Below are 55,921 nucleotides of genomic sequence, written 5' to 3'. Positions count from 1 at the left end.
ATTAAGAAAGACAAGGTAACGATTTCAGGGATTCTCAATTCAGGGTTTGATTCAGACTTGTGATACGAATTCAAGGTTTTTTCAGACTTTTTCCAAAAAGAAAAGAAAAAGAAAATAATGCCAACACCGACGGCTTAACGAAAACAATAATGACCCGCAACCGCTGCGTCTCCTCCGGAATATCCCCATCACGATCCAACCATCTTGATCCATCGCGTACCAAGCAGCACCTTCACGAAGGATAATGACGACGACGACACTGCTGCCCGGACAGGTCCTAGGGTTTCCCCTGGTACGCTCCGAGGCGTGGGGAGGAGGCACACCCGACACCCTTTAGGAAGGAAGGGTGACACTCTCAAGCGTCACCGTGTCGGTGTCAAAAGACAAGGATTTCTCCCGACCCCCAAGCCACCACCTACCGGAAAATCAGAGACGCACCACTAAGCATGCCATCCACCAACAAATGCCACCTCGGTCTTGCAATCATCATCGTCGTCTCACCATGGTCAACGTAGCAAGGCCGGTCAGTCTGAGGCGAACCACCCGAAGACACGATCTGACAGGGGGACAACCACACAGGAGGGGACTACCTCCACCGTCCAAGATGGTCGCCGTCCGGACACGACAACGAGAGCACACCGAGCCATTGGGACCGAAGGGCAGCAGCAGCGCAGCCACCCGGAGGGCGTCCTCCACCGCCATCGGCGGGTGCCGACCGGACACAGCAGCCAGGACACACCAGGCCAAGAAGGCCCGGCCGAGCACCGGCCAAGTCCTGGGGCTCGTAAAGTCCCCGCTGCCGTGCTGCTGCACGTAGGCTGCCACCGCCGCTACCCTCATGCAGCCCAAAAGCTCAGTCAGGCATGGACAAGCTCGTGAAGCTCCCATCATCACGCTGCAGCGGTGCTATGTCAACGCTGTCATCCCCGCCGCGAGCCGCGCCCCAAACCAACCAGAGGCGACGAGGCAGGCCCGTCCAGACCCAGATCGGGCCCGGGGGGTCTAGATCTGGGCCTGAAGGGCCGGATCGCTGCCACCGCTACCCAGCCACCAACGACAGCACCACCGCCACCGAGACCATCCACGCCGCACCAGGGGAGCCCCGTCGCCGCGCCGGGCTGCTGCCGCCGAGATGCACCATCAGGCCCCGGGCTGCCCCGCGCCACCCGAGCCAGGAGGGGAAAGGCCGGAGTCCCGCCGCCACCAGGGCCGCCCGACCAAGGGCCGGCGCGGCACACCGGCGACGGCAGGAGGAGGGAGGGAAGGGAGGGGCGAGCGGGCAGGAGGGTGGGGGGCGCGGCCCGACTGCCGCGGGGGCGGCGCGGGTCGAGGGAGGGGAGGAGGGGGAGAGGGGGCGCGGATCCGGGGCCCCTGGGGCAACGGAGTGGGAGGGGAGGAGGGGGAGAGGGGGAGGGGGCGGGGTTCTTTCCTAAAGAGTTATGGTTGGGAGAACCTTTTTTCCTTTAGCTGTTGACACAGAGGACGTGGTTGCATTACACATTTTTTTTAGAAAAGGAGGCGTGGCCCCGGCCTCACATAACAGAAGACAATCATCATAATCAGATTAGGAGATTAAATCAGAAATGCATTACACTACATTACATTCTTAAAAGGGGTACATTATCAAAGCCTAATTAAGGGTGGAGCATTTTGTCGAAAACTCTAATTACATCTCTTTTCTTCTTTAGTTCCTTTCAGAGCCCGATTTACAAGTAGAGCCCCTAACTTTCCTCATGTGTTCACCGTGTTGATTTCAACTCATTCAAGCAGCTGAATATTTCATGCCAAACCGTTCACCTGGAGATTGGTGACCGAAAGATTGCCGAATTTTCTGTTCCTGCTGTTACTTAGTTGACAACATTGCATCATCTAGCAGATGGGTATCGTCAATATTTAATGTATGTTCAGGAAATTTTGCTTTCACAAATCTGACGATGGGGAGTTCATTCCTGAACATACGATCCATTGTTTTTTTTTCCTTCAGCATCTCCAAAAGTACTATTCCGAAACTATATATAGAAATCCCCATGAGTCGATGCATGAGTGCTTCAAGCATATTTTAGAAACAGACACCAGATCAATAATCACCCATGAGATTGGATTGCTAGTACTAGGCCGTGTCACCGGCCTAGATTATGAGGGAATTTTTGCTGAAGATATATTCCATTGGGTTGTTTAACACTTTAACCTCACTAATTTACGGAGGCAGGACACCTTGGAGATTATTATAGCTAAGGTCCAGCCTTTTGAGGTTTGAAAGTTGACCAAACACATCAGGAATTCCCCCCTGTAGTTGATTTTCTTGAAGAAAAAGGATTACAAGTTGGGTGGCATTGCTGCTGCTTGGTGGGATGACCCCGGTGAGATTATTCCTAGAAAGATCTATATAAAGTAAATTGTAGAGCGAACCAATGTTCATGGGGATTGAGCCTTGTAGCATGTTTCTAGAAAGATCCACCCCTTTTAGGTTTGAACAATTCATGAATGAGTCGGGAATTATCCCGTGGAATGAATTGTTGCTGAGGTCAAGGATGACCAGCTCATGGAGCTGGTTCAGAGATGGTAACTGTCCGGAGAAGCCATTGGAGGACAAGTTGAGGATCATAAGGTACGTTAAATTCCCAAGTGAGGGGGTGATCTCGCCTGACAAGCTTTCGCCCCCGAGTTCCAGCCCAGCGACGCGCCCTGGATTCCCATAGCTACATACGACGCCCTCCCAGTTGCAGTAGTGGACGCGCCTGTTCCAAGATCTTAGGGCACCTGTTGGGTCGTTGGTAGCCGCTTTGAACTCGAGCAACGAGTGCACGTCTGTTCTGTTTCCGTGACTGACCGCTGCGCAATGGATGTTGGCAGCTCCATAGGATAACAGCAGCAGAAACGCCAGCAGAATAACCATGCTGAGTGTCCTCATGGATTGCTCCGTTACCTGCATAAATACATACAGAGCAATGTTCACCGGCGCCCAGCGGAGCTAATTACAAGGGCGTCCATGACACAAACCACTTACAAAACTTAAGTGCTACGTGTGCTCACAACTACTACAGTTACTTAAGGATCTAATACAAGCTGTGAAATACTAAGATTATGTAACTTCTCACAGCAAGAAGCAATCAAGAAGAGAGACAGTAGCTTAGCGTACCTCTGCTCGTCGACAAGAGCGCACAAAACAGCAGCTTGGGTTTGCCGGTAGGTGGTCTGTACGTACTTCCGTTTCAAATGCTCAGCTGGCCAGCGGTTTAAACGCAGTTTCTACAGCAGTTTTGGGCCACACACCGTTCTCTCAGCGGAGTTTTCCGCTGCTACTTTTCAGCAGTTTTGGGTCATCGGAACTTTCCGCTGCTACTTTTCTCTTTGGAGTGTTGCCCCCTACTGCCGCTGATCTGTCGCTCCTGCTTGAGCTGGACAGTATTGTTGCAGCACGTTCAGCATCCATCAAATCGAATCCTCCCGGATCTATCTATTCTAATCTAGGAGTAGATCTTTTCTGCGCTACATGCATACTTTGGGAACCTTCCTTTTCTTGGATGGATGAATTATCTATCCGGCCAAGTGAACTTGTATCCACTCGATCGATATGGTTGACGCGTCTTTGAGGTAAATATGGATAACACTTAATGTCAAATGCCGTTATGCTACCTAATGAATAGAAAAATGAAAAATAAAAAATGAAAACCAGTTTATTGCAAAAAAGGTCAATGTTTATTGAAAAAAACAAAATCAGTTTTCTCGTTTTTGTTAATTTGTTTTGAGAAACTTTATTGCAGATGCATTTGAACTCGCGACCAGAAACACACTTTCGTGTCTTCCGCGGCTACATGTACCCACGGAGACGCTGTTTAAATTCCTTGATGAACGACCCACCCCATCCGATGAAAGGCGAAACACACTTCGGCTTCAACTTTGGTGTCTAGTTTAGCTCTGCTCAACAATGATTAAAAGCTTGAGAATAAACTCAACTATTGATACGAACAGATTAGCAGTCAGGAGGCCACTCCTGCACTCTTCCACTCTTTCGTCTCCATAGGCCGTTATGTCTCGGGGTACTTTCACCTAGTCTAATAATCACGAGAACCCTTCCTTGGAAAAAAAGTTGAAAGACTCCTAATGAGTAATGGTTGGGAGAACCTTTTTATTTAGTTTTGTACGCAAGCTCTCTAGACTAATATATGGTCATGATCCTTTGATCCTTGATATCATGGCACAGAAGGAGCCAAATCACAAATCCTTTAGAGAGCTATTTTGGCTACTCAGGGAGTATTTCTTTCAGAAGGTTGCCAAGGACAGTTATGCAAAAAAAGAAGAAGCTTGATGGCTAGTAGATACTTGAAAGGCCGTGGTAGAAACATAAGAAAGCAAGTGTTAAAGCAGAGCTGAACTAATGGATGAATTGAAGGATCTAAAGGACTTGGAAGAGATACAACAACCGGCAAATGAACAGATGGCTAGATGAAGTTTCATTTAGTCATCACCAAAAAAAGAAGAAGTTTCATTTAGAGTAATATGTGTGAACGACTGGAATAGGAGGAATAATGGCATAGAAGATCCAGTGATAATTGACTCCATAAAGTAGACAACAATATTGGGTACTTCCATAAAATTGCCAATGGTAGAAGAAGGAAAAATAGAAGATGATTGCTGGACCCAGAATAGGATATTAATCCAAAAAGGACATGCAAGCTGGAGTATAAAGTGTATTACATTACATTCTTAGCAGGGACCATTTTATCAACAGACTCTAATTGCACCTCCATTTCTTCTTTAGCTCCTTTGAGAAGCCCAGCTGACAAGTCTCCTAAAAGAAGTTGAGCTCCTAACTCTCCTTCCCGTGTTCACCATGTTGATTTTGCACAATTGGGTAGCTACTTCTCTCATGTTAAGCCGTTCAGTTGGGGATTGGCGTGTACACTGAAGTGCTACTCGTAGCAAAGATAACAAGGACTGAAAGATCGGCGGGTTTTCCGTTCCTGCTGCTATTTGGTCGATGCCACCATTGCATTCATTTACCAGACGAGAATCCAGAAAATTTAATGTGTGATCAGGAAAATTCGTTTCCACAAATCTGACAATGGTGAGTTCGTTCCTGAACATATCATCCGTTGGTCTTTTTCCTGTCAGCATCTCCAAAAGTACTATTCCGAAACTATATACGTCCCCACAAGTAGATGCGTGACCGTTTTCAGCATACTCTAAAAACAGAGACCAAATCAGTAATCATGGAAGCGGTAAATAATTATATGCAAAACACTTAGAAAAACTAATCATTTGTCAAACAACTATACCTGGAGCCATGTATCCGAGAGTTCCGTTCACAGTAATTGAACTTGAATCACCGACTGTTCTCAGTTTAGAATCAATGTAGAACCTCGCGATGCCAAAATCTCCTAGACAAGCATTCATATGAATGTCTAGGAGTATGTTACTCGGCTTCAAATCACAATGGATGATGGGCCTCCCACTATAATGGTGCAAATAGTCCAATGCGTCGGCTATGTTAGTAGCGATGCTTATTCTTTGAGCCAAGCCTAAATGCCTTCCAGCTGCCTGATTCCCTTGATGATGCAACCAAGTGTCCAAGTTCCCATTGGGCATGAAAGCATAGATGATAGCTCTGAAAGCATTGCCTTTGTTGTCGATTGCGGAGCATTCAGTTATGAGGGGAACAATGTTTCTATGACGAATGCCTCTCAATGCTTTGCATTCTAATGCAAAACTTCCTTCGGCACCCGGAATCTCAAGGTCAAGTATCTTGATCGCTATTTCTGTTTTAACTTGTTTCAACTTTCCTTTGTACACTGAGCTGTAACTTCCTTCGCCAATCAAGTTAATCTCAGAGAAGTTGCTTGTCGCTCGAGCTAGATCCCAGTAAGAAACTCTAGGGAATTTCTCCCCGAGAGAAGGCAGCAACGAAAATGTTGCCTGTGGTATCTTCTCGTGGATTATAAAGCAAGTCAACAGTGCCAATGACAGGAAACCAATTATTGTGATCAACACCGTAATCAAACGATAGTGTCTTCCTGTTCTCGGCGAGGCATCTGGGCATGAGGGCACATGGAAACCGGTTGCTTGTCCGCAAAGTCCCGAGTTGCCATCAAGGGAAACGTTTGCGGGGTGCTCAAACACTCCATTTCTTGGGATTGCTCCTCGGAGACGATTATAAGATAGGTCTAACTTGCTAAGAAGTTGAAGATCACTTAGTACTGTTGGGATGACACCTGACAAATCATTATAGGACAGGTTGAGCATGTCCAAGCTCAAAAGGTTGCCTAAAGAGGTTGGAATGACACCGGTGAGATTATTGTGGTCCATTTGGATGGTTATGAGGCCCTGACACTTGCCCAGATCATCGGGAATTTTTCCCGAAAGTCTGCTAGAAGATAGATATAGTGAAATGAGTTGTTTAAGCTCACTAATTTCTGGAGGTATCTCACCTTGCAGATTATTATAGCTAAGGTCCAGCCTTGAGAGTTGTGAAAGTTTTCCCAATGTGGGAGGTATGGGACCTTCAAATTCATTTTGTGCTAGAGAAAGTATTGTCAGTTCTGAAAGGTTGCCAAAAGATGGTGGAATGGACCCGGCGAAATTGTTTCCATGAAGATCTAAATATTGTAAGTTTATTAGACTCCCTAACCATCCTTCAATTTTACCAGTTAAGCTGTTGTTGCTAAGATCCAAATCGATTATGCTACTACGGTTTGCTAGGCTTAAAGGAACTATTCCTGATAGATTGTTTCCATTCATGTGTAGACGTGTGAGTTTAGTGGACAACTTACCGACCAAATCCGGTATGGCTCCTTGCAGCTGATTATTATCTAATGTGAGCGCATATAGATTACTACAGTTTGTTAGTCCATACAAGGATTCCCATCTTTGGCTTTCACTTGATTCAAGCATATTATATCCAAGGTTTAAGTTCTCAAGGTTTGGTAGCTTTCCGAAAATAGGAATTTCTCCAACGAAGCTGTTATCTGATAAATCCATGAGTTGTAGCCGTGAAGCGTTGCCTAGCGAAGCTGGGATGTGACCATGAAGCATGTTCTCGCCCAGCGAAAAAAGTATGTTTTCAGGGAGGGTATCGCCAATGTCAGGAGGCAATTCCCCTTGTAGCTTATTTGCATACAAGCCTAATATTTGAACCGAAGTCAGATTAAAGAAGGATGGTGGTATTCGACCTGAGAGCCTATTTTCACCTACGGACAATTCCAACATCTTGGGCCATTGCCCAAACACATCAGGAATGCTCCCCCCTAGTTCATTTTCCCCAAGATCGAGTTGTTCTAACTGGGTGGCGTTGCTGATGGTTGGTGGGATGACCCCGGTAAGATTATTCCTAGCAAGGCCTAAGCCTAATAGATTATAGAGCGAACCAATTTTCTTGGGGATTGGACCTTGTAGCATGTTTCCAGAAAGAACTAGATAGTGTAGGTTGGAGCAATTCATGAGTGAGTCAGGAATCGTCCCCTGAAACGAATTGAAGCTCAGGTCAAGGTGGACCAGCTCATGGAGCAGGTTCATAGGAGGTAACAGGCCGGAGAAGCCATTGGAGGACAAATCGAGGACCTTAAGGTACGTCAAGTTCCCAAAAGAGGGGCTGATCTCGCCTGACAAGCTTTGGCCGGGGAGTCTCAGAGCAACGACGCGCTCCGGTTTCAGTGAGCTGCATCTGACGCCCGTCCAGTTGCAGTAGTGGACACGCCTGTTCCAAGATCTTAGGGCACCTGTTGGGTCGTTGGTAGCCGCTTTGAACTCGAGCAACGAGTGCACGTCTGTTCTGTTTTCGTGACTGACTGTTGAGCAATGGATGTTGCCAGCTCCATAGGACAGCAGCAGCAGCAGAAACGCCAGTAGGACAACCATACTGATGTAGGTGAGTGAGTTTCTTCACGGAGTGCTCAGTCAGGCATTAGCCGCGTACGTGTTACCTGCAAAACGTAATAAAAGAGCACAGACATGGCAGCTTATTCAGAAGGGCCATGGCAAATTAAACCACTGCAAAACTCAAGCAGTACCAATAATCCGCTAACACTGCAGGCAGGCAGGCATCATCATGTGCTCCCAGCTACAGTTACATAAGACTCTGCTACAGGGTGTGCAAAAACTAAGATTATGCAGGTTTTCAAGAGAAGAGATAGTAGCGTACCTCTGCTCTGCAAGGAGTGCACAGCATCCGCGGCTTGGCTTTGCCGGTATGATGTCTGTATGCTTACCTTTCAAGTGCTCAGGAGTCAGGCCCTAGCGGTTTAAATGCAGTTTCTACCGCGGGCTTTGCGCCACACACCGTACTGTCAGCAGCACCCACGCCTTATCAGCTTAGCTTGACCTGAACCACCGGGTCAACGGAACTGAACCTTCCACTCCAGGAGTAGTTTTCTCCTGCCGCCGCTGCTGTCTATCGCTCCTGCTTGCTTGAGCTGGACAGCGTTGTTGCCGTATGCATGTCCGGCCTCCATCGAATCGAATCGCAGATCTACATCTTTACTAGGCCACATGTATAACGGCTTACTGGTCCAATTAGTCGTGCTTATCATGCATGCTTTCGGAACCCTGCTTTTCTTGGTGGGTCGAGTACTTAGAACTTGTATGCGCTCGTTCTAGACAACATTTGGATGAGCAAGTGCCGTGTCTTCCACGGCTGACAGAAACACCATTCAAATCAAATCAAACAGAGGAAATAATTATCTTGACAGACCCGCTCGATTTGGGCAGATTTTACATATATTTCCGGAAAATTCTAGATAATAGAGATCAACTCGCGTCCAGAAACGAATTAAATCATCCCGCAAAACCCGATTGTGCATAGTAATCGCAGACGAACCGCAAAACTCTGCAGCAGTTCTTTCGAAAAGCATTGTCGTGCCAACGGTGCATGAAGACAGTGCACATACGTTGGGCATGCAATCCGAGAAGTGTTAATAGAATAGCTATTCTGCTAATATTAATAGAATAGAGCATTGACTATTGAGCCTGGCCCACCTCATCTTCTCTAGTCCATGTGAGTGAGCCAGAGACAGAGGCAGAGCCGCATCCGCGCAATGCGAGCGCCGCTGGAGGCTGGACGCCGGAGCTCCTTCCCGTCGCGGGCTCCTCCGTCCCAGCCGTCAGCCGTAGCTGCAGGAAACGGGGCTATCCAGCCGACCCACGTCCGATCCGCCCGAAAACGGGTGGATCCAGCCTTCCTCGACCGCCGCGTCGGTCTCTGCTCTTCAGAGGATCTACCCCGCCTCATGCCACTCTCCTCTCCTCCGGTCCTCTCTCGCTCCTGCATCGAGCCATCGACAATCCCCGCTGGCCGCCCTGTCTGCTCCCCTGCTGGTCCCTCGTGGGTGAATTCTTGAGATGCGGAGTGCAATGGGGCGACCCAAACAGACGACGATTTCGTCCGCTTTTTATCCGTTTGGGTCGGTCATTTTGCAGTTGCACGTGAGTTTATCAATCATGCATATTTTGATGAAATTGGATGAACTGTTCAAACGTTGCTGCTCCTCCATGCTCAGGCACAACATTCTCACCCTGAAACTGAAACCCTTGATCGTACAAACCCTGAAACTGAAACCCTTGATCGTACAAACGTTCCGGGCACTCGCCTTCTACGATCATATTATGCATGATCACATAAGCAGTCATCACCTCGCATAGTTTCTGCGTGCTCGAGGTATTAGCAGGATACGGAACGATGCCCCATCAAGATTGCAAAACACCAAAGGCACGCTCGACATCCTTCCTAGCACCCTCTTGCTCTTGGGCAAATATTTTCCTCTTCTCTCCGACAGGGTTGAGTATTGTCTTGACAATAGTGGTCCACTGAGGATAGATATCGTCACCCAGGTAGTATCCTTTGTCGTAGTTGTGGCCGTTAACAGTAAAGTTCACCGGTGGTCTGTTGCGTTCGGCAAGCCTAGCAAACACCGGCGAACGCTAAAGCACGTTGATATCATTGTGTGATCCGACCATGCCAAAGAAAAAGTGCCAGATCCAGAGATCTTCAGACGCCACGGCCTCTAGTATGAGAGTGCAAGCCTTGACATGACCCTTGTATTGCCCTTGCCAAGCAGAAGGGCAGTTCTTCCACTCCCAGTGCATGCATTCTATGCTACCAAGCATTCCTGGGAAGCCCCTGCTGGCATTCATTGCCAACAAACGGGATGTATCTTCAGCAGTCGTCTCTCTCAAGTACTCAGGGCCAAACACAGCAATAACAGCCTTGCATAACTTATACATGGACTCTAGGCAAGTAGACTCGCTCATGCGGATGTACTCGTCAATGAGATCACCAGGCACTTCGTATGCAAGCATTCGGATGGCGGCAGTGCATTTCTGATAAGAGGAAAAACCTATCTTGTCAACGACATCCTCTTTGCACTCGAAATAGTCATCATAGCCGACCACCCCCTCTCTAATACGGTTGAAAAGATGCCTACTCATACGGAAACGGCGGCGGAATTTTTGATGTTTGAACAACGGGTTTGTTGTATCAAAGTAGTCCTTCCAAAGAAGGAAATACCCGCTCTCTCGATTGTGATTCAACGCCGGAAGGTGGCCCGGAATGGAGCCACGGAACAACGCCTGCTAGCTGTTCAGGTGGTGATGGACCAACACGACAGTCAATATCTCATCCTCGTCATCGGACGACGAATCGTTGGAGTCGCAAAGGAATTTGTGAAAAAAGAACTCGTCGGCGGAATCCATTTTGTACCTTGGCAAACTGTCGAACAGCTTGTGGGCGACGACGAAGGAGACGGCCGGCGAAGGGAGTCGCGACGGCGCACGGACCAGCTAGCTGCCCTCGGCGTCCGACGAGTGGGCCGGTGTCCGACGAGCGTGCCGGTGCGGATCTGGCCGGGCGGTGAGGCGGATTCTTGGTCGGGGCGGGCTGTGTGGTGGTGGTGGGGGGGAGTGGGAAGCAGTCGGCTCCCCGACGGCAAGAAGGAGGCGACGGGCGACGTGGGAGTGGGCGGCGTTGCTGGGCGGATGTGGAGGCGCCGGCAGCTGGCAGAGTCACCGGCAAAAACGGGCGGTGACGTCGGCGAGGAAGGAGGCGGGCGAGTGTTGGATGGGGGGAGGCCAATATGCCACCGACCAGCGGGCCCGGGGAAGGAGAAGGCGAGCGTGCGCTCATCCGTCGTGTGTCCGCAACGACGTAAATCCGGCTCAAAAATGGGCCGGGAATGGGTCGCCCGCGGACGGAAACCGGACGCATGTCCGTTTGCGTCGGCGCGTTGGGCCACCTTTTGTGTCCGCGCCGACCCAAACGAACGGCGACGGACGAAATGGGTCGTCCTATTGGAGTTGCTCTAAAGAGCTAGTATGCTCTAGTATATTCGGAAGCCGAGTGTATTATGTTAGAATTTTTTGTTTTGTGAACAAAAAAGAGCTCAAGAGGACTAGGGATGTGTTATTTTTGTTCTAGTCTTGTCTTGCTGAAATATCTTTTAAATGTAGAACTGAAGATGAAGACTAATGGTGATATAAAGGCCTCACTGTGAGGGTGTCTAAATAGGATCTACGTATGTACAAGGCTAGGCTCACTTTCACTTAGATGCTTGAGGTATCTTTTGAACCAAGGATTAGCTTTTCGTGGACATGATGAATGCGAATAATTTAGCAGTAGGAGGAACTTTCTTGAACTTCTTAAATGGCTTTCTGCAAATGATGAACAAGTTAATATGTTTGTTTTGAACAATGCTTCTGGGAATTGCTTCTTGACTAGTCCGAAGATACCAAATCAAATAATTGAATGTTGTGCAAAGCAAACAACTAATGAGTGGACAAGTAAATTCTGCAATGAAAAGTAAATTGAGGACTAGCATGGGTGATGATCGCTTGAATAATTGCTTGATGACATTTATTGAGTGAGATTTGCTCATTAGTAAGTGAAGATGACATAGTTGATGCTTTCATGGCAATGCAACGACGTCGAGTTACATAGTGTTGTAATTTTCTGCTTCAGCTTCTTTCATGTAAGCCTTTTCTTTTATAACTGAGCACATTTGAGATATATTTGTAAACTAAATGGTTCTGAGATTTGAGTTGAGCTACTCATGTTATTCTTTTGTCATATTTTGTTACACTCGAATTAGGTAGATTTTCTTTTAGAATATGAACACCCTTTATTTTGTTCCGGACCGTTAGCCAGTCCCTTAGTACCTCATAGTTTTCTGTCAATGCTAATGATTGTGATCAAGTCAACACAACCAATCTGCATTTGGGCAATATGTATCAATTGCAAGCAATGAATTTAGCAGCAACAAATATTAGAGGAACACCAAATGAAGATGAAATATAACGATTTACGTTGCATCTTGCTGGAAAAAACTACAGGCGGTGACGAGCAATCTTCCATTATATAGATGAGTCAGCTACAAGGTAGAAACGAACAAGTAAGGGAGGCTTCAAATCTCAATTTTAACACTCAGGTTTTGGTGAATTTGTAGATCAAATGGCCTCACTTCACCTACTCTAGAATTATCTCTGGAATAGAATAGCTAACTCTTTGTGTATATTCTGGAGCTTGGAAGAGACCTATATATTGACAGCTTTGTAGAAAGCCCCACACCTTGGAGTGCGAAGTTTGTGTGACCGAAAACTCTGAATCCGGGACGTCCATCAACACATTGGGATGGTAAGCTGTCTGCTGGTTGTCCCCTGCTAGCTCGTGTTAGGTTGAGGATTTAGGCATCATAGACGTATTGGTTTGGCACACATGTTTCGTAATACATGTGTCTACTGTTCTCTTGTGGCCCCGGTTGAGAGACTGAACGATTAAATATCTAGTTGGAGGAAGGGTGACTGATGAGATAGAAAAGACAAGTCGTGATGGGTGGCCCCGGTGAACGATTAATGAATTTGTGGGCGTGGGCACCACCGCTTGCATGCATACGCAGCCTACAGTCATGCAACATGGCCGCATTTTTTAATGGGCTAAACCTAATTAGCTTTTAGTGATGCATTAAGGTTTATGTGAGGGTGTGCATGTTTAATTGTTTTCACCCTATTTTAAGTTTAATTTCATCAGATGAATACGTCGACAAAATATTTTCATATTGAATACCGTCGATACCTCATTAAAAGCTTCATTTATTTATTTCAATACGCCACGTGTATATTTTGTTAGCGCAATATATTTTTTATGCGTCACATCGATATTTCTCACCAAGGATGGAACAAGGGCTTCATTTTACCATATGGTCGATATTTCGAAACTACTATGATTTTATGTAGATATTCGACACCCGCCGTAGTTGGCGGCGTGCATGGATGAACGTTATGTATATCTGAATATGTATTATTATCCGAGTGTGTCATTTTAATTAGGACAAATAATTCACGGAGATTTCTATTCATTTTACCAATCTTACGAATATCGGCCCGTTTATTAATTTACTTCTTGGGTTTGCTATTTTATACAGAGTGGCGACAATTCATCATGGTCATTTCTCAATGGTGTACTTCATCATTTCAAGTAATTTATTCGTTTGAGTTGCATTATATTTTCTTCGGTCAAAACCGCTGTCAACAGGATGTCAATTTTTTTGATTCGTTTTTTTCTTTTCGAGTGACAATTTTAGTTTTAGAAAATGCCACGGTGAAGTTGCTTTATGCCACATGTGTGGCACTTATCATTTATAAAAAATAGAGATAATAAGATTTATCTTAAATCTTTTTCGTAAAAAAAGATTTATCTTAAATCCAACTTCATAAAGTGTGACCCAATTTAGTTTGACGTGTACTGCTGGATTGATTTCATATAACGTGTGTGGTTTGTTTAATGGCCGATGTGTAGTTGGAATTTGTTTTGATGAAATGAATAATCGTTTTGCTTATAATCCATTTTCCAACTGCAGTAGGGTCAGTAGTTCATGCTTGCTGATTGTTGTGCACAAGTAGAGGATTAATTAGAGACTTAGCATGATTAGGTTCTGACGCGTGCGCATTTCATTTTTTATTTTTCCAGGTAATAAACGACACCAAGGGCATGGACTCACGTTTTTGGCTGTCAGTTTTTTCCATCAATATTTATTTGTCACAAGTTAGCTATATAACGTTCTCTAAAAGTTTTGTAGTCCCTAATTGAACGTTATCACATAAAACCCAGATTATATTTAACGCTAATACATGCCTGTCAGAGGACACCACGCGCAAACTCGTACAGTGCCAACAGAAGGTCAAAAACACTGCTGGTACATGCATGCAGTAACAAGACAGGGGCTCGATCACTGTAGAACCATGTAAAAAGTAACAACGCAGACATCAATTCAACAACATGCTCATGTCAAATCGGAAGTATTTTTTATTGTTTCTCAGCCCATTCAACACGCACGTCATTTACTCCCTAGCATGTCAAATCGTAATACAAGGAAAGTTGCCTACTATACGGGGGACAGGCCAAAACAATACGATGACGGCGCGGATCCCTAGCGGGTGTGTATGGACAGGATGCCGAGCACCGAGGTGCTCGTCCTCAAATCCGAATTTTCGCACACCTTGCAACTATGTTGAATAGTCGAGTTTGTGGTCAGGTTTATTGTACAGTAACTTAACATCCATGCTTCTGAATGGTGAAACAAGAGCTGCATTTTATCACGGTATGACACCTTGGAGATTATTAGACTCAAGGTATAGTCGGGCTAAGCTTAGTAGCTTTCCGAAACTAGGGATTTCCCCAATGAGACTGTTATTTGATAAATCCATAACTTGTAGCATTGTACAATTGCCTAGCGAAGCTGGGATATGACCATCAAGCATAGTGCCGCCCAGGATTAGAATTCGGAGATTAGGAAGGGTTTCGCAAATGTTTAGTGGCAATGCCATTCGTAGCATATTTAAATGTCCATCTAATACTCCAAGCCCAGTCAAATTAAAGATTGATGGTGGTACTGGACCGGACAGCCAATTGTCACCAAAACCCAATGAGAACATGTTTGACAATTTCCCAAGCTCACCAGGTACGCTTCCTCCTAGTTGATTTTCTTGAAGGTTAAGTAATTGTAGCTGGGTTGCGTTGCTGATGGTTGGTGGGATGATCCCGCTAAGGTTATTCCTAGAAATATTTAGCGCAATTAAATTGTACAGAGAGCCGATTTCCTCGGGGATTGGGCCTTCTAGCATGTTTCTAGAAAGATCCACCCCTTCTAGGTTTGAACAATTCATGAGTGAGTCAGGAATCGTCCCCTGGAATGAATTGGAGCTGAGGTCAAGGAGGACCAACTCATGGAGCAGGTTCAGAGGAGGTAACAGGCCGGAGAAGCCATTGGAGGACAAATTGAGGAGCTTAAGGTACGTCAAGTTCCCAAAAGAGGGGGTGATCTCGCCTGACAAGTTTTGGCCGGGGAGTTGCAGAGCGGCGACGCGCCCCGGTTTCATTGAGCTGCAAATGACGCCCTCCCAGTTGCAGTAGTGGACGCGCCTGTTCCAAGATCTTAGGGCACCTGTTGGGTCGTTGGTAGCCGCTTTGAACTCGAGCAACGAGTGCACGTCTGTTCTGTTTTCGTGACTGACTGTTGAGCAATGGATGTTGGCAGCTCCATAAGACAGCAGCAGCAGAAACGCCAGCAGAATAACCATGCTGAGTGTCCTCATGGATTGCTCCGTTACCTGCAAAAATACAGAGCAATGTTCACCGACGCCCAGCGGAGCTTATTAGAAGGGCGTCCATGACACAAACCACTTACAGAACTTAAGTGCTACCTGTGCTCACAAGTCACAACTACAGTTACTTAAGGCTCTAGTACAAGCTCTGTGAATACGTACGTACGGAGTATATTATTATGTAACTTTTCACAGCAAAAAAGCAATCAATAAGAGAGACAGTGGCGTACCTCTCCTGGTCGACAGGAGCGCACAAAACGGCAGCTCCCCGCAGCTTGGCTTTGCCGGTAGGTAGTTTGTACTTGCATCTGAATGCTGGGCTGGCTCAGGCCCCATCGGTTTAAATGCAGTTTGTACAGCAGGTTTGCGCCACACACACCGTACTGTCAGCAGTCCGGCCTTATCTGAGTTTGACCTGGACGTCCGGATCAACGGAACTTTCCACTGCTACTTTTCTCTTCTGTCGCTCGTGCTTGAGCTGGACAGTATTCTTGCAGTCTGGATCTATCTATCTAATCCAGATCTCTTCTGCGCCACATGCATGCTTTGGGAACCTTGCTTTTCTTGGATGGATGAATTATCTACCTCGCATTGATTTTGTGTTTTTGCCCACAACATTAGGAATATTTTTTTTTCACAAAAAGTTACAGGTATGTAGACAATTAGTAAATGTTAATTACAGGTATGTGAGTTTAATTTGCTCCAGTTTGCTGGTGAAAAAAGTATGAATTTTCGTAATAGTAGCAACTATGACACTTTCAACTCAATCATCAATGCTACGATTTAAGCGAAAGAGAAAGGTGTAACAGCTCCCGTGTGCTTATGCACCCTTTATGAATAGTAAAATAAATAAATAAAATTTAAAAAAAATCTGAAACTTTGTAGCATCAAAGGTGTTCAAACTTTATACGTTCTTGCAAAATTTCATGCTAAAATATCATGCAGAGAAAGATGTACAAACAAGTTTCAGATTTCAATGCTAAAAGTGCTCAAAACGTGAAGCACTGAAATGTTTTTCCCATGTAGAGCTTCTCGAATGTTTTTTTGGCATGAAAACTTGCAAGCACCTAGAAACATTGATCATCTTTGATGTTGCAAAGTTTCAGTTTTTTTTTCTATTTGTTTTGATTTTACTATTCATAGAGGGTGCCTAGGCATCCAGGAGTTGAAAATCCACTCTCTAAGCGAAATAGTTATGTCTGGGATACTTTCACCTTTTTTTTAGAAAAGGAGTGTTACCTCCGGCCTCTGATGTCCTTTATTGCAAATAGTGAAATGGTTCAAATAGTCTCCAGTAGTACGAATAATCTGAGATAAAAAGTAAAAGTAGCCACAACCGGCCAAAATAGAACTAGATGCCTATCCATCTATCATATTACTGGACTGCCATCCAAACCGGTTGAAGATATCCCGCGCTACCATCTTCCATCGGGTAGACCCAGTAACCAAAGGCTCCCTGATGTCCGCAGGAGTGAGTAATGACCACGTACGGATCAAGGTCGCTGCTGTGTGAAGTACCTGCAGAAATTGTATATATATTGATACATCTGTTAAAACCCACATTATTCCTGCAATTCCATATAGCCCAAAGTAGTGCACAAACTCCTATACGAATTTGTTTTGCAATCGTCCTGTCAACTTCATGAAGCCACGTTCCAAATAACGTGTCTATGCTATCTGGAGGCGTTATGTTAAAGGCTATATGAATTGTGTACCACATAAGTTTCACAAGAGGACATAGGAGAAAGAGGTGCGTAATATTCTCATTATTATCACAGAAGCTACATTTAGTGCTACCACCCCAATTTCGTTTAGCCAAGTTATCCTTAGTGAGGATCACCCTCTTGTGTACAAACCACATGAAGACTTTGATCCTTAAGGGAACTTTGACTTTCCAAATATTAATAGATCTTGGGATGAATGTAGTGTCTATTAGGTCGAGATACATAGATTTTACCGAATAAATCCCGTTATTCGTAAGCTTCCAATGTATCCTATCCGATTCAAGTGATAATTGGACATCCATAAGTCTCCTCACCAAATAGAGCCATTCCTCCCAACGGCGCCCTATCACAGCTCTACGGAATTGGATGTTTAAAGGGGTAGACTGTAAGATTGTGGCAACATATGTCTCCTTACGTTGCACTATGTTGTATAAGGATGGATACTGGATAGCTAGAGGCATGTCCCCCAACCAGGTATCCTCCCAGAATCTTGTCCCCTCACCATTACCGACTATGAACTTAGTTCTGTGGAAAAACTCTTACCTTACTTTCATCAGCCCTTTTCAGAAAGGTGAGTCAGTAGGTCTGACATTTACTTGAGCCAAAGTTTTAGAGTGTAGGTACTTATTACGTAAAATTTGTACCCACATTCCTTCTGTCTCTACAGAAAGTCGAAATAGCCACTTGCTCAGCAAACATCTATTATTTACCTCTAAATTTTCAATTCGTAGTCCTCCCTGATCTTTAGGCCTACAAATAATATCCCATTTAGATAATCTATATTTATTACAGTCCTCATCACTCTGCCAAAAGAATCTTGATCGATAGAAATCCAATCTTTTGCGTACCCCTACTGGCATCTCAAAGAAGGACCCCTACTGGCATCTCAAAGAAGGATAAAAGGAACATAGGCATACTCGTCAATACTGAATTTATGAGTATCAATCTTCCCCCGTAAGATAACAACTTGCCCTTCCAGCAGCTTATTTTTTTTTCAAAGCGATCTTCGATACACTTCCACTCGCTGTTAGAAAGTTTTCGGTGATGAATGGGTATGCCTAAATATCTAAACGGTAGGCTTCCCAGTTCACAACCGAACAATTGTTTATAAGAGTTTTGTTCGTCTTTGGCTTTCCGAAAACAAAACAGCTCACTCTTATGAAAATTGATTTTTAGTCCTGACAACTGCTCAAACAGGCAAAGTATTAGTTTCATATTTCTTGCTTTTGCTATATCATGTTCCAAGAACAATATAGTATCATCAGCATATTGTAGAATGGACACACCCCCATCCACCAGATGTGGCACGAGTCCCCCTACTTGGCCTTCCTGCTTAGCCATTCCTATTAGAATTGCCAACATATCAGCAACTATGTTAAATAGGATAGATGACATTGGATCTCCCTGCCTGAGACCTTCAAGTGTTTGGAAGAAATGACCCATGTCGTCATTGATTTTAATTCCAACACTACCTTTTTGTACGAAGGATTCAATATGTGTTCTCCGTATTTCATCGAAACCCTTCATACGTAATGCTTGCTGTAGGAAAGGCCATTTTACCTTATCATAAGCCTTCTCGAAATCGACTTTGAAGATTACTCCATCTAGTTTCTTCGAGTGGATTTCATGCAACATTTCATGAAGGACTACCACGCCCTCCATGATATTCCTGCCTGGCATGAATGCTGTTTGACTAGGTTGCACCACCTCATGTGCAATCTCGGTCAACCTATTCGTGCCTACTTTGGTAAAAATCTTGAAGCTGACATTCAGCAGGCAAATAGGTCTAAACTGCTCAATGCGCACCGCTCCTTCCTTCTTTGGCAACAGTGTCACTGTCCCATAGTTAAGATGGAATAGTTGCAAGTTTTCGTTATATAAGTCTTGGAACATCGGTAACAAATCTGGTTTGATAATATGCCAACATCTCTTATAAAACTCAGCCGGAAACCCATCCGGACCTGGAGCCTTATTATTCTTCATTTGTGATATCGCATCATACACCTCTTTCTCCATGAAAGGCTTGGATAATACCTCGTTCTCGTCCGTCCCGAGCTGAGGTATGTCTCCAACAATATGCTCATTCATGGACACAAAATTATCCTCTGGGGCCCCGAACAACCTCTTATAATATTCTGAGATATATAATTTCAGATTCTCGTGCCCCACTATTGTACTCTCGTCTTGTTCCAACTGGACTATTCTTTTCTTTCTATGTTTACCATTCGCTATGAGATGGAAATATTGGGTATTATCATCTCCTTGAATAACATGGCAGACTTTCGCTCGGAGTGCCCACTTCAACTCCTCCTCTCTGAGTAGTTGTTTGAGCTTTAATTCAGCGTCCGCTTTACATGACCTCTCATTGTCATCTAAATGCAATTGTTCATCCTTAATGTCCAGGGAATTTATAAGTTCGAGAAGTCTTTGTTTCTCTTTCTTATAAATCCCACTCTCATGCTTAGCCCAACCCCGCAAGAATTGTCGCAGGTGCCTTATCTTATTTTGCCACCTTTCGACATTGGAATCTCCAACCGAAACCATATCCCATTCTCTGGCGATAATGTCTAGAAATCACTCTCTTTCAAACCATCCTAATTCAAAAGAGAAAAGATTCTTATTGCCAATGTGTGTAGCTTCCCCTGAGTCTACAAACAAAGGCGTATGATCCGAGATCGCTCTTGTTAATGCGCGAACCGAGACGTTAGGGAATTTCTGTTCCCACTCCACGCTCGTGAGAACCCTGTCCAACTTCTCAAAAGTTGGATTAGGTAACGAGTTTGCCCAGGTAAAGTTTCTCCCTGAGAGCTCAATCTCTCTTAAGTTAAGGCTTTCGATGATAGAATTAAACATGAATGACCATCTGCCATCAAAGTTATCATTATTTTTCTCACCTCGCCTCCGGATGATATTAAAGTCACCCCCACTAAAATTGGAAGCCTCTCATCACCAAATATTCGGACAAGGTCAACCAAGAAGTCTCTCTTAAGCTCAGGCTGGGCAGCTCCATAGACTGCTACAAGAGCCCATTGAAAGCCATCCACTTTGGAGCGAACTCTAAACTTAACAGCAAAGTCCCCATATACCACATCTCGGACCTCAAGGGTATCACACTGTACTCCAAGCAAGATCCCACCGGATCTTCCCCTTGGTGGTAGACAATGCCAATCAAAATCAGCCCCTCCCGATATTGTATTTAGGAACTGAGATGTAAAATTATCCCTCCCGATTTCCATTAAAGCAATGAAATCTAATTTTTGCTCAATGGTAATTTCAGCTATAAATCTTCTTTTAGCCAAGTCTGCTAGACCTCTGCTATTCCAGAAAATTCCTTTCATCGTTCATCATAAAATTTCTTAGTCGTTTTGAACCTAGCACTAAGACGCACAGCTGAAACAGGATAAATCTTTCTTTTCCAAATCCTCTTGGGTCTATCCTGAACAAGCGACTGGTCCACACAACCAGTCAAATTATGCGTGTTAGCATTCGTTTGTGAATGGGCCTCATACCCCTCCTCAATTAAATCATTTGGATCATGTGGCATAATGGGAGATGGCACAAGATCCTGACATAAACTTTCTAAAGCTCCCAACCCTAAATCATTTATATCATTATCATTCATTGGTTTAACAGCTACTATGTTGCGGACCATCTCAATTGCCCTTTCTGCCTCTAGGTTTAGTAAATCGTTAACTGATGTGGATATCTCCTTCCCATTACCACCGAGAGAAATCCCTATGTCGTTTGCATTTTTAATAATCTCATTTTCAGAAAAGTGCAAAATAGAACATGTCGTATCAATAGACATACCTGAGGAGATCTCGATGTCGCGAAGCTTAGCCGCGCGCATAGCACGACCCATCTGTAGCTCGTCAACATCAGGCTGGGATTGCAGACGCACACCAAATCGCCTGGCCTCCGTTGCCGGATCTGGTATACCTCCAAACTCGATAACCTCATCAAGGTCCGGGCCCGTCATCCTGTGATTACCCATCACACATGGTTCCCGGCCCACCAGACCGGTATCATTATTGACAGCCTCCAAAACACCCCCAGACATCTCCTGTACCCTAGACTTCTCCTGTAGCTGGTAACCTTGTGAACTAGCTGACATGGTGCAACTCATCACAGCTGGCTGCACCTCACCTGGAGTACCAGAATCGTGACCAAATGACACGCCAAGGGGAGGTTGAACAGCCTCTACAGATCCATGCTCATAAGTAGAAACAAGCCCACGAGAGCAACTCTCCCTGGGCATACCTTTGGCGCCACTAGTAGCAACAGCAACGTTTGCTGTAAGAAGCCTCTTCCCTGGACCCGTGGCATCATCTCGAGCAGTCAATATCGTTTCGCTGGCATTCGCTGCTGTGGGAATTGCAACCGACACCACTAAGGCACTGCCTTTTGCATCAGATAACGGTGCCTTGGGAGACACTTTACCTGTCGAAGGACCTTCCTGGTTGTGAACAACATGAGCATTAAAACCCTTAGGTGTCCGAGACTCCGTGTCAGACTTGTTGTGAACGGGCGCCTCCACCCTCTGGTTGCCCAATACCAAAGAATCCAGCGGTGATATAGACGGCAACTCGTGCTCCGCCGGATCGCCACTGTCAACCCTTTCTCCCTACAGCTTGGAAGGTGCCGACATAGACCCGAAGGACCCAAATCTCAACTGATGTGTAAATGAGGAACCAAGAGACTGCCTTGGTGTTGCATTATCCTTCTGTTTGTTAGCAGATAAAGAGCCTCTATCAGCGCTTTCTCTCGGCTCAGTGCTCTTGTCTAGGTTACCCTCATCATCATGACCCTCGTCTGTATCCATGTCAGCCGTCTTACCTAGCTTGTGAAAATGCTCACTTTCCTCGTGCTCAATATCAAGATCAAACCCCCTGCCGTCATAAGTCCATCTGACGGTGTCAGGAATATGCTCGACACTAATCACAGAAACAAATATACGAGCACTTCCCTGTGCTCGGGTAAATGTCATATCAACTTTCTCCATCTTATCGATCAACGACCCAAGACTCCATGTGACCAAAAAATCATCTATAGCCCGACGCGGAGCACCAATAAAACGAACCCAAAGCTGGGATAGCGGTGTTCCTTCAGGATCCTTGTGTGTCCAAGCATCAAATTCAAGAATACAAGTGCTGTTTGGGACACGACTCATCCCAAACTTAAGCAACCTGGCAAGATCTTCCTTAGTAGGAAACTCGACCCTGAACATCTGGTCATCCAGCTCGATGGGGTTCCATTGAAAAGATGCAGAGACCAGTTCACGCAAACGCTGTATAATCTGCTCCGTGGTCATTGTATCGCGAGTCACCTTAACGACTCCCGTCTGGGTACTCTCCGGAACTTGAGTAGACGCTTTGGGTGATTAAAAAAACATTAGTTCTGGGCAACAAGCCCCATACATGGTAACCACCGGTTTAGGCAGAGAGAGAGTTGGGCAATCTCCACTCTCATGTTTGAGTTTGCGGCAAATATCACACAACTCTGCCTTACATTCAACCATGAAGTGTCCCTGTTCTCTGCATCTATAGCAAGTCATTTTTTCTTTCTTACGTGCCCACTTGGTGACTCTCTCCCCTTCTGGCTTATCCCCAGCTTTGTCTGTCGGATCCACTCGGGAATTAGCGACGGGCACGGTCATTTCAACCGCAGCAAGAGCAGAAACTTTCTCCAGAACTGCAGCTGGCAGAGCCGGTGCTTCAGTTACAGTCCTGTCCTGCAACTTACTCTCATCATCAGCAGCAAGAGGGGGATCAGCTCGAGGTAAGTTAGGCCCTCGCGGCCGATGACCACCTCCCCGTCCCCCGCGATTATGGAACGTCTGCCGGTGCCTGCCAATAGGACCAGAAGCAGCCTCGACAAACGGCCCTGGGGGTCCGTTGAAGCCCCAGTTGACGCCATCACCGCGGCCGCCACTGCCTGAAGAAGAACCTCGATGAATCCCGTTGCCATAAGCGTTATATCCATCATCTCCCCACCGGCAGCCAGCAAAGCCCCGTCCGGTAGCTTAAAGATTGGATCGCCCTCCGCCATTACTCCCGCCCCTATGATCGCGAGCAGCAGGAGGACCATCAGCACGCCCCTGACTAGCGTTGTTTCCCTGTCCCGTCGCTTGTTTCTGCGGTGGCTGGGAGCCTCTGCCCGACATCGAAGAAGAACGCAGCGATGGGATCCAGGGTGCCCTGCCGCGTCCCAATCGAGGAAACCCAGGCCTATTACGGCGGCTCACCGTATCCGATTCGAGCCGAGGAATAGAAATCGGTGTCGTAGGAGACGTGGGATCCGATATGACCTGGATGCAATCAAGTTGAGACTCTAGATGGGCCTTATACCCATCCACGTTAAGTCTCACCATTGATTCATCCTGTTGCAGCCCACATGGGCCCAGAAGGAAATTCAAACGGCGCGATCTGATCTCAGGGATCGAGATCGCCGGCACAGGAGCGACCTCCACCGGCAACCTCCGTTTGTTCTTCTTCTTGTGGACAATTTCCCATGCAGATGGATGAATGCAGTCTGAAATTGAAAAAGACTTGTGACATACCTTAGGAAGAGGCCCCTGCCAAGGTTTAACTGCTAACGATGGTTTCGTCCGCCACCTTGGTGATCCATGGAACTCGCTCGTCGCCTCGCGGATCTTATCCTCCTTGATGTTATGACGACGTAGCGTAGTGAATTCCAGACCCTCCGAGGATGCCGGAGATGGCACCGGCGATGTTTCTACCCTGTCCTCCCCTTCCTCCCCTTCCTCTCCGACGTCTCCGTCGTCGGAGAGAATCCAGAACCTACCCCCTGGTCGGAGCGTGGATAGCAAAGGAGGCGCCGGCGTAGCGGGCGCCCTTCCTAGCGCCCCTCCATTCGGCCCAATCGTTCCCGTCATCGCCTCTGGAGTCGCCTGACGTGAATCGTGCAGATACTTTCACCTGGTCTAATAGTCGTGAGAACCCTACCTTGGAAAAACTTAACATCTCCCCTAATAATAAAGCACGCAGTGCTTATCGCCGACATTTTTGCATAAAAGTCCCTTCGTTTTTGGGTATTCAACCCGCAGTCCCTGTATAAGTGGATCTGGATAAAAAGACGACGACGACGCCGTCCGACGCGTTTCCGGAAGGCCCTCACGGCGTCGTTCCTCGCGCTGCTGCCGGCGCTCCGCCTGCTGCTGCTCCGCCACCCACGCCCGGAGGGCGGGGGATGCCTCCACGCCTTTGACCCCGACCGCCGCTTCCTGGGGTCCGCCATGCACGCCCACGCCCCCCACGCCCTCGGCCTCCGCGTCCCTCCCCCCGCGTTCCCCCGCCGCCGCGCTCGCCCGTGTCGACGCCCCGCCCACGCCGCGGCCGTCCGCGCCACCTCGGCGGCGCCGCAGAGGGAGACGGACCCCAGGAAGCGGGTGGTGATCACGGGGATGGGGCTGGCGTCGGTGTTCGGGAGCGACGTGGACACATTCTACGACTGGCTCATGGCCGGGGAGAGCGGCGTCAGGCCGATCGACCGGTTCGACGCCAGCAGTTTCCTCACGAGGTTCGCCGGGCAGATACGGGGGTTCTCGTCGGAGGGGTACATCGACGGCAAGAATGACCGGAGGCTCGACGACTGCATCCAGTACTGCATCCTCAGCGGCAAGAAGGCGCTCGAGAGCGCCGGGCTCGGCGCAGGCTCCGACGCGCACGGCAACGTGAGTGAGACGGAGAGCGGGGCGTGCCCTTGCCTCCGAGTGAACTGAGTTCTCTGTTTTGTGCGGACATTGCAGAAATAGTAGACTCTTGAGTATTTGGCATCAATTTTTTCCTCCCTGAGAGCCCTGCTTGGTGACACATACGAGTGTAGATTTTACTTCAGGACAAGCTCTGATTTATGAACAATGTAGGTTGTGATTGTGTTACATGTGTGTGACTGTCTGACTGTAAATCAGTAGGAACTGTGTATTTCTGTATGAATTGTCTTCTGTCTGAATCAGTTAGGACGTATGCATGGACTGAAAAATCAGTGGCCAGTTTTCAAATTACTTGAGTATTGTTCCTCAAGACATTTGTATACTGAAATCAAAATGCTCAAACAATGACAATACCATAAGTTTTCAACAGGAAACAGGTCTAACTTGATTTAGTTTGAGAAAAAATATGGATTCTTTTTGGACAGTTTTACACCATATGGGTTTGTGGGAAATGGCTATATATATTTGCAGCTTGATATTTGTTGAAGAAACACACGTTTTATCTTACTGTTTCTGAGATGGCCTCATGTGTATTTTTTATGAATGAAAAAGGGACAGATAAATTTGTGTTTCTTGCTGTAAACTATGGTTCGCAGTTTTGTATCATGTGAACCTGCTTTGCTTTGTGTATAAGCTCATAAATCACTACACTGCATTCCAAAATACCGGTGAACTTGTGTGAGTTCAACTTCAATAATCTCCGTCTGAGGCATGTTTGTAAATATCACTTGTATGTAATCATAATCAACTGTTGGTTGCAACAACAGTCTATACCTACTAATAAAGAAAATAGATATTCTTAGTCCGTCATATTATTTTATAGAAAACCCTCTCATGTTTTTAACATTAAACCCGTAGTATATATTAAATGTTTTTTAAAATACTCATATCTTCTAAACCGTAACTCTAAATTTAACATATTATATATGGAGTTTGATTAGAAAAATATGTAGAATTTAAATATGATGTTATTTTACTTATTAAACATTTAATAAAAATACTATCTAGGGTGCAATCTTAATAAATAAGTCATTATTCGTCTTTCTTTCATATCGGTACTCATCCGGATTGGGAATGAACACGTCAACAAAATCAGGATTGGAGATGAAACTGAAGGTCACTTGCCCGATTCTTTGTATGTATTAAATCTACATGCAAGCCGTATTAAAATAGAAGACCTGTGAAATTTTGAACTGCACTTTTGTAGGATAAGACCATCTTTGTTTGTGCCGTAACTACAAATTCTCAGATTATAGACCATTTTTTATAAATTAAGAGCATGTGGTATTTCTTTCTCCCGTTGCAATGCACGGGCCCTTTTGCTATACCTACTAATAAAGGAAATAGGTATTCTTAGTCTGTCATGCTATTTTATAAAAAAAACCTTTGATGTTTCTGAGATTAAACCGGCAGTACATATTAAATGTTTTTTAAAATACTCATATCTTCTAAGCCGTAACTCCAAATTTAACATGTTATATATGAATTTTGATTAGAAAAATATATAGAATCTGAATATGATATTATTTTACCTGTTAACAATTTTAAAAATATTATGTAGGATGCAATCTTAATCAATAATGCATTACCCGTCTTTCTTTCATACCGGCCCTATTGGATTGTGGATGAACATCTCAGCAAAATCAGGTTAGAGATAAAATTAAAGATCACTTGACCATTTCTTTATACGTATTAAATCTACATTCAAGCCGTATTAAAATAAAAGACCCGTAAAATCTTGAACTGTGTTTTTTAGGTTAAGATCTTTGTTTGGATCGTAGCTACAAATGCTTAAATTATAGACCACTTTTTGTTAATTAAGAGTGTGTGGTATTCTTTTTCCCGTCGCAACGCACGGGCCCTTTTGCTAGTACTTCTAACGAGTGATGGTTGGGAGAACCTTTTTTTCCTTTAGCTGTTGACACAGAGGACGGGGTTGCATTACACATAACAGAAGACAATCGTCATAATCAGATTAGGAGATTAAATCAGAAAGGAATTACACTGCATTACATTCTTAGAAGGGGTACATGATCAAAGGCTAATTAAGGATGGAGCATTTTATCGAAAACTCTAATTACATCTCTTTTCTTCTTTAGCCCCTTTCAGAAGCCCGATTTACAAGTCTCCTGAAAGAAATAGAGCCCCTAACTTTCCCTCATTTGCTCACCATGTTGATTTCAACTCATTCAAACAGCTAAATATTTCATGTCAAACCGTTCACCTGGAGATTGGTGACTGAAAGATTGCCGAATTTTCTGACTACATTGCATCATCTAGCAGATGGGTATCGTCAATATTTAATGCATGTTCAGGGAATTTTGCTTTCACAAATCTGACAATGGGGAGTTCATTCCTGAACATATGATCCATTGTTTTTTTCCTTCAGCATCTCCAAAAGTACTATTCCGAAACTATATATATGAATCTCCATAAGTCGATGCATGAGCGCTTCAAGCATATTTTAGAAACAGACACCAGATCAATAATCATCCATGAGATTGGATTGTTAGTACTAGGCCGTGTCACCGGCCTAGATTATCAGGGAATTTTTGCTGGAGATATAGTCCATTGGGTTGTTTAAGCGCACTAGTTTACGGAGGTAGGTTGTTGAGTAAATAGGCAATTTTCCGAATAGATTAATCCATGAAATAATTACTAACATGGCATTGACTAGGTTCAGGGCATACTGATCACGGAGTATACTAGCAAGTACTACGCATATAGCAGAAACATCTACGCATATAGGCAATACTATTAGTGCAGACAGAAACAGGAGAGAGACGAACACCTAATACCCTCCGATCGGCCAGTTGGCCGTAGCAGCATCGGCGGCGGCGACAATATCCTCTGCCGCCTTCTTCTCAGCTTCGGCCTTCTCGCGGAGACGGTCAGCTTCGCTTGGTGAAGACATGGCGATGACGAGGGCGACGCGGACGTAGACGAAGCAGACAGACGGAGGCGAGCAGTCGCGTGATCGCTCCCCAAAAACCTAATCGCCCCTCTCCCATACAGGAACCGGAGAGGCGAGGTTTCGGAGGCCTGCTCTCCCGTCGACCGTGTACGCGGTAAACGGGACGGAGTCGCCGGCGGCAGCAGCAGTCAAGGAAGGAACGCGTGAGGCAGATGTGATCTGATTCTCGTGACGGCTAGGGTAGGCGCTTATAAAGGCGGGTGGGACCCACGTCCGAGTCGCCTTGTCCGTTACGTATTCTCCGTTCCTGACCGGCAAAAATAAGCGCGTAGGTATGAGCTCGGCTCGGCTCATTCCCGCAGCGCGTCGTGACGAGGCGAGGCGTGGCGAGGCGGGCGGCGGAGGAGGAGTGCGCGAGGGCATCTTCTCTTCTCACTCTCCAATAGCATGTGGAAGAGAGACCCTTATAAAGGGGTCCAAATTCTCCTCCACTAGCGGGGTGGGACTAAACTTCCCACCACCTTGTCATGCCACCACCTACATGGGCCCTTGGAGATTTTTCTGAAATTTTTCTTATGGGCCTAAGGCCCATCTCTAATTTCAACAATCCCCCACCAGATCTCAAGGGCACATCGTGTTCCCTCATTCCAAACACTGTTTTAATATACCAGCATTTCAGTGAAGACCTGTTAAGGTTGAGCTTCACCTAGAGCAAGTAGCTACACCCCTTTACAACTGAACAATGGACTATGCCTTGAATTGTCAGTTTGGCGTAAAGGAGCTTTACCACAAGTCTTACTAGTACTAGGCTGCCGAAGGTGACCCCTCGGGTGGAGCATATTAGTCACACTCCTGGCCTATTCATGAGTTTACTAGAGATCACCCAAATCTCATAGACTGTGACCAGCAGTCAAGCTCATATAGGTGTGTTCCTCCAAAGATCGCTCTGTAGGACAACATCTTGCTTATATATAAGCTTTAGAACACATTAAGACAGTAGTCATCCTACCATACAGTATCCGAGAGTATTGCATCTCCAACGGAGTGGGTTAGTAAAGTTACTCTCCTCAGTTCACCACTGGCTTGTTTTCCCAGGTCCTACTTCACGGGATCTCTGATCATATAGGTTGGGTTACTGCCATGGCAACTCATGTGGGTCTCATACCCATCTCTCTCGATGCACTGTCTATCAAAACACGTGATAGCCCTTTAGTAAAGGGATCTGCCAGATTCTTAGCCGTTTGGATGTAATCCAACGCTATCACTCTGGAGTTTCTCAAACGTCTGACAGACTTCAATCTCATTCTTATATGTTTGTTGGACTTCATATTGTCCTTTGAACTCTTCACTTTAACAATAACTGTTTGATTATCGCAGTTCATAAGGATAGCCGGAACCGGCTTCTCAACCACAGGTAAGTCCATCAAAAGATCTCGAAGAAATTCTGCTTCGACACCAGATGTGTCTAATGCTGTTAATTCTGCTTCCATTGTCGATCTTGTTAAGATCGTTTGCTTGCAAGACTTCCAGGAAACAGCACCACCCCCAAGAGTAAACATATACCCAGTAGTGGCCTTCATCTCATCAGCATCAGAGATCCAATTCGCATCACTATACCCTTCAAGTACCGATGGGAATCCCGTATAGTGAAGCCCGTGGTTGACAGTACCTTTCAAGTAGCGCATAATTCTTTCAACAGCACGCCAATGAACATCGCCCGGGTTTGCAACAAACCGGCTAAGTTTTCTCACAGCAAACGCGATGTCAGGCCTCGTTGCGCTAGCTAGGTACATAAGTGAACCGATAATTTGAGAGAATCTCAACTGATCTATAGCTGTGCCTTGAAACTTTCGAATAAGCACACTAGGATCATATGGTGTTTGACAAATTTTGCAGTCTGAATATCCAAAGCGACTCAAAATCTTATCAACATAGTGGGATTGCAGAAGTGTAATCCCACCCTCATCATCTCTCAACAGCTTGATGTTCAAGATAACATCAGCCACCCCAAGGTCCTTCATCTCAAATTTTTGAGAAAGAAAAGACTTAACCTCCTCAATTACTTTGAGGTTGGTTCCAAATATCAGTATGTCATCAACATACAAGCACAATATAACTCCTTCGCCCCCACCATGGCGATAGTATACACATTTGTCAGCTTCATTAACAACGAAGCCAACAGATGTCAGAGTTGTATTAAACTTTTCATGCCATTGCTTAGGTGCTTGTCTCAGACCATATAAAGATTTCAGCAACTTACACACCTTTCCTTCCTGACCTTCTATCACAAAGCCATCTGGCTGTTGCATATAGATTTCCTCATTTAGCTCTCCATTCAGGAAAGCCGTCTTAACGTCCATTTGATGAACGAGAAGACCATGAGAGGCCGCCAATGAGAGTAGTACTCGAATGGTGGTCAGTCTAGCCATAGGTGAATAAGTATCGAAGAAATCTTCTTCTTCTTTCTGGGCATAGCCCTTGGCCACAAGCCTAGCCTTGTACTTTTCAATCATACCATCGGGCCTAAGCTTCTTTTTGAACACCCACTTGCATCCCAATGGTTTGCAACCATAAGGACGATCAGTGATTTCCCATGTCCGTTAGCCATGATGGAATCCATCTCGCTACGGACCGCAGCTTTCCAGTAATCAGCATCCGGAGAAGCATACACTTCTGAAATAGAAGTGGGATTATCATCTACGAGGTATACGAAGAAATCATCACCAAAGGTCTTTGCAGTCCTTTGTCTCTTGCCCCTACCACGGGCTTCCTCGTCATCCTCCTCAGGATTTTCATCATGTGTTTGTTCATAGTATTCCATAGGAATGGCAGGCTCAGGAGTTATCTCAGATTCCTTTCTAGAAGTGCTTTGCATATCTCTCATGGGAAATATATCCTCAAAGAATGTAGCATCCCTCGACTCCATTATTGTACCGACCTTCATGTCAGGTACCTCAGATTTCACTGCTAGAAATCTATAGCCTACGCTATTCTTAGCGTATCCCAAATTAACGCAGTCCACAGTCTTTGGTCCAAGCTTACGCTTCTTGGGGATCGGTACATTGACTTTCGCCAAGCAGCCCCAAGTACGTAAGTACGAGAGTGTCGTCCTTCTCTTCGACCACTCCTCGTAGGGAGTGACCTCATTATCTTTTGTAGGAACTTTATTCAGGACATGACACGCGGTCAATATAGCCTCCCCCCACCATGCCTTGGATAAACCCGATGTATCTAACATGGTGTTAACCAAATCAGTTAGAGTACGGTTTTTCCGCTCGGCAGCCCCGTTTGACTGGGGTGAATAGGGAGGCGTCCTCTCATGAATAATGTCGTGTTCCGCATAAAATGAATCAAATTCGTTTGAGAAGTACTCTCCACCACGATGAGACCGGACTCGTTTAATTTTCTTTTCAAGTTGATTCTCAACTTCTGCCTTATAGATTTTAAAGTAGTGTAGAGCCTCATCTTTAGTATTTAACAGATACACATAGCAAAATCTAGTGGAATCATCTATCAATGTCATGAAGTATTTCTTTCCACCTTTAGTCAACACACCATTCATCTCACAAAGATCAGAATGTATGAGTTCTAATGGTGCCAAGTGTCTCTCCTCTGCAGCCTTGTGAGGCTTGCGAGGTTGCTTTGCTTGCACACACGAATGGCACTTAGAACCTTTGGCTAAAGTGAAAGTTGGGATTAAATTCAGTTTTGCTAGCCGCGACATAACACCGAAACTTATGTGACAAAGACGTGAATGCCAAACTTCAGATTCATTAACACTCGAATGAATATTGTTCACGACTTTATTATAAAAATCTGCAAGAGAAAGGCGGAACAGACCTCCGCATTCATAACCTTTTCCAACGAAAAGTCCATATTTCGTAACTACTACTTTATTAGACTCGAATACCAACTTAAACCCTTCTCTACACAGAAGGGAGCCACTAACGAGATTCTTCTTGATGGCGGGGACATGCTGCACGTTCTTCAGCTGCACGATCCTTCCTGAAGTAAACTTCAGATCGACCGTGCCAACACCAAGAACAGAAGCACTCGCGCCATTCCCCATCAATACGGACCCGCGACCGGTGGCCTGATAAGAAGAGAACAATGATAAGTCAGCACACATATGAATATTTGCACCCGTGCCCACCCACCAACCGGTGGACTGACAAACTGTAAATACAGTAAGTAAATTACCGTACCCAGATGCACCACTTTCATTGTTGCCCATGATCATATTGGCAGACTTGGAGTCCTGCGCCGGCTTCTTGTACTTGTTTGGGCATTTGTTCGCCCAATGTTCCTCTGAACCACAAGTATAGCAGCCATCTCCCTTCTTATTCTTCTTGAAGGGCTTCTTTCCCTTCTTCTTGAAGTCGGTATTCTGTTGGACAGAATTCTTTCCCTTGGGCTTGTGGGAATTGAAGTTCCTCTGATGTACCATATTGGCAGCAGAAGAGCTTTCCACCGCTTTTCCATTGGAGTCTTTTGCTCTCGAGTTCTGCTCAACACTCAGATGGCCGATGATGTCCTCTACTGAGAACTCACGCCTCTGATGTTTCAGAGTAGTAGCAAAATTCCTCCAGGAATTAGGGAGCTTAGCAATTATACAGCCCGCGACAAACTTGCCCGGCAAATTGCACTTAAGAACCTCAAGTTCCTTAGCTATGCATATTATCTCATGAGCTTGTTCCAATACAGAACGGTTGTCAACCATCTTGTAATCGTGGAACTGCTCCATAACATACATCTCACTCCCAGCATCGGTGGCCCCGAATTTAGATTCGAGCGCCTCCCACAAGTCCTTGGCAACATGCATATGTAAATATGCATCAACCAGCTTATCTCCGATCACGCTAATGACTGCTCCAAGGAATAGGACGGTGGCCTCCTTAAACATCTTCTCCTGTTCAGGAGTGATAGTTTCCGTAGGAGTGACACCGGCTACCCAGAACACGTTCATAGCTGTGAGCCATAAGGTGGTTCTCGTTTTCCAACACTTGAAAAAGGTACCGGTAAATTTATCCGGTTTCACTGCAGCAGCAAAACCATTATTCGAAAAATTCCTACAGAGATTAGGTTTTTGGATTGCTGAGTAAATAGGCAATTTTCCAAGTAGATTAATCCATGAAATAATTACTAACATGGCATTGACTAGGTTCATGACATACTGATCACGGAGTATATTAGCAAGTACTACGCATATAGCAGAAACATCTACGCATATAGGCAATACTACTAGTGCACACAGAAACAGGAGAGAGACGAACACATCATACCCTCCGATCGGCCAGTTGGCCGTAGCAGCAGCGGCGACGGCGGCAGTATCCTCTGCCGCCTTCTTCTCAGCTTCGGCCTTCTCGCGGTGACGGTCAGCTTCGCTTGGTGAAGACATGGCGATGACGAGGGCGACGCGGACGTAGACGAAGCAGACGGACGAGGGCGACGCGGACGTAGACGAAGCAGACGGACGGAGGCGAGCAGTCGCGTGATCGCTCCCCAAAAACCTAATCGCCCCTCTCCCGTACAGGAACCGGAGAGGCGAGGTTTCGGAGGCCTGCTCTCCCGTCGACCGTGTACGCGGTAAACGGGACGGAGTCGCCGGCGGCAGCAGCAGTCAAGGAAGGAACGCGTGAGGCAGATGTGATCTGATTCTCGTGACGGCTAGGGTAGGCGATCGCCTGCTTATAAAGGCGGCTGTGTGAAGAGACGTGGGCCAAACCCACGTCCGAGTCGGTAACAGCCACGATCCGACGTCTCGGATCGTGCCTTGTCCGTTACGTATTCTCCGTTCCTGACCGGCAAAAATAAGCGCGTAGGTATGAGCTCGGCTCATTCCCGCAACCCGCGTCGCGTCGCGTCGAGGCGTGGCGAGGCGGGCGGCGGCGGAGGAGTGCGCGAGGGCACCTTCTCTTCTCAATCTCCAATAGCATGTGGAAGAGAGACCCTTATAAAGGGGTCCAACTTCTCCTCCACTAGCGGGGTGGGACTAAACTTCCCACCACCTTGTCATGCCACCACCTACATGGGCCCTTGAAGATTTTTCTGAAATTTGTCCTATGGGCCCATCTCTAATTTCAACATAGGTCACCTTGGAGATTATTATAGGTAAGGTCCAGCTTTATGAGGTTTGAAAGTTGACCAAACACATCAGGAATGCTCCCCCCTAGTTCATTTTCTTGAAGAAAGAGGATTTGAAGGTGTGTGGCGTTGCTGATGGTTGGTGGGATGATCCCGGTAAGTTTATTCCTAGAAAGGCCTAAGCCTAATAGATTATAGAGCAAACCAATTTTCTTGGGGATTGGACCTTGTAGCATGTTACTAGAAAGATCCAGGATAAGTAGTTTTGAACAATTCATGAGTGAGTCGGGAATTATCCCGTGGAACGAATTGGAGCTTAGCTCAAGGTGGATCACCTCATGGAGCAGGTTTAGAGGAGGTAACTGGCCAGAGAAGCCATTGGAGGACAAGTTGAGGGCCTTAAGGTACGTTAAGTTCCCAATAGATGGGGTGATCTCGCCTGACAAGCTTTGGCCGGGGAGTCTCAGAGCAATGACGCGCCCCGGTTTCATTGAGCTGCAAGTGACGCCCGTCCAGTTGCAGTAGTGGACGCGCCTGTTCCAAGATCTTAGGGCACCTGTTGGGTCGTTGGTAGCCGCTTTGAACTCGAGCAACGAGTGCACTTCTGTTCTGTTTCCGTGTCTGACCGTTGAGCAATGGATGTGGCCAGCTCCATAGGACAGCAGCAGCAGAACCGCCAGTAGGACAACCATACTGAGGTAGTGAGTTTCTTCACGGAGTGCACAGTCAGGCATGAGCCGCGTACGTGTTACCTGCAAAAAGTAATAAAAGAGAACAGACATGGCAGCTTATTCAGATGGGCCAGCAGCGTCCGTGGCTAAATTAACCACTGCAAAACTATTTACTGGGTGTGCAAAAATTAAGATTACGCAGATTTTCACAGCAAGAAGTGATCAAGAGAAGAGATGGTAGCGTACCTCCGCTCTGCAAGGAGTGCACAGCTTCCGCAGCTTGGTTTTGCAAGGAGTGCAGTTTCTACCGCAGGATTTGCGCCACACGCCGTACTGTCAGCAGCACCCAGCCACCCAAGCCTTATCTTAGCTTGACCTGGATTACCGGGTCAACGGAACCATCCTCTAGTGCTACTTTTCTGTTGGAGTGTTGCCGCTACTGCGTACGTCTTTACTGACCCGCATGTGCAACTTCAACGGAACGATCCATTTTATCTGTTTAGATCATCAGAACAAAAAACTTGGTTTAACTGAACGGCCTATCTACAAAATTCTGAAATCTTAAATTTAGCCCATAAATAAAATGGCAAGTGGTGGTGTGGTGGTGTTAAAGTTTAGTCTCATACCGCTAGTGCAGGAAGTGTTGGATCTCTTTATATAGTGAGTTCTCTCCACCACTGTAAATGTGTGTTAAGAAGAGAAAGGAGAGAACCACATGCGCGCGCTCGCTCGCCTGACCGGGGCAGGGCGACATGCGCGTGAATGGTCCGGCAAATTCCGGTCCGATGCCTTGCGGGACGCGGCTTTCTTTTGTCGTTTTATTTTTTATGTATTGGCAGAAAAGTTGAGAATTTCTTGTCCGGTAAGTATACGACTTGGAAACCAAGTCGGTTTGAGACGTGATCGCGACACGGAACCGACCTTGGTCGTTCTATATATACTGCTTATCATGGTCGGCCAAAGACACACCGAAAAATATCTAGGGATTTGCCTCGTCTCACAACTTGCGCCGCCATCGTAGTCTACCTCATCTCGAACGCCAGCGTGCATCGGCGTGCGAGAGAGCAGGTCTCCGGAACCGTTCGTCTTTGCGATCCTGCACCGGGAGAGGACGAATTAGGTTTTTGAGAAGCACTTTGCGAGAGTGCTCAGATTCGTCACCATGGGTCGTCTACCATCCAAGTCGGGCGGTGCTACTCATTGTCGTCTTCATCGCCATCAGCAAAGGATCGTCACCACAGCATCATCAACACAGTCGCTCGTGCTGCAACTAACGAACAGTACGTTACTCGTAATCTGTTTATGATGATCGATGTAGTTGCTGCTTCTTGCGCGGTAATGTTGTGCATGTTTAGTTGCTGTGCCGGTTTGCTAGAGTATTGCATGCTACTTTCTGATTTAGTCATGAATTATTTACTGGAATTAATCATGAACTTGCCTAATCTTCCAACAATCCAAAAACCTAATTGTAGGCAATTTCCTGACTTAACTATGACTGGATTTGGTGATGCACTCAGGCCGGATAAGTTTACCGGTGTGCACTTTAAGAGGTGGGAAGTGAGATCCATGCTCTGGCTTACTACTCTGAAAGTTTTCCATGTTAGTCCTGGCATGCCAGAGGGAGCTTCTGATGAAGATCAGAGAAAGTTCGAGGAAGCCAACACTATGTTTGTGGGATGCGTTTTGAGTGTTCTTCCTGACCGTCTGTGTGACGTGTACATGCACATACAAGATGGAAAGACACTGTGGGGTGCACTGGAGGTTAAATTCGGTGCTACAGATGCAGACAGTGAATTGTACATCATGGAGAATTTTCACGACTACAAGATGGTGAATAACCGTTCAGTGGTTGAACGAGCTCATGAGATACAGTGTATTGTGAAGGAACTGGAACTCCTTAAGCGTGATCTACCCGATAAATTTGTGGTTGGGTGCATGATTGCAAAGTTGCCTCCTTCATGGAGAAACTTCACCACTTCTCTGAAACATACGAGACAGAAGATATCAGTTGAAAATCTGATTGCATCTCTTGATGTTGAAGAGAAAGCTCGGGCTAAAGACACTACTGAGAAAGGAGGTGAGGTTCAACCTACTGCCAACATGGTAGAAAGGTTCCCACAGAACAAGAACAAAGGAAAGAACAAGCCTGTTTTCAACAAGTCTATAAAGACTACTACCTTCAAGAAGAAGAAGATCAACAAGGCTGAGCTAGAGTGCTATGCCTGTGGGAAGCTCAGACAGTTTTCCAAGGAAAGCCCAGAACACGCAGACCGCAGAGGGAAAACCAGCTCCAAGACAGTCAACATGGTGACCGCTAGCAATACTGATGGGTATGGTAATTTACCTATTGTGCTTTCAGTATTCCAATCATCTTAGGATTGATTCAGGAGCTAACGTTCATGTGTGTCCTGACGTCTCTTTGTTTACTTCTTATCAGGTCGCAAGGGATTCTTCCATCCTAATGGGGAATGGGTCGCATGCTTCTGTTTGTGGCATTGGCACGGTGGATCTGAAGTTTACTTCGGGAAAGATCGTGCAACTAAGGAACGTGTAGCATGTCCCTACTATGAACAAGAATCTAGTTAGCGGCTCCCTTCTATGTCGAGATGGTGAAAGGATCGATATGGTTGGCTAGAGGGGGGGGGTGAATAGACAACGACCACTTTTTAATTAATCTTAACAAGTTAAGGTAACCACTATACGGGTTCACAAATAATATGACAAAGAGGTGACCCCTATAGAAGCTACCAACAAGACCTATTAAGACAAGTAAGATATAGTCACAAGTAAAAGCAAATACAAAGTAAAGGTTAGAGATAACCACAAGTGGAACCGATGGAGACGAGGATGTGTTACCGAAGTTCCTTCCCTTTGACAGGAAGTACGTCTCTGTTGGAGCGGTGTGGAGGCACAATGCTCCCCAAAAAGCCACTAAGGCCACCGTATTCTCCTCACGCCCTCGCACGATGCAAGGTACCGTGATTCCACTATAGATGCCCTTGAAGGCGGCGACCGAACCTTTACAAACAAGGTTGGGGCAACTCCACACAAAGCTTGGAGGCTCCCAACAAGACCACGAAGCTTCACCACAATGGAATATGGCTTCGAGGTGACCTCAACCGTCTAGGATGCTCAAACACCCAAGAGTAACAAGATCCGCAAGGGATAGGTGGGGGAATCAACTTTTCTCTTGGTGGAAGTGTGGATCTAGGCCTTCTCAACCAATCCCTAAAGAATCAACAAGTTTGATTGGCTAGGGAGAGAGATAGGGCATTTTTAAGCTTGTGGAGCAACAATGGAGCTTAGAGAGGTAAGAGATAGGGTTCCTCAGCTAGAAGAACCCTTTATATAGTGGGGGGGGAAATCAGACCGTTTTCCCACTCTCTGCCCGAGATCCAGCGGTACTACCGCTGGGAAGGAGCGGTACTACCGCTGCCTGGCGGTACTACCGCTGGATGCAGCGGTACTACCGCTGGCACCAGCGGTACTACCGCTGGCCCCTTGGTAGTGCATAAGCACTACTACCGCCGGGAAAGTCTTCGCAAAAGGGTCCGTCCACGAACTACCGCTAGGTAGGTGGAACAAGGCACCTGGAGCGGTACTACCGCTGACCAGGGGGCGGTACTACCGCTGGCTAGCGGTACTACCGCTGTCAAGTGGCGGTACAACCGCCAGACAGCGGTACTACCGCTGGCAGTCCAGCGGTACTACTGCTGGCACCAGCGGTACTACCGCTGGGGACCATTTTGCAGAGATGCTCAAGACGAATTAGGCGAGGGCCGCTCCAAACAAGGAAGGGGAGAATTGTGAAGTGTGCGTGTGTAAAGATAGATTCCACCCAAACCTTTCCACTACGGATCCCCTCTTAATAGTACGGCTTTCCTATGACTCAAATAAAGAGAATCGTAGAGAGCGCCGTGTTTCCGTTCCAGAAGAGAGGAGACGAGTTGTCTTGTGCCGTTGACGAGTGTTACCTGAAACCTTGACACACACGATTAGTCCTGTACGGTACTGTCATCAATCACCAAAATTACTTAGGCGTAAACTATGCCTCAACAGATGGGTTTAAGGTAGTTTTAGAGTCAAATAAAGTAATCGTGTCGAGATTTGGACAATTTATAGGCAAAGGCTATGAGTGCGGAGGCTTGTTCCGCTTTTCCCTTTCAGATTTTTGCAATAAGTCAGTAAACCAAAGTTGTGCTAGTATTAATGATGATACAAGTATTTGGCATTCTTGTTTATGTCATATTAATTTTGGTTTAATGTCTCGGCTATCCAGTATGAGTATAATTCCTAATTTCACACTTGTCAATGGTTCTAAGTGCCATAGTTATGTGCAATCGAAGCAACCTCGAAAGCCTCACACGGCTGCCGAAGAGACAAATTTGGCACCTCTAGAACTCATACATTTTGATCTATGTGAGATGAATGGTGTTTTGACAAAAGGTGGAAAGAGATATTTCATGACTTTGATTGATGATGCGACTAGATTTTGCTATGTTTATTTGTTGCAAACTAAAGATGAAGCTCTCGATTACTTTAAGATCTATAAAGCTGAAGTTGAAAATCAACTAGAGAGAAAGATCAAGCGTCTTAGGTCGGATCGTGGTGGAGAATATTTTCCCAAAGTTTTTTATGAATTTTGTGAGGAACATGGTATCATTCATGAGAGGATGCCTCCCTATTCGCCCCAATCAAACGGGGTTACCGAGAGAAAAAACCGCACGTTGACTGACTTGGTGAACGCCATGATAGACACTGTTGGTTTATCTAAGGCATGGTGGGGGGAGGCTTTGTTGACTGTATGTCATGTCGTGAATAGAGTTCCTAACAAAAATAAAGAGAAAACCCCTTATGAAGAGTGGGTTGGGAGAAAACCATCACTTTCTTATTTGCGCACTTGGGGATGTTTGGCGAAGGTCAATATTCATATTACCAAGAACCGCAAACTTGGACCAAAGAGAGTGGATTGTGTTTTCCTGGGTTATGCTCAACGGAGCATTGCTTATAGATTTTTAGTAGTTAAATCTGAGGTTCCTGATATGCATGTAGATACTATAATGGAATCTCGTGATGCAAATTTTTTTTGAGAATATGTTTCCTATGAAGGATATGCATGGCATTGCTAGATTCTCTTCTCAGTTAAATTCTAAATCTAGTACATTTGATGATTATATTGAACAAACACCCGATGAAGTCCATGAGAAGGATAATGATGAAGCTCCTGTAAGGAGCAAGAGACAAAGGGTTGCAAAATCCTTTGGTGCTGATTTCATCGTATACCTTGTGGACGATACTCCCAAGTCTATTGAAGTGGCATATGCGTCTCCGGATGTAGATGATTGGAAACAAGTCGTTCTTTATGAGATGGACTCAATTCTTTCTAATGGAACTTGGGAGTTAACTGAACGACCTTATGGCTGTAAACCTGTGGGTTGTAAATGGGTGTTCAAAAAGAAGTTAAGGCCTGATGGTACTATTGATAAGTACAAGGCGCGACTTGTGGCCAAGGGTTACACTCAGAAAGAAGGCGAAGATTACTTTGACACCTATTCACCTGTTCCTAGAATAACCACTATTCGGGTGCTACTTTCCCTGGCTGCCTCTTATGGTCTGATCATTCATCAAATGGATGTAAAGACAACTTTCCTAAATGGAGAGTTGGAAAAGGAAATTTATATGGATCAGCCTGATGGGTTTGAGGTAAAAGGAGAAGAGAAAAAGGTGTGCAAGTTGCTAAAATCTTTGTATGGTCTGAAACAAGCACCTAAGCAATGGCATGAGAAGTTTGAAAGAACTTTGACTTCTGCGGCATTTGTCATTAATGAGGCTGATAGGTGTGTCTACTATCGCCGTGGTGGAGGCAATAGTGTCATATTATGTTTGTATGTGGATGACATATTGATGTTTGGTACAAACATTGTTGTGATCAATGAGGTCAAGACTTTCCTATCAAAGAGTTTTGAGATGAAAGATCTGGGAGAAGCCGATGTGATCCTAAACATCAAACTTATTAAGGATGAGAGTGGGATTACTCTAACGCAATCTGACTATGTAGAGAAGGTCTTGAGCCGTTTCGGCTTTATGGATAGCAAACCTTCTCCAACACCTTACGATCCCAGCATGACACTTAGAAAGAACAAGAAAGAAACGAGAGATCAATTAAGATACTCTCAAATTGTTGGTTCACTCATGTACCTAGCTAGCGCTACAAGACCAGACATCTCTTTTGCTGTGAGCAAACTGAGTAGGTTCATGTCCAACCCGGGTAATGATCATTGGCATGCACTAGAAAGGGTCTTGCACTATCTTAGAGGTACTATGAGTTATGGAATTCACTATTTAGGGCACCCGACCCGCTGTGCTAAAAGGATATATTGGATCTCTGATGTTGATGTACTCTATGCTACAAGTGGGTATGTATTTACTCATGGAGGTAGTGCAGTGTCATGAAGGTCTTGCGAGAAACTATATTGACAAGGTCAATTATGAAAGCAGAACTAGCTGCTTTAGACACATCCCTATAGAGGTAGAATGGCTGCGTGAACTCTTGATGGACTTGCCTGTGGTTGAAAAACCCGTACCGGCTATTCTTATGAATTGTCACAACCAAACGGTTATCGCTAAGTAAATAATTCTAAGGATAACGTAAAGTCATCAAGACACGTGAAGAGACGTTTGAAATCTGTCAGGAAGTTGAGAAACTCTGGAGTAATAACTGTTATGTATATTCAAACAGACAAAAACCTGGCAGATCCTTTTACAAAGGGACTATCACGAAATGTGATAGATATTGCTGTTGGAAATATGCCCTAGAGGCAATGATAAAATAGTTATTATTATATTTCCTGTTTCAAGATAATCGTTTATTATCCATGCTATAATTGTATTGAATGAAAACATAGATACATGTGTGGATACATAGACAAAACAATGTCCCTAGCAAGCCTCTAGTTGTCTAGCTAGTTGATTATGGATAGTCAAGGTTTTCTGACTATATGCAAGTGTTGTCACCAGATAACTGGAACACATCATTAGGAGAATCATGTGATGGACTAGACCCAAACTATAAACGTAGCATGTGATCGTGTCATTTTGTTGCTATTGTTTTCTGCGTGTCAAGTATTTATTCCTATGACCATGAGATCATATAACTCACTGGCACCGGAGGAATACCTTGTGTGTATCAAACGTCACAACGTAACTGGATGACTATAAAGGTGCTCTAGAGGTATCTCCGAAGGTGTCCGTTGAGTTAGTATGGATGAAGACTGGGATTTGTCACTCCTTATGACGGAGAGGTATCTCGGGGCCCACTCGGTAATACAACATCACAAACAAGACTTGCAAGCAATGTGACTAAGTGTAAGTCACGGGATCTTGTATTAGAATAGGTAACGAGATTGAAATAGATATGCGGATACCGACGATCGAATCTCAGGCAAGTAACATACCGAAGGACAAAGGGAATGACATACGGGATTGCCTGAATCCTTGACACTGAGGTTCAACCGATAAGTTATTCGAATAATATGTAGGATCCAATATGGGCATCCAGGTCTCGCTATTGGATATTGACCGAGGAGTGTCTCGGGTCATGTCTACATAGTTCTCGAACCCGCACGGTCTGCACACTTAAGGTTCGATGATGTTTTAGTATAGTTGAGTTATATGTGTGGTTACCGAATGTTGTTCGGAGTCCCGGATGAGATCACGGACGTCACGAGGGTTTCCGGAATAAGGCCTATGCGCAAGGGACAAGAAAATCAAAGAGAAAAGAAAAAAAAAGAGGTGGGAAGGAAGGGAAGGACTCCACCTTCCAATCCTAGTTGGGCTAGGATTGGAGGTGGACTCCTCCACCTCCTTGGCCGGCGCACCCTTGGGGTCTTGGACCCCAAGGCAAGCCTCCCCTCCCCTCCTCCTATATATAGTGGAGTTCTAGGGCTGATTTGAGACAACCTTTTCCACTGCAGCCCGACCACAAACACCACGGTTTTTCCTCTAGATCGTATTTCTGCGGAGCTCGGGCGAAGCCCTGCAGGAGTAGATCCTTCCCCACCACCGGAGCACCGTCACGCTGCCGGAGAACTCGTCTACTTCTCCGTCTTGCTTGCTGGATCAAGAAGGCCGAGATCATCGTCGAGCTGTACGTGTGGTGAACGCGGAGGTGCCATCCGTTCGGCACTAGATCGAAGCGAATCGTGGGACGGATCGCGGGACGGTTCGTGGGACGGTTCCCGGGGCGGATCGAGGGACATGAGGACGTTCCACTATATCAACCGCGTTTCTTAACGCTTCCTGCTGTGCGATCTACAAGGGTACGTAGATCCAAATCTCCTCTCGTAGATGGACATCACCATGGTAGGTCTTCGTGCACGTAGGATTTTTTTTGTTTCCCATGCGACGTTCCCCAACAACATGCGCGTGAATGGTCCGCCAAATTCCGGTTCGTTGCCTTGCGGGGGCGCGGCTTCCTTTTGTCGTTTTATTTTTTATGTCTTGGCAGACTAGCTGAGAATTTCTTGTCCGGTATGTATACGACTTGGAAACCAAGTCGGTTTGAGACGTGGTCGCGACACGGAACCGACCTTGATCCTCCTCTATATACTACTTATCATGGTCGGCCAAAGACACACCGAAAACATCTAGGGTTTTGCCTCGTCTAACAACTTGCGCCGCCATCGTAGTCTACCTCATCTCGAACGCCAGCGTACATCGACGTGCGAGAGAGCAGGTCTCCGGAACCGTTCGTCTTTGCGATCTTGCTCCAAAAGAGGACAAATTAGGTTTTTGGGAAACGCTTTGTGCGACTGCTCAGATTCGTCACCACGGGTCGTCTATAATCCAAGTCGGGCGGTGCTACTCATCGTCGTCTTCATCGCCATCAACAAAGGATCGTCACCAACATCATCGTCAACACAGTCGCTCCTGTTACAACTAACGAACAATACGTTAGTCGTAATCTGTTTATGATGATCGCTGTAGTTGCTGCTTTTTGCGCGGTAATGTTGTGCATGTTTAGTTGCTGTGCCGGTTTGCTAGAGTATTGCATGCTACTTTCGGTTTTAGTCATGAACTATTTACTGGAATTAATCATGAACTTGCCTAATCTTTCAAAAATATCTATTTATTGTTCGTTCCGATCCAAACAGAATCTAAATATGGACCACAAATGGATCCGAGCGGACAAAAGCGAGCGCGCCCGTCGAGGAGCTCATATAGATGCTATTTGAGTCAAACATGTGTGGTTCCCTTGTTTTTTTTTCTATTTTATTTTAATTTCTTTGCTCTTTCGTGTTTTCTTTTTCATGTTTTATTTGTTTGAAAATTCTAAATATTTATTAGGAATTTTATAAACATGTTCTCGTTTTCAAAATTTGCTCCCAATTTTAAAAATGTTCAGGTATTTCAAAAAATGTTCTGATTTGAAAAAACGCTCGTGTTTCAATACGTCTTACAGGAATTACAAATTTTTGTTCACAAGTTCAAAGAAAAATTGTGTTTTAAAAAATGTTCAGTAATTTCAATAAAATGTTTTGGTTTAGTTTTTTCGTTATTTTCATGTTTTCAAAAAATCATTCAGGAATTTTAAAAAATAGTACAAACAATTTTTGAAATTCGTTTGAAATTTTGAACGAAACTTGAAAAAAAGGAACATTTTTTGACAAACAAGTTTTTTTTTTTGACAAAATACGAACATATTTTTGAATTTTCCAACACTTTAAAAAAAGTGACTGGAATTTGTGAACAAATTTTGAGAACAGAAACATTTACGTTTTCTTAAGCGGGAACTTTTTTGAGAATCATGAACAAGTTTGAAAGATGTGGATAATTTTTCAATCTGTGATTTTTGTAGAATGGAAACTTTTTTGAATTTGTGTGCCAATTTGAAAAGGCGGATCCTTTTCTGAAAATATGAAAATTTTGTGTAAAAGGTACATTTTTTTGCATATATGAGCAAATTTTGAATATATGCACAAATTTAGGACATATCATTATATGAAATTCGTGAATAGTTATGAATTAGGGAACAAAATTATAAAACAAAAAACATTTGTTGAAAGTAGAATACTTTGTCAAATACGCAAACATTTTTAAAAATCAACTTTATTTTCTATTTTGTGAACATAAATTCATAAAGGGATTTTTTTCGAACTTTTGATTTTTTTTTTAATTTTCAAAAAGTTTTCTGAAATCTGAAATAACTAGAAACAAAAATAATCAGAAAAAAGGAATGTGAAAAATAGAAATAATGAAATTATTAACTAACAGGAAAAATAAATAGGGAGAAAGAAACCAAACCATTTTTTAATACGAGAACAATTTTTGAAAAATCGTGCAATCTTTTTAATACGAGAACATATTTTGAAACAAAAATATTTTTGAAAATACGAACATATTTCGAAAGCAAGAACATTTTTTGCAATTCCTGATTATTTTTTGAAGCACTGACATTTAAATATAAATTGTGTAAAAAAACTTAAACATGAGGACATTTTTGAAAATTCAAAACAAAAATTAGCGAAAGTCAAACAAAAGGTATAGGAAAATTGAAAAATAAAAAAGGAAAGGAAAATATGAAAACGAAAAAAATAATAATTTAAAAACAAGAACATTTTTAGAAAATATCGAACATTTTTCAAACATACCGAACATTTTTGGAAGTTCTCAAGCATTTTTTGAACTTATTAATATTTTAAAAAGGTAATGATATGAAATTGAGAAGATTTTTATAAAAGGAAAAACATTTTTTAAATTTTGAGAACAATTTTCGAACATGGGTTTTGTTTTAAAAAGTAAAATAACCTTGAAAAAAAGAAAAAAAGAAGAAACAGAAAATAAAAAAGAACAAAGAAGAAAAAAGAAAAAGAAACATAAGTAGAAAAACGAAAAAAGAAAAAAAAAACGGTTCAATGAACCTCCTAGAAGGTCCCCGTAAAATCTGGCCAATATAGTCTTTCCCTCTCGTCCACTCGTGTCCGTCCTGGTCTCACCCATCAGCGACTAGACGGGTTAGGAGCAGCGACAGGGAGTGTGTCCTCCTCAGCACCATCGCGCCGTCGGTGCTTCACGCGCCCGCGCCCACCGCATGTCCTTCGTCGCCTCGTCCTCGCTACCACTCCCTCGCCACCATCTACCGTCACCGTAGCAGTAGCATTAGTCGTCGCCGCTGCCGTAGTTCCGCAAGCTCACGGTCCTACACGTGCGTGCCTCCAGGCGCGGAGCACGGGCGCAAAGCATGAGCACGTAGCACAGCGGAGCACGGGCGCGGAGCAGGGGACGTGGAGCACAGGCGCGCGATGCCAGCCAGGTAGCTCGGGGCGGGGATGTGCTGGGGGCTCGGCACCCGCCTCGCGCATGCCTTCCACTTTGGTGCGGCCGACGTCAATAGGCCAACTCACCCCCGACGACCACAACCGGCCAAACGACCATGCGTCACCCTAGATAAGAAGGAAACACAATGCACAAGCGGCGAGAGTGAGCACTCGCGAGATTGACATTGCAACCCGACATCCACATGATCTGTGCATGCCACCTGCTCGACGAAATGCTCCAGGCATGAGGACAATTAGTTTGGTGCTGAAATTTCTTGGAGGTGTTTCTCTTTGGCTCCAGAGACTACCTGAATTTATTCAGGATGTTTGGGGATGGTTAAGGTGGGTTTTAACAAAAACATCAAATCTAGTTCAAACTTCTGTTGGAAATATGCCCTAGAGGCAATAATAAAATAGTTATTATCATTTTTTCTTGTTCATGATAATCGTCTATTGTTCATGCTATAATTGTATTAACAGGAAACAGTAATACATGTGTGAATAAATAGATCACAATATGTCCCTAGCAAGACTCTAGTTGGCTAGCTCGTTAGTCAATAGATGATCATGGTTTCCTGGTCATGGGCATTAGATGTCATTGATAACGGGATCACATCATTGGGAGAATGATGTGATGGATAAAGACCCAATCCTAAGCATAGCATTAGATCGTATTGTTCGTATGTTAAAGCTTTTCTAAATGTCAAGTGTCTTTTCCTTCGACCGTGAGATTGTGCAACTCCCGGATACCGTAGGAGTGCTTTGGCTGTATCAAACGTCACAACGTAACTGGGTGACTATAAAGGTGCACTACGGGTACCTCTGAAAGTGTCTGTTGGGTTGGTACGAATCGAGATCGGGATTTGTCACTCCGCGTGACGGAGAGGTATCTCTGGGCCCACGCGATAGAACATCATCATGAGCTCAATGTGACTAAGGAGTTAGTCACATGATGACGTGCTACGGAACGAGTAAAGAGACTTACCGGTAACGAGATTGAACAAGGTATAGGTATACCGACGATCGAATCTCAGGCAAGTTCTATACCGACAGACAAAGGGAATTGTATACGGGATTGATTGAATCCTTGACATCGTAGTTCATCCGATGATATCACCGTGGAGAAAGTGGGAGCCACCATGGGTATCCAGATCCCACTGATGGTTATTGGCCGGAGAGGTGTCTCGGTCATGTCTGCCTGTCTCCCGAACCTGTAGGGTCTACACACTTAAGGTTCGATGACGCTGGGGTTATAGGGAATTGTCATACGAGGTTATTGAAAGTTGTTCGGAGTCCCGGATGAGATCCCGGACATCACGAGGAGCTCCGGAATGGTCCGGAGGTAAAGATTGATATATAGGACGGATGGTTTTGGACACCGGAAGTGTTTCGGGCATCGCCGATAACGTACCGGGACCACCGGGACCACCAGAAGTGGCCCGGGGGGTCCATCGGAAGGGGGCCACGACCCCGGGAGGCTAGATGGGCCAAGTGCGGGAGGGAACCAGCCCCTAGGTGGGCTGGTGCGCCCCCACACTCAGCCCATGGCGCAAGAAGAGGGGAGAGGGGGGAACCCTAACGCACGTGGGCCTAAGGCCCACCAGAAGGGTGCGCCACCCCTCCTCCCCTCCTGGCCGCCGCACCTCCTCCCCATCTAGGGCTGCCGCCCCTCCCAGGAGAGGGAAACCCTCAAGAGGGCGTAGCCCCTCCCTCCCCTTATATATAGTGGGCACTTTGGGCTGTTGGAGACACCAATCTTTCTCTCCCTCGGCGCAGCCTTGCTCTTCTTTCTCCTCCTCTCTGCCGGTGGTTTGCGAAGCCCTGCCGGGAGACCTCGTCTCTCCATCGAAACCACGCCGTCGTGCTGCCGGAGATCTTCCCAAACCTCTCCCTCCTCCTTGCTGGATCAAGGTGCGGGAGACGTCACCGGGCTGTACGTGTGTTGAACGCGCAGGTGCCGTGGTTCGGCACTAGATCGGAATCACACCCCGATCTGAATCGCCGCGAGTACGACTCCATCAACTGCGTTCTAGCAACGCTTCCGCTTAGCGATCTTCAAAGGTATGAAGATGCACTCACCCCTCTCTCGATGCTGGTCTCTCCATAGGAAGATCTGAATATGCGTAGGAATTTTTTGAATTTATGCTACGTTACCCAACAGTGGCATCTGAGCCAGGTTTTCTATGCGTAGATTCTATGCACGAGTAGAACACAAAAGGTTGTGGGCGATGATTTGTCAATTGCTTGCCGCTACTAGTCTTATTCTTTTCCGGCGGTATTGTGGGATGAAGCGGCCCGGACCGACCTTACACGTACGCTTACGTGAGACTGGTTCCACCGACGGACATGCACATCGTGCATAAAGGTGGCTAGCGGGTGTCTATCTCTCCCACTCTAGTCGGATTGGATTTGATGAAAAGGGTCCTTACGAAGGGTAAACAGATTTGGCATATCATCGTTGTGGCTGTCACGTAGGTAAGAAGGTGTTCTTGCTAGAAACCCAAATCAGCCACGTAAAACTTGCAACAACAATTAGAGGACGTCTAACTTGTTTATGCAGGGTTTGGCATGTGATGTGATATGGCCAAAGTTGTGATCTTGCATGTATGATGTATGAGATGATCATGTTATTGTAATAGGTTTCACGACTTGCATGTCGATGAGTATGACAACCGGAGGAGCCATAGGAGTTGTCTTAATTTATTGTATGAGATGCAACACCATGTGCTTACTACTTTTACTTCATTGCTAACGGTTAGCTATAGTAGTAGTGATAGTAGTAGTTGGCGTGACGACTTCAGGGAGACACGATGATGGAGATCATGGTGTCACGCTGGTGACAATGATGATCATGCGATGCCTGAAGATGGAGATCGAAAGAGCAAAGATGATAATGGCCATATCATGTCACTATATGATTGCATTGTGATGTTTATCATGTTTTTCATCTTATTGCTTAGAACGACGGTAGCATAATAAGATGATCGCTCTTAAAATTTCGAGAACATATTCCCCTAAGTGTGCACCGTTGCGAAGGATCGTTGTCTCGAAGCACCACGTGATGATCGGGTGTGATAGATTCTAACGTTCGCATACAACGAGTGTAAGCTAGATTTACACACGCGAAACACCTAGGTTGACTCGACGAGCTTAGCATGTACAGCATGACCTCGAATACAAGAGACCGAAAGGTCGAACATGAGTCGTATGGTTGAATACGATCAACATGAAGTTGCTCACCATGCTGACTAGTCCGTCTCACGTGATGATCGGACACGGGTTAGTCAACATGGATCATGTATCACTTAGATGACTAGAGGGATGTCAATTTAAGTGGGAGTTCATACTTAATTTGATTAAATAAACTTAATTGTCATGAACTTAGTCTAAAATTTGTCTTTATAAATATTGTAGATGGCCAACGTCAACTTCAATTTCAACGCATTCCTAGAGAAAACCAAGCTGAAAGATGATGGTAGCAACTATGCGGACTGGGTTCGCAACTTGAAGCTCATCCTTGAAGCAGCTAAAAAGGCTTATGTCCTTGATGCACCGCTAGGTGACCCTCCCGCTCCCGCAACATCCCAGGACATTCTGAACGTCTGGCTAACGCGGAGTGATGACTACTCTCTGGTTAGGTGTGGCATGTTATACAGTTTAGAAACGGGGCTCCAAAGGCGTTTTGACCAACACGGTGCATATGAGATGTTCCAAGAGCTGAAGCTAGTTTTTCAAGCTCATGCCCGTGTCGAGAGATATGAAGTCTCCGACAAGTTCCTTAGCTGTAAGATGGAGGAGAACAATTCTGTCAGTGAGCACATACTCAAAATGTGTGGGTTACACGATCGTTTGACTTCACTTGGAGTCGAACTTCTGGATGATGCTATAATTGACAGAATCCTCCAGTCTCTCCCACCAAGCTATAAAGGTTTTGTGCTGAACTACAACATGCAAGGGATGGAGAACACCATTCCCAAGTTGTACTTGATGCTCAAGTCTGCAGAAGTAGAAATCAAGAAAGAGCATCAAGTGTTGATGGTCAACAAGACCACTAGTTTCAAGAAGGGAAAGGGTAAGAAGAACTTCAAGAAAGACGGCAAAGCCGTTGCCGCGCCCGGTAAGCCAGATGTCGGGGAGAAGAAAAAGAATGGACCCAAGCCTGAGACTGAGTGCTTCTATTGCAAGGGAAAGGGTCACTGGAAGCGGAACTGCCCCAAATACTTAGCGGACAAGAAGGCCGACAACGTAATGTTGGGGAACGTCGCATGGGAAACAAAAATTTTCCTACGCGCACGAAGACCTATCATGGTGATGTCCATCTACGAGAGGGGATGAGTGATCTACGTACCCTTGTAGATCATACAACAGAAGCGTTAGAGAACGCGGTTGATGTAGTGGAACGTCCTCACGTCCCTCGATCCGCCCCGCGAACAATCCCGCGATCAGTCCCACGATCTAGTACCGAACGGACGGCACCTCCGCGTTCAGCACACGTACAGCTCGACGATGATCTCGGCCTTCTTGATCCAGCAAGAGAGACGGAGAGGTAGAAGAGTTCTCCGGCAGCGTGACGGCGCTCCGGAGGTTGGTGATGATCTCGTCTCAGCAGGGCTCCGCCCGAGCTCCGCGGAAACACGATCTAGAGGGAAAACTATGGAGGTATGTGGTCGGGCAGCCGTGAGAAAGTCGTCTCAAATCTGCCCTAAAAGCCCCATATATATAGGAGGAGGGAGGGGGACCTTGCCTTGGGGTCCAAGGGACTCCCAAGGGGTCGGCCGAGCCAAGGGGGGGAGGACTCCCCCCCCCCAAACCGAGTTGGACTTGGTTTGGTGGGAGGAGTCCCCCTCCCTTCCCACTTCTTCCCTCTATTTTTTTTTCTTTTCCTTTGATTTCCTTCTCTTGGCGCATAGGCCCCTTTGGGGCTGTCCCACCAGCCCACTAAGGGCTGGTGTGTCTCCCCAAAGCCTATGGGCTTCCCCGGGGTGGGTTGCCCCCCCGGTGAACTCCCGGAACTCATTCGTCATTCCCGGTACATTCCCGGTAACTCCGAAAACCTTCCGGTAATCAAATGAGGTCATCCTATACATCAATCTTCATTTCCGGACCATTCCGGAAACCCTCGTGACGTCTGTGATCTCATCCGGGACTCCGAACAACATTCGGTAACCAACCATATAACTCAAATACGCATAAAACAACGTCGAACCTTAAGTGTGCAGACCCTGCGGGTTCGAGAACTATGTAGACATGACCCGAGAGACTCCTCGGCCAATATCCAGTAGCGGGACCTAGATGCCCATATTGGATCCTACATATTCTACGAAGATCTTATCGTTTGAACCTCAGTGCCAAGGATTCGTATAATCCCGTATGTCATTCCCTTTGTCCTTCGGTATGTTACTTGCCCGAGATTCGATCGTCGGTATCCGCATACCTATTTCAATCTCGTTTACCGGCAAGTCTCTTTACTCGTTCCGTAATACAAGATCCCGCAACTTACACTAAGTTACATTGCTTGCAAGGCTAGTGTGTGATGTTGTATTACCGAGTGGGCCCCGAGATACCTCTCCGTCAGACGGAGTGACAAATCCCAGTCTTGATCCATACTAACTCAACTAACACCTTCGGAGATACCTGTAGAGCATCTTAATAGTCACCCAGTTACGTTGCGACGTTTGATACACACAAAGCATTCCTCCGGTGTCAGTGAGTTATATGATCTCATGGTCATAGGAATAAATACTTGACACGCAGAAAACAGTAGCAACAAAATGACACGATCAACATGCTACGTCTATTAGTTTGGGTCTAGTCCATCACGTGATTCTCCCAATGACGTGATCCAGTTATCAAGCAACAACACCTTGTTCATAATCAGAAGACACTGACTATCATCGATCAACTGGCTAGCCAACTAGAGGCATGCTAGGGACGGTGTTTTGTCTATGTATCCACACATGTAAATGAGTCTTCATTCAATACAATTATAGCATGGATAATAAACTATTATCTTGATACAGGAATTATAATAATAACTATACTTTTATTATTGCCTCTTGGGCATAATTCCAACAGTCTCCCACTTGCACTAGAGTCAATAATCTAGCCCTCACATCACCATGTGAATTACATTGTAATAAATCTAACACTCATACAGTTCTGTTGTCGATCATGTTTTGGCCGTGGAAGAGGTTTAGTCAGCGGGACTGCTACATTCAGATCCGTGTGCACTTTGCATATATTTACGTCCTCCTCCTCGACGTAGTCGCGGATGAGGTTGAAGCGTCGTTTGATGTGTCTGGTCTTCTTGTGAAACCTTGGTTCCTTTGCTAATGCAATGGCACCAGTGTTGTCACAGAACAAGGTTATTGGATCCAGTGCACTTGGCACCACTCCAAGATCCGTCATGAACTGTTTCATCCAGACACCCTCCTTAGCCGCCTCCGAGGCAGCCATGTACTCTGCTTCACATGTAGAATCTGCTACGACGCTTTGCTTGGAACTGCACCAGCTTACTGCACCCCCATTAAGAATAAATACGTATCCGGTTTGCGACTTAGAGTCGTCCGGATCTGTGTCAAAGCTTGCATCGACGTAACCTTTTACGGCGAGCTCTTCGTCACCTCCATACACGAGAAACATCTCCTTAGTCCTTTTCAGGTACTTCAGGATATTCTTGACCGCCGTCCAGTGATCCACTCCTGGATTACTCTGGAACCTACCTGCCATACTTATGGCCAGGCTAACATCTGGTCTAGTGCACAGCATTGCATACATGATAGAGCCTATGGCTGAAGCATAGGGGACGGAGCGCATATGCTCTCTATCTTCATCAGTTGCTGGGCACTGAGTCTTACTCAATCTCGTACCTTGTAACACTGGCAAGAACCCTTTCTTGGACTGTTCCATTTTGAACCTCTTCAAAACTTTATCAAGGTATGTGCTTTGTGAAAGTCCTATCAGGCGTTTTGATCTATCCCTATAGATCTTAATGCCTAGTATGTAAGCAGCTTCTCCTAGGTCCTTCATAGAGAAACTTTTATTCAAGTAACCTTTTATGCTCTCCAAAAGCTCTATATTGTTTCCAATCAGTAATATGTCATCCACATATAATATTAGAAACGCCACAGAGCTCCCACTCACTTTCTTGTAAATACAAGATTCTCCAACCACTTGTATAAACCCAAATGCTTTGATCACCTCATCAAAGCGTTTGTTCCAACTCCGAGATGCTTGCACCAGTCCATAAATGGATCGCTGGAGCTTGCACACCTTGTCAGCATTTTTAGGATCGACAAAACCTTCGGGTTGCATCATATACAACTCTTCCTTAAGGAAACCGTTAAGGAACGCCGTTTTGACATCCATCTGCCAGATTTCATAATCGAAAAATGCAGCTATTGCTAACATGATTCTGACGGACTTAAGCATCGCTACGGGTGAGAAAGTCTCATCGTAGTCAACTCCAGGAACTTGTGAAAAACCCTTTGCCACAAGTCGAGCTTTATAAACGGTCACATTACCGTCAGCGTCCGTCTTCTTCTTAAAGATCCATTTGTTCTGAATAGCCTTGCGGCCCTCAGGTAGTATCTCCAAAGTCCACACTTTGTTCTCATACATGGATCCTATCTCGGACTTCATGGCTTTTAGCCATTTGTTGGAATCTGGTCCCACCATTGCTTCTTCATAATTTGCAGGTTCATTGTTGTCTAACAACATGATTGATAAGACGGGATTACCGTACCACTCTGGAGCAGCATGTGATCTCGTCGACCTGCGTGGTTCAACAGAAACTTGAACTGGAGTTTCATGATCATCATCATTAACTTCTTCCTCAACCGGTGTTGCAGTGACAGAGGTTTCCCCTTGCCCTGCGCCACCATCCAGAGGGATGAGAGGTTCGACAACCTCGTCAAGTTCTATCTTCCTCCCACTCAATTCTCTCGAGAGAAACTCCTTCTCGAGAAAAGTTCCGTTCTTAGCAACAAACACTTTGCCCTCGGATTTGAGATAGAAGGTGTACCCAACCGTCTCTTTTGGATAACCTATGAAGACGCACTTTTCCGCTTTGGGTTCCAGCTTTTCAGGCTGAAGCTTTTTGACATAAGCATCACATCCCCAAACTTTAAGAAACGACAACTTTGGCCTTTTGCCATACCACAGTTCGTATGGTGTCGTCTCAACGGATTTCGATGGTGCCCTATTTAAAGTGAATGCAGCTGTTTCTAATGCATAACCCCAAAAAGATAATGGCAAATCAGTAAGAGACATCATAGATCGCACCATCTCCAACAAAGTACGATTACGACGTTCGGACACACCATTACGCTGTGGTGTTCCAGGCGGTGTTAACTGCGAAACAATTCCACATTGTCTTAAGTGAGTACCAAACTCGAAACTGATATATTCACCCCCACGATCAGACCGTAGGAACTTGATCTTCTTGTTACGATGATTTTCCACTTCACTCTGAAATTGCTTGAACTTTTCAAATGTTTCAGACTTGTGCTTCATCAAGTAGACATAACCATATCTACTTAAATCGTCAGTGAAGGTGAGAAAATAACGATATCCGCCGCGTGCCTCCACGCTCATTGGACCACACACATCGGTATGTATGATTTCCAACAAGTCACTTGCACGCTCCATTGTTCCGGAGAACGGAGTCTTAGTCATCTTGCCCATGAGGCATGGTTCGCACGTGTCAAGTGAATCAAAGTCAAGTGACTCCAAAAGTCCATCAGCATGGAGTTTCTTCATGCGCTTTACACCAATATGACCCAAGCGGCAGTGCCACAAAAATATGGCGCTATCATTGTTTACTCTAACTCTTTTGGTCTCAATGTTATGTATATGCATATCGCTATCAAGATTCAATATGAACAATCCTCTCACATTCGGTGCATGACCATAAAAGATATTACTCATAGAAATATAACAACCATTATTCTCAGACTTAAAAGAGTAACCGTCTCGCAATAAACAAGATCCAGATATAATGTTCATGCTCAACGCAGGCACTAAATAACAATGATTTAAGTTCATCACTAATCCCGATGGTAGTTGAAGTGACACTGTGCCGACGGCGATTGCATCAACCTTGGAACCGTTTCCTACGCGCATCGTCACTTCGTCTTTCGCCAGCCTTCGTCTATTCCGCAGTTCCTGCTTCGAGTTGCAAATGTGAGCAACAGAACCGGTATCAAATACCCAGGCACTACTACGAGAGCCGGTTAAGTACACATCAATAACATGTATATCAAATATACCTGATTTTTCTTTGCCCGCCTTCTTATCTGCCAGATACTTGGGGCAATTGCGCTTCCAGTGACCCATACCCTTGCAATAGAAGCACTCTGTTTCAGGCTTAGGTCCAGCTTTGGGTTTCTTCGGCGGATTGGCCACAGGCTTGCCACTCTTCTTCGAATTGCCCTTCTTGCCTTTGCCGTTTCTCTTGAAACTAGTGGTCTTGCTCACCATCAACACTTGATGCTCTTTACGGAGTTCAGACTCTGCGACTTTCAGCATCGCAAACAACTCGCCGGGAGACTTGTTCATCCCTTGCATGTTGTAGTTCAACACAAAACCTTTATAGCTTGGCGGCAGTGATTGAAGGATTCTGTCAGTGATAGCTTCTTGCGGGAGTTCAATCCCCAGTTCAGCTAGACGGTTTGAGTACCCAGACATTTTGAGCACATGTTCACTGACAGACGAGTTTTCCTCCATCTTGCAAGCATAGAATTTATCGGAGGTCTCATACCTCTCGATCCGGGCGTTCTTCTGAAAGATAAACTTCAACTCCTGGAACTGTTTTGCACCCGTTGTATGTGAACGTTGAGTCTATCACACCCGATCATCACGTGGTGTCTCGAAACGACGAACTGTAGCAACGGTGCACA

At 45.4% G+C, this 55,921-nt stretch overlaps 2 protein-coding genes across 2 annotated transcripts; both read right to left on the bottom strand.

The window, feature by feature from the left end:
* Window positions 1-4,629: 4,629 nt before the first annotated feature.
* LOC123427929 (receptor kinase-like protein Xa21) lies at window positions 4,630-8,282 on the bottom strand. The gene is made up of 3 exons (XM_045112068.1): window positions 8,138-8,282; window positions 5,280-7,919; window positions 4,630-5,186 (listed from the first exon to the last, which is right to left on the bottom strand). Exons 2-3 carry the CDS (start codon window positions 7,852-7,854, stop codon window positions 4,759-4,761), a joined length of 3,003 nt encoding a protein of 1,000 aa, XP_044968003.1. The 5' UTR covers window positions 7,855-7,919; window positions 8,138-8,282; the 3' UTR covers window positions 4,630-4,758.
* Window positions 8,283-14,574: 6,292 nt separating this feature from the next.
* Window positions 14,575-34,941, bottom strand: LOC123428790 (LRR receptor-like serine/threonine-protein kinase FLS2). The gene is made up of 2 exons (XM_045112934.1): window positions 34,302-34,941; window positions 14,575-15,272 (listed from the first exon to the last, which is right to left on the bottom strand). The coding sequence occupies exons 1-2, from the start codon at window positions 34,816-34,818 to the stop codon at window positions 14,575-14,577; spliced, it is 1,215 nt and encodes a 404-aa protein (XP_044968869.1). The 5' UTR covers window positions 34,819-34,941.
* Window positions 34,942-55,921: the final 20,980 nt, after the last annotated feature.

This window comes from Hordeum vulgare, chromosome 2H, assembly GCF_904849725.1.
Source record: "Hordeum vulgare subsp. vulgare chromosome 2H, MorexV3_pseudomolecules_assembly, whole genome shotgun sequence".
NCBI classification, from domain to species: domain Eukaryota; kingdom Viridiplantae; phylum Streptophyta; class Magnoliopsida; order Poales; family Poaceae; genus Hordeum; species Hordeum vulgare.
Note: the sequence above shows the minus strand (reverse complement) of the source record. Positions and strands in the feature narration are given on the sequence as shown.

What these genes read in the sequence shown, in the direction of transcription:
- LOC123427929 (XM_045112068.1), bottom strand. Translation starts at nt 7,854, where the DNA reads ATGGTTGTCCTACTGGCGTTTCTGCTGCTGCTGCTGTCCTATGGAGCT. An exon ending in TCTCGGATACATGGCTCCAG is followed by an intron (nt 5,187 to 5,279) that starts GTATAGTTGTTT and finishes CTCTGTTTTTAG; the next exon opens with AGTATGCTGAAAACGGTCAC.
- LOC123428790 (XM_045112934.1), bottom strand. Translation starts at nt 34,818, where the DNA reads ATGTCTGTTCTCTTTTATTACTTTTTGCAGGTAACACGTACGCGGCTC. An exon ending in CTCACTCATGAATTGTTCAA is followed by an intron (nt 15,273 to 34,301) that starts AACTACTTATCC and finishes GGAACTTGACGT; the next exon opens with ACCTTAAGCTCCTCAATTTG.